This window comes from Macaca mulatta, chromosome 3, assembly GCF_049350105.2.
Source record: "Macaca mulatta isolate MMU2019108-1 chromosome 3, T2T-MMU8v2.0, whole genome shotgun sequence".
Lineage (NCBI taxonomy): Eukaryota > Metazoa > Chordata > Mammalia > Primates > Cercopithecidae > Macaca > Macaca mulatta.
This window is the reverse complement of record NC_133408.1, coordinates 107,070,629-107,142,717: the sequence shown is the minus strand read 5'-3', so window position 1 is coordinate 107,142,717 and position 72,089 is coordinate 107,070,629. Positions and strand designations below refer to the sequence as shown.

The 72,089-nt window shown below is 39.8% G+C and overlaps 1 pseudogene; it reads right to left on the bottom strand.

Moving 5' to 3' along the window:
• Positions 1–61,825: 61,825 nt before the first annotated feature.
• On the bottom strand, positions 61,826–63,061 carry LOC706643 (argininosuccinate synthase pseudogene; annotated as a pseudogene).
• Between the last annotated feature and the right edge of the window lie 9,028 nt (positions 63,062–72,089).

The window sequence follows — 72,089 nt, the reverse complement described above, 5'->3', positions numbered from 1 at the left end:
CTCAAGTTGCAAAAATCATAATGTCATTTTGCACTCCCTAAATACATACAACTATAATTTGTCAATATAAAATCTTAAAACTTTATTTAAAAATTGTAAGTCGAGGTAAAAACACAGAAATTTGGTAGGAAGAAGGAAGAGAAAAAGAAGATACTGGCAAGAGAAAAGTTGCAGATTCATGGAAAAGTTTATTTTTAAAATCTATGGAAGGTGGGCACGGTGGCTCCCAGCTTCAGGTGGCTTAAGTGGGAAGATTCCTTGAGTTCAGGAGTTTGAGAGTACAGACGTCGATGACCATGCTTGCGAATAGCCGCTGTACTCCAGCCTGGACAACATAGCAAAGCTCCATATGTGTATGTATATATGGGAGACTATAATTTTGATAACAGAGGAGGATCTAAGGCTCTTGGGAAGAGATTCATGGAAGGTTCTAGAAAGTAAGGTGAGATAAATTGTGGGCTCCACATTGTGAGGTCCAAATTATGAATATGGCCCAACCCTTGAATCACCCAAGGGGCCCCATAATTAATGTCAAAGAAAGAGGCCTCATGTTTATTTCCTTTTCCCCAGCACATCTTCAACCCAGTTTAGGTGAAAAAAAAAATACTAAAAAAGAAATTAGTGTTGAAGGTCTGAATTTTGGGGGGCAGTCTTTTATTGTAGATTCAGTCCTTCAAGACCTTCCAACTGGTCTCTGGGGTTGAGATGGACCTGCCCTTTTCGTACAGAAAATCTGGAACATCCTGACCTCCTTGTTCTAGCAACTTAAGTGTGAAGCTGGGGCACTCACATTATCAAGCCATGATACACTTCCCACCCTGGAGAGGATGAGCAAATGCTGTTTGAGTATTTCACACATGCTCAGTGGTTACAGCAATTGCCTTTTATTGTAGGTGTGGTCATTTCCAGAAGGCTACAAAACACTGAGAGCCAGGATCTCAACTTATGTCAGAAAATAAATCAGGCTGCTGTGGGACAGGAGTTGTCACCAGCTATAGAAGAATCTAAAAATACACGGGCCAGATTGTCAACCCATGCAACTCTAGGGGAATTCCCTGTACCAAAGCTGTATAACTCATTTACCTGAACAAGAAATCCCAGTAGACACTGTGCCCAGATGCTCTGATGCATATAGGAAGTTTTCTAGATTTGACATGTATTATCCCTGAAAACAATGAAAGAATGGGAGAATGAATTGAGTTTCCTAAAATTAATTAAAGTTGTAACTCTGAACATACTGTCTAAATTCAGTGTTAAGCAATAATATCATATTAAGAACACAGACACTTTGCATCGTGAAATTCTGACTCCTCCACTTATTCATGGCAGGTTATTTAACTCTCTTGTGCCCTAGTTCTTTCATCTGGAAGGTGGGAAACCTCATTGGTTTGCTGGGAGGATTCGGTGAGTTGATACGTTGAAAGGCTTACAACAGTGTTGCCATATAGCAAGCTCTATGTACCCTTGTTAGCTACTTATGATCTGATAGGTGGATCTATACCTACAGTGAATTTGGAATTGGGTCATAAACAAAAATTAATTTTTCCTGGAGATTGGTCTTAATGTTACCTCAGAATCCATTTTACTGACTTTTCCTTCTTTTATTCATATTATTCACCCCCTTCTCCAGTCCTCTCCATCAAGTATGAGAATAATTGAAGCTACATAGAGTGTTTTAAAACTTATGGATTTTTGTGCATGTGTGAAATCAAAGAGAAGAATGAAATAGTGTTTCCAAATTTCTGACAGATACTAATCTTTGGAATATAAGAACAAGAAATCAGAACTCCCAGTAATTCTTGAGAATTCTCTAACACATGTTATTCTAAAATAGTACAACATTGATCATATTCTTTATTCATTATCACAGATATCTTTAAAGGGTTATTTACTAAATAAGAAATGTTAAGTTGGTAAGTAATATTGTTTGTAATTATCGAAGTACAAAAACTTTGATAGTTTGTGTACTTTGGTACAAAGAACTGTAGTGGATAGAGAATATTCGAACACTGGCATAAACTGTGATCATTATTAGGTAGGATGTACAAAACATAACATTCAGATCTCCTGGCAAGGTTAACAGCACTACACAGAACCACATATCAAAACTATCAATGTAAGATCTTAGTTCACTTTCAAACTTGTTATTTCTTGGATTTCTTATTTCATAAGATTTGAATAAAGTATACTTTTCCTATAAATTTATTAATACTTAGCAGCAGACAGGGCCACCATCACAGGCATGTAACAGCTAGAAGCAAGACTGATGGTTAGATCATGTTGATTCTTTTCATAGATATCATGTCCCAGTTTCTAGAAGTATCCACCTTAACCTTCTACTTTCTCTGTCAGTATTTTCTGTTCTAGTTTTTGACTCAAAGTCAGATTCCTTCAACCCAGTTACATATGTTGATTGTTATGCTATAATTCTTAAAGGAAGAGTTATGATACTTTTATTCGTTTTCCCAATTTCTCAATTGATTTTTCTCAAGATTCAACATTTAGAAAAACATATTTCCCAAAAAAATCCAGAAAGGAATTCCCACATGGAAATTCAAGAATGGACTTGACTGGAAGGACAAAACAACAAACAGCTCATAGAGGAATGGTGTCCACAGAGGACGACTTACCAGAAAGCTAATGAAAGCTGAAGCTGTAGGCCCCTGACTTGCTCCAACTCATTCTGAGGATCTGGGAAGGGACCCTACAATATGTGTACATGGTCAAAATGTTCTGTACCAAAAATATGTATAATTACTATATATCAATACAAAATTTTAAAAAATTACACTACTTCAAAAGTAAAAATTAAAGATGGCTCTCTAATTATACAACTTTCAACTCCACAATATCTGACTCCATTCCTGGATGCCATGGGGAGGCAACTATAACACCAACAACAAAAAGATTAGCTTTGTTAGATGGAGCCTGGTGAAATAGGATAATATAATTCATGCTCCATAAACTCAGCTGCATACAAAAATGAGGAAGTGTAGAGTGTAAGGCAATAGGGACAGGTGGGGCCTGTGGTGACTGTCACAGGACATGCCCTTCTGAGGGAACCTGCCACCTACTCCACTCAAGCCAATTGATACCATATGACAATGAGATCCCAGCTAAGTCAGATCATCCAATTATTCAAGAGAATCTAGAAATCTTAATTTGGATATGAATCTCCCAATTTCTGAATCTTAGCAACTAATTAAACATGTTTTAGATATTGTACTGGCCAAACAAAATGTGTCAGTGAAACATGGTATTCTATAAATTGGCTGCTGGCTCACAATCGTTAAATACCTGATCTCTTTGAGATCTCATGACCCCAAAAGTAAGCCCATTTACTCCTAATAGCTAGTCTGAGTCCCATCCTTCTCCACTCCAGAGCCCATCCTGAGGCTTTGCCCTTCCATAGGGGCATCTTCCATTTCCTGTCTATAACCCATCAAAGCCTGATTCCATCAGTGGTCCGTGATTTCCCCAAAATGATAGAACAGATGCTACCTAACTAAAAACCTGGGTTCAAACAGGAGTGCTTTTTAGAAGGATTTACATCTTAAAGAGAACACTCGTAGGCTGGGCACAGTGGCTCATGTCTGTAATCCCAGCACTTTGGGAGGCCAAGTCAGGCGGATCACTTGAAGCCAGGAATTCGAGAGAGACCAGCCTAGCCAACATGGTGAAACCCCATCTCTACTAAAAATATAAAGAGTAGCCAGGCATGGTAGTGTGCGCCTGTAGTTCCAGCTACTTGGGTGGCTGAGGCAGGAGAATCGCTTGAACCCAGGAGGCGGAGGTAGCAGTGAGCCGAGGTCACACCACTGTACTCCAGCCTGGGCAACAGACTGAGACTTCTTCTCAAATAATAATAATAATAACAACAATTTTTTTAAAAAAGAGAAAGCTTGTGAACCCAAAGCCACTTTCAAGTTGCCTAAGGGAATAAAATAAAATGTATTGCACAACTTTCTGGGAGACATTTAGGAGAAGTCAAGAATCTTCTTGGATCTCCTAAATTCCATCAGCATCTAATAGACACTAAGGAGCAGGGATAGCTCCACCTCATTCATTCATTATTTTATTCATCAAGAAAATGCGGTTTAGTTTATGCCATGTGCTAGGCATAGAGATGGGTCACAGGGGCAAAGGACAGACAGGCCTGGTAAGATCCTTGTCTTCAAGGTTAGCACAAACCTGTTAAAGAAGACAGATAAGTAAATGAGCTGTTATATTGCACTGCCTCAGAGTCCAAGACTGAGACTCTTCAGAGGGGGCTGTAGACCCATGTCCTGTCCTTTGTAGTTCCCTCTTCTTCCTTTCTGCCACCCTATAGGTCTTCCCTCACTCCAGGCCCTGCCTCCACCTATTCTTAACTCTCAGGTGTGATAGAGCTTCCTAACCCATGACTGGCCTCTCTGTACCACCTGCTTTCTACCAGGACAGTGAATTTAGCAACTGGGTACCACTGGCCCACTCTTGTCTCCAAATGCCTTTGGTTTTCTCACCTGCGAACTGTGACCCGTGCTGCTCCTCTAACCAGTAATGTATTTGGCTTGTTCCTTTGCCATTGCTCTTGTGCTGTTCTGTTTTACTGTTAAGTTAGTTGATTCAATTTCTCTTTTGTTATCAATCCGCAAGGTGCAGAGTCATGTCTTTTTAATCCGTGCATTCCCCAGAGTGTGTTTGTGGGTTTGTGGTTTTGGTGCTCAATAATTGTTGATGTAAGTGTAATATCCCACCTTTCAATCTGTTTGTAGAAATTCTGACTATCCTTTGAGGACTAAGTAAAGTGCTGTCTTTGTCAGGCAGCCTTCTCTGATCACCTCAGCCTCAAAGAATGGTCTCTTCTTGCTTGGAATATCTGGTTTTGGGTTTTAACTGCTGTCACTGCCCTCCTCACACAGGGCTTTGTACTGTAAGCACTGTGTATGTGTGTGTCAGCTCTACTAGACTAATTTTTCTGAGGGTGGGTGGAGTTTCTTCAGATCTTGCCATGTTCCATAGTAAACAGCATGTGGCATTGCCCATAGTTGGATTTCAATGTGTATGTACTGAATTAGTGTGACTGAACAAATGAATGAACTGAGTAAATGAATAGGGCAAGCTTTGAGGAGGTGGTCAGTCCAGAACTGATTTTGCCCAACTACCCTCTTCCTTTATGCTTAGATGTCAGAGTTTGATACATAGTTTATATGGGTGTTTTTATGTCTCATAAGTGCCTATAAAAATAATGATTGTCATTCATTTAATTTCCCAAGTAACCAAGAACCACAAGTCCTTTTGTGTTAAATCCTTATTGAAGAATGTCTTTATGATAACAGGTAGAAGAAGTTCATTATGATGTCCAGATCATTATACAGTCTATACAATATTAACTCTTCAACAGCTATGAAGGTGCTTAAGACTCTTTACTTTTACTGAGTTGAAAACAGATAGCTGTACTTTTTACATTATGTCGGTAACATTTTTTCCTCTGTTCTCTTACATGTTGCTATTACTACTTCCAGTAGCCTTCTCCCATCCTCTCTCATCAATTTAGCTTACTTAATCAACAATTGTTTATTGACCATCTATTATGTGTCTTTAAATCTGCTATGGACCTGAAAAGCAGACATCTCAGTTTGTTCCAGTAGCATTGAAAAAATAAATTTGAATGTGGAATCATGTATTAGTAAAACAACCACACTTCAGTGCATGGATTTTGGAAACTCTATTTTGGATTCAGGGTGAGGAAGTATATATGTCACTCTCAGCTGTATTCTAGAGAACAGAGTCAGCTGAATAATTAACTAGGGGATGAGTACCATATGACTGGACTGATGGTCTCTAAAACGGATTTGATATAGCCAAAGAGATGAAAGGATTGACTCCAATCCTCAGTGAAACCAAGTTGCAATTCGGCATCCTGACTTCTCTCCTCTTGATTTTGCCAATAAGCATGTTATCTCCTCATAATAAATCACTGGAGAGGTTGTTAAAATAATGGAGGAAAACAAGGGAGAATGGTATTGAGGAAAGAATAAGAAAACCATAAAACCGTACTTTGCGAAGACTAATAGCATGATATAGTCGAGAAATTAACAGGGTTGTTTTTTGTTGTTCTTCCTTTCCGGCAAGAAACAAACAAACAAAAAGAGTGGCCAGTTACACGTTTCTCATGAATATTCTCATAGCCACAGAATAGACAATGTAATACTTTCAACAGTAATGGATTACAGATCCATCTAAAATATAACAATAGCTCACAAATCAGTGTTTAGGGCAATAAATAGCTGCATCATTAATTTCTACCTCAGATTCATGAGTGATTACACTTTGTATCTCTACAAGTCCATAGACTAACTATTGGAAATGAAAATAATGTGCCATTGATTTGAGCAGCCCTTTAGAATACAGGAATAATGATCTGAGGGATTTTTAATTATCTAAACTCCACCAAGAGCCCTTGAGAGCTTTTCAAAAAAAAAGAACATGACCCAATATATAACAGGTGCCTGAGAAAATGTGATGTGCTTTGGACGAATTTAGATTCTATAGCAAAGAGGCTATCATAACACAGAGAATTGAGTCTGCTGTGCCTCAGAGGAGACTGGGCAGAGAAACTTTCAAGAAAGGCAGATGAACTCCCCGTACAGGAATTTTTATACTGGAGTAAATAGTATGCAGCCATCTTGGTGGTTACAATTTTATTATCTGCATATGCCTGAGGACTGTTGCAAGTCATAAACACATGCCAAATGACACCAGAGACAAGTGTGGGTATTGGCTGCCTTTTCACCTTGAATCCATTTGTGTGTTAAATAGCTGATGCGATGGGCTTTTTTTTTCCCCTTGCACCTATAAGCCAAAGTCATTGTCCTGTCAGTGTATAATGCTTTTATATTTTGGAGTGCTAGCCATGGGATTTTTCCACTGCATAATGGATTGGCAGCTGCATCCATAGTCGGACTTAATGTGTACAGGAGGGGAGAAAGAAAGGAAATTGGGTCCAAGATAAAGGAAAATGAAGAGGACATTTTCTATTTGGAATGCTGGGCCTGAATCCCTCTCAGTAAAGAGCTTCTTAGGCTATCCTGGGCAAGCTATTTGGTTTCTCCTCCAATGATTTCAGAGTCCCAAGGCTCATCGAAATGGCAAATGATTTTCAATGAACCTGTTACCCCTCAAATTTCTGAAGAGTTGAGCCCTGGAGGAAATTGATACGATGCACACCTACCCTTAGGCTCCACTTGCAGTGTTTCCTAAGCCCACTTTTGTCTGGTTTCTAATCCATCAGGTATTAATCTGATATTTCTGAAGTGCTTAGTGGTGTTTGAAAGGGGCTGTGGAAAAGCAGGCTGATGGATTGGCTGTGCATTTGACACGAATTCAAATCTGAAAAACAAGCCTACTTATCTGAAGGTGCCAAATAACCATCATATGTTTCCCTAAAATGAGAGCGATATATAAAAATCTTGTAAGATGGGGACACTAATTTCCATGTTTGCTACACCATTTTAGCACTCCCATAAACCTGTAGCAGCTTTAACAGAAATATGGCTAGATGAGGCATATTTTATTCTTCAGTATGCAAGCCTAATGAATAGAAACTTTAACACGGTCTTAAATAGTCCCTGCATCCAAACTTGGTTAAATATTTTTAAAACACATACAGTTTATGCTCTACCTTTAATATTTGGGAGGGATAATCTAGTATTTGGTTATGTTTTACAGGATCAGGACTAGTGTGAGAAGACAAACTGAAAATCCTAGAATGAAGGTTTCTGCCCAAATTATGGCCCAACCTTATGGATTTAAAAGAAAGTCACCCAAATCAGCATTGCTCTTTATTTTGCCAAACATGATAATTTTACCAAAGCAGCCTCTTATTCTCCCTCTCCCATCCATGAACCTCCGATGATGGTCCCCACCCTGAGTCTTTGGTAAATCCATCCTATGAGTACTCCATGAGGACTAAGTTAAAGGTGAGAATTTTAAGTTCTTATTCATCTCAGAAATGAAACTGGTGAATTGAGCTAAAAAATGTCCTATATTAAGCTAAATTCTATGTAAGCAAAGCTTAAGCATATATGCTTATGTATATAGAAGAAAAGTATATTTTATCCTACTGAATTTTTAAAATAAGCTGTTTCTAATATGAAACTAATATACCACATACCAAAAAAAAAGAACTTTCAAATAAACGAAAGGATGAAATGGAAAGATAATCACATTTAACCTTTGGTGTCCATCTTTTGAGGTTTATACTTGCATAACACAGCCGATCCTCAGTATCCTCTGGGGCTGAGGGCGCCCACAGATTTTGTGGGCTCTCTATTCTGTTCCATTTTTCAAATATTTTTGATCTGTAGTTAGTTATATCTGTGGACACAGAACCTGCAAATATGGAGACTGTATATAATCATAGATAGCTGATTTTACATATCAGGCTTGAGAATAATGAAATATACTTAAATATAATTAAAATACATATTTTTAGGTAATGGTGGTTGCACAACAATGTGAGTGTACTCAGTGCCACTGAACTGTACATTTAAAAATGGCTAAAATAATAAGTTACATGTCTGCTTTATCACAATTTTTAAAATACAAATTTTTAAAATAAAATGAGATGCTAAAGAACATGTTTCTTCGTTATTCCATTCTCATTTTAACCTGATATATTACAAGTACTGTATCTCTCCATATCAGCCAATACAATTCAAGAACATCATCTTTAATGGCTATAAAATATTCTGCTTTGTGGATATGTACTTTAGATTATTTAAATCAGGGATTCTCACTCTGGCTGCATATTAGAGTCACTTGGACAGTTTATAAAATACAGATGATCAGGTCTTAACTCATAAAAGTCTTATTCAATTGGTCAAGGGAGGGACATTTGGGCATCAGCATTTTTTTAAAACTTCCCAAGTGATTCTAATAGTCAATCAATGATGGCAAACACTGACTTTTTATCTTTTCTTATTAAGAAAAGATACCTGTCTAAGAAAAGATAATTAAAGAAAAGATTATTTTAATTGTCTTTTCTTAGGGAAGCCAGTTCCTGTTTTTTTACAATTATATGTAACTCTGAAAAGATTAAGTTTAAAAGGATTTCATAGCATATACCCATAGTTACTTATCTTCGACTGAGTATGATGACCATATACTCTATCTTACAAACTAGGACACTTCTGAAAGTGAAAGGAGATATGATTCTTCATTATTCCAAGACAAGATCTATGCAAACCAGGCTTATCTGTGGCAAATTGGGTCACAGATGATTGCACTAGTCAAAACATATAAACTTTTAATACGTTTGGTAGTTTTTACCTAAAGGCCATCCAAAATCAGCATACTAATTACACCCATAGTTTTTGAAAGAACCTGTACTCTGAAATCCACAAAATTTAAAAGTACATTTCTTTTAAAAAATATTTATTGAAAAACTACTATATGCCAGCTTGTGCTAGATATGAGGAATAATTGTGAGGAGCAAGCAACACGTAGTTTCCATTTCATAAATTTACCAGGAATTACAGACATTATAAAAGTGCATGATGCCATAGATATTATCATTTTATTCAACCTTGATAAATTTATTAGGCAAAAATTGTACTTTCTTGTTTTCCTTTGTATTCATTTGGTCACACATAAAATTGAACATATTGTTTATTATCTGTATTTCTTCCTTCATGCATTATCCATTCATTTCTCTTCCCATTTTGCTATCATATGTTTATAGCTTTTTCCAGGTTTTTATTTGATTTTGAAATTTGTTTATGATAGGTTGTGATAGAAGATTAAAACTATTTCTGACTTTGATACTATAATTCATCTTTAATTCATAATTAATAATTTGGTATAAAAAGAGGTAAGGATCTTATATTAATGATTTCAAGTAATTAAACAATTGCTCATTAGCATTTATTGAAAAAATACAAATTATTTTTTGTTTTCCCCAACTAATTTGAAATGCCTTCTTTAGCATGCAATAGAATCTCATATATATACAGATCTGTTTCAGGGATTTCTGTGCATTCCTCTGTGCTTTCTCTCTGTTCTTATAATATTATCTCACTAATTTAATTATTTTGTGTCATACTATGATTTGATCATCTGTGCAAGTCTTCCTACCAGATTCTTCTTTTTTAAATACGTTATTGGTTACTTTTGCCTTTTCAATTTTTTTTTTTCAGGTAAATTTTAGAGGCTGGTTGTTGAGTTCCCACAAAATTCCTATTGGAATTTAATTGCTATTTTATAAGATAGATAGATAGATAGATAGATAGATAGATAGATAGATAGATAGATAAGTTTAAGGAGAATTAACAACTTTACAAGATTGATGTTTATCCAGGAACTGGATATGTCTCTCCACTTATTCAAATATTTTTCTATATACTTTATTTTTCAGATTTTTCAGGTCTTTTCCCACAGGTCCCGCATATGACTTGTTAGGTTTATTTCTAAATATTTCTTTGTTTGCTTTGTTTTGCATTTATGGGTATGTATGTGTATGTGTCTGTGTAAAGGAAAATTTTTAAGCCCATTTATGTTGTCTAAATGATAGTTTCATCTTACTGATTTTTTCCAGCTCTATCTGATAGCATACTACCATGCTATATAAGACAACAACATATACCAACAACTTGCATAAATATATCCCTCTAATTTGAGTTACTTTGCTCTATTTTAATTAAAAATATTAGATAGTAATGGTCTGGCTTACTTCAGGCTCAATCCATAATAATTTGCACCGTCCATTCTTTAATTCATCATATATCATTGAGACCCATCTATGACTTCACACTGAGATAGGTATGGAGGTATGATGGTAACGAGTGGGATGAGAGTTATGAACGAGGTACGCACAGGGGTTCTAATTTAGCTGCAGTCCCAGTTAGGCAAAGTTCCCCTGAGAAAAATGATACGTAAGCTGAGGCTTGAAGGGTGCACAGGATTTAACCAGGCAAAGAGGAGGAGAAAGAATATTTAGAACACAGACCACAGTAGTGAAGGACTCTGAGCCTGGGCAGAGTAGGCAGAAGAGTGACTCTGAGTGTGGCTTGTGTGTTGGCAGGGACCAATGCCACAGGGCATTTGGGACATGCTAAGGCTTGCAGGGACCAACGCCACAGGGCATTTGGGACATGTTAAGGCTTTTGTATCTTTTCTCGGGAGCAGTGAAAAGCAATGAAGGGTTGTGTGAGTCCATTTTCATGCTGATAAAGACATACCTGAGACTGGGCAATTTACAAAAGAAAGAGGTTTAATGGACTTACAGTTCCACATGCCTGGGGAAGCCTCACAATCATGGGGAAAGGCAAGGAGGAGCAAGTCATGTTTTACATGGATGGCAGTGGGCAAAGAGAGAACTTGTGCAGGAAAACTCAGTTTCATTCACTGTTATGAGAACAGCGCAGGAACGATCCACCTGCATAATTCAATCACCTCCTACCAGGTTCCTCCCATGACACGTGGAAATTGTGGGAGTTACATTCAAGACAAGATTGGGGTGGGGACACAGCCAAGCCATATCAAGGGTCTAAATAAGGAAGTGACATAAACATGTCTCTATTTTTGAAAGATAATCTGGATACCAGTGTGGTGAATGAACTCTAGAAAAGCAAGAGAATTTGTGGGGTGAATAATAATCAGATTTTTAGAGCAGTCTACCTAAACTAACCAGGTCTATCTGAAAGATGACATTATTAGACCAAGGAGGCTATAAGTGAAAACCAAGTTATGGAATAAGGAGGCATCTAGAAAACAAGAACAACAGGATTTGCACATCAATTTGATGTGGAATATGAGGGTAAGAGAGAAGTCAAGAATGACTTGCAGGGTTCTAGGCTTGAGCCTCAAGTTGCTCAGAAGTGCCATCCATGAACTAAGAAATACTAGAGGGCAGATTTGTGGAATAAGGGGAAATTCTAAGTTCCCATTTTGGAAGTTTGGAGGTTAGGGTGACTATGAGACATGTAAGTAAACACATAAAGTAAACCATTGATATATGGAGATGGGACTCATGAGAGAGGATTGAGTGGAAAATATAAATTTAGGAATCACTAACACATAGATGGTGGTTGGGACTGTACAGCTGAATAAAATTGTCTAAGAGTAAAAATAAGCATTAAAAGGCCCAGATCCTAAGAAAGTCTGAAACGGTCAGGATCGAGTTGGGTTAAACAAGAAAGAAATAGATGAAATAATGATTTTAAAATATTTAATGGTATTTGAGAACATGAAAAGGGAAGGAGGTGAAGGCTTATATAATTTAATTTGGTGCTCTGTACCCACTAAAAAATCTTAACCATTTTATTACATTTCTGATGTGTTTTACTGAAGAGAGCAATTTCTTTGCAATTTCTCAACATCCTGCTTTAATTTCCCTTGGTGGGAGACAATTTCCCATCTTAAAATGGTGATAGACCCCCTTGCTGAATTAGATTTATAAATTCCCCTGTAGAGCTGAGTTGATGCTCAGAGGCCCTTGAAACCAAATAGCCCTTCTTCCTTTGAAACAGGCTTTGATCTCTCAGACTCGTGTCCTCCCAGGGGAAGGTGGGGACGGATATGCTTCTACAGAGTCACCACCGGTGGCAGAATTTAGGAACACACCTGTATCAGTCACCTGGTGTCAGACAGGCGTTTCATTTTAAAGAGACAAGGCACATCACTGAAGTTTAGGGATTAATGTCATTAGCTGGAAATTCTTGTTTAGTGCAATTTATTAGATGGATACAAGATAATGATGCTTTAGGATAGTTTACAAAAGGATTGGTGGGAAGTAAATGAGGTTAAACTCAAATTAACAGAGGAAAATAAAATCAAGTGATGGGATTGTGAATAACTAGGAGACACTTCAGTTTGGAGCCAGCAAGTTTCATAAACATGCCATTAGGTAATTTACTTGATACGCAGATTTGCCAAGAGAAGATAGTGTTTTGTGGTAAAATCCCACCCATCACAGAGTGGGTCTGAATTCTGGCCTGTTTACTGGACATACGATCTTGGACAAATTGCTTTAAAAATCTGAATTTGGTCAAGTTTTAACTTCTTCAGCTGGTAAGGAGAGCTAGATCACCTCACTGGCAGGGAGTCTGTGATGATCAGTTAAATCTCAAGTGCCTGCTAAATCCCCTCCATTTCCTTCCCCACATGAAGGCTTAGCTGACCCTGCAATTTTGGGTTTAAATCTAGCTGATGCTCTATGATCTTTCTTTCTCATAGAGCACACCTTCACAATTTCCAAAATCACAATCCTAGACACATGACAGTTTCTATGAGTGAAAAAAATATGTGGCATTGCAGATATAATTTTAAACCCCAGAGAAAAGCTAGATAGTTCAGCTTGAATAAAAGGTTAATGGCAATCTCTGAGAGTCCCCCAGCTGACAGGAGATGCACAGGCAGTTCCAGTAGTTTGCTCTCTTACAAAGATGCCACCACTCCACCTTCATTAAAATAGATCATTTTCATTTCATTTCTGGTAGCGGTAATATTCGTCTGAGCATTCAAAATTCTTGTTCAGCCTGCCACTGTTTATTAGTTAAGACAGAGAATCAAGCTGCTGTAACAGAGACTCAAAATGCATGGACATAAACAATACAGAAGTTGATTTCTGCCTTATAAAACTGTTTTAAAAATTAGTATTCCAGAACTGGTATGGAAGTTCCAGAGTTTTGGACACAGACTTTCTCTGTGTCACTCTCACATCCTTGGAGTGTTGCCCTTATCTGCACAGTACCAGATGGTATTAAGCAGTCATAATGTGTATGTTGAACTTGACCTCACTTGCAATACACTGCAACTGCCAAATACCAGGGGATCTTTGTCCCTAGGCTCATTCTTGTGACTTCCTCCAACATATGCATTTTTATCTTGTTTTCCACACAGTTTGAATTCTTTTGTTTTTAATCTTTTTTATTATTTTAAAAACTTTTGTGGGTACATAGCAGGTGTATATATTTCTGTGGTGCGTGAGATGTTTTGATACAAGCATGCAATGTGAAATAAGCACATCATGGAGAATAGGGTATCTATCTCCTCTAGCAAACAGTTTTGAGTTCTTTCACGTCTTTGGGTCTTTGCTTCAAATAAACACGATTTCTTTTCCAGCCAGGTGAATTCCTACTTATCATTAAACCTTTTGTTCAAAATCATCTCCTCTGTGAAGTCATCACGAACTCCCTCCTAGTACATTACTCATCCTTCTATGCTCCTGTAGCACTCTCTGTATTAAAAAACTTTTAGTGTTTAATGTACCATGTGCTAATTATTCATTTACCTATAATATCCACATGTGCTGTGTTTTGGTTGCACACATCCATGTGCACATGTGTGTGGGGGTACACATGCATGCAACATGTGTGTAGGTCCTACATGTGCATGTGTGGGGGGTGCACACACACACACACATTCCTATCAAAGAGGGGGCTTCTGGACCTCATTCTGATCACCTGTTCACTCTTACATGCCCCCTAGTGCTTTCCACATAGTGGCACTCAGCAATGGTGGGGGAATTTATCCTACAGACAAATGAAAACCATTCCATAGAAAAAAAAACTCATTTTATACCGCTGGCCCTCAATTTTCCCTTCTTATTTATAGTTCTTCTATAAAACCTGGCGAGTAACTTAAGTGTTTTCTAAAATCTTATGATTTGTGCAACATCGGGCCAAGATTATTATTTCAATGGAAGAGAGATTGCAAGTCCTGGGAACAAAGTCTGCTCAAGAAGCAGGAGTAAAGGTCATGGCTTCCAAAGACAGCACCTTTGTTAGGAGTTCACCTTTTCTGCAGATAGAACCAGATCCTCTGTTCCATTTTGTAAATGCTGTCTCCAAACACTAGCACATCTGTTTCATTACAGAGAAGCAAAGTAAAGAAAACGAAATTATTAGTTTACAATCTAATTGAAGACAAGAATATTATCACAAACGCATACATACAATAAGAAAATAAAAGAAAAACCTCTCACCAAATAACGTGATGCAACTTTTAAATTTCCTCAACGTGTGATGTCCCCAAAGGGGTGTCCTGGAATACTTCTGTTGTCAGGAAATGATTTGTAAGAATTTAAAAAAAATTTACATGACACATTTTTCTAGAAACTCAAGACTAACTGAACAAGGGCTTGCCCATCAACGAAGTAGTTTTCACATTGGAAAAAGTGCTTAAAATAACCCAGGAAACTTTCTTGACTGAATTCACTACCTTTAGGATGTAACATTTACCAAAGTTTTCTCAATGAAGAAGCTGTGTTATTACCTAAGCACAATTTATAACAATCTGTCATCTGGGGAGGAAAAATGGCGACTAGGTAAGAACCGGAGAGGGTTGGAGGTAAGCCTTAGGGGAAATCTCGTGCGCGCCTTTCTTTATTTTCCATTTCTCCTTTCGTTGTTGGCGAGTATCAATGAAGTGCGAGCAGCCTCAACCGCAGGAGTACCAACTGGGAATCACCCTGACCGAGCCTGCTCCCTTTGAGCACCGCGAGATCAAGGAATTCATTTGTTGTTTACTCATTTGAGATTCACCCCCTACACACCACCTTCACAAGTTGTAAAAAAAAAAAAAAAAGAGAGAGAGAGAAAGAGAGCGAGCGAGCGAGCGAGCAGCAGCAGCAGCAGCAGCGCCCACTCACAGCAGGGAACTCCGAGGTTTTACCTGTCTTTAATTTATGCAGCATTTTCCAATTGTGCCATTCCGGCAGGTGTGACCGCTCTTTAGCGGAGCCTCAGTGCTATTTTACCTGCTTGAGTCTGTCAAAAACCCATTTGTATGCGGCCGGTTAATGTGCTAGAAATAAAAGCCCCAACCTGTCAAGTAAACTCTCTGCACCTGTACGAAGCAGTTAAATTGTTCCATCTGCCATTAGCCCGGGACATCAAAGGCCCTCCCCGGGAGGGGTGCCCGAGGTCCAAAGCAAAGGATGGAGCTCCTTGTCTTGGAGTTTAAGAAGACGGGGACGATGAGGAGAGAGTAGAGAGAGGGGTTAACAACCCGGAGAAAAGAGTCCCGGAGCCCCGGCCTGGCTCGGCTACCTGAAGGCGCTTTTGTTTGACTCAGGCGCGCCAGGAGCACATTCTTTCACATTAGGAACCGCAGGGGAAGACATTCATTCACTCCTTTTTTTTGGTGACGTAGCTGGGGCATTCATGTGTTTTTAACCTTGAATAATTTTTGCCTCTAAGCTCCAAACAAGTTTTATCCTGTCCACAGGTCAGTTTTGTTACAGAGGCCAATTAGCAGTGCTACCTTCGCCTGCGGCAAAAAGCCAAGTAATGGCCGGGCAAGCCCTACGGAGGGGTGATGAATAACTCCGGAGAGCTGTAATTTGAAAGGGGGGCCTTTGAAGCATTTACCTTACATGGGACGCCATTGTCCCTGCAGGGTGTTTGATCTTAAAATAATTTACTTAATGATCTCACCATGGGAGCAATTGGCAGAGCAAGATTAGGCTGTAAGGCCTAATGGACATGGGAAAAGTTAAAATTGCTCAGAGAAAGGTATGTACAGCGCAGAGATTCGTCGGTGTTGTGTGTTCATTACTAACAGGGGGTGAAAAGCCCGGCTGACTGCCATCGCTCTGCAAAGCTCATCAGAGAAAACCAGCAGATGCGGGCCTCTCCTGGGATGTGGGCTGAGCGCGTTCCCTCTGTCTTGCATATCTGCATTTGTGGGAATTAGTGATCTTATTTTGTTTTTTTCAATCCATGTTTCCCCCCGCCCCCCTCCATTTTTTGCAAGTGTGGAGCCGCTGTCCCGGGAGCACACACAGGAGCAGAGGGGCATCCCCAGGGCAGGTTTCTGAGCAGGAGTTAGAGGTGAATGAAAATGTGAAAGTAAGCTATGTTTTGTCCCCTTTGAGTTGGCAAACATGACGTCAAGTAGACACAGCAATTATTTGACATTGTTATCCTGGGACTAAATATGGTTTTGTCCTTTAGAAAACAAAAATTTAAATGTAAGCCCCAATTTAACATATTTATAACTCATATCTACTTGTGTTTTCTTACCTACACATCAATTATGCTTATATGATAATTGCAAGAACTATCTCAGCTTTGCATCTAGAAGCATAACATTATTTCAGGTTTAAATATCTTTGTAATTTTGCTCTTTCAGCTATTCAGCATTTGCTTACTGCCACAGCCTCTTGTTGCAAAAATTACTTTTCCCAATTTATAGAATTGGAATAGACAGCTTAAGTGAGTATCCAACAGGAAAAAATGCAACCTAAGAGTCTGTATTGCTGTTTATGTATTTGCTGCTACAACTAAGAAAGTGTGAAGTGATAGAACATGAATAATGAATAAGTGAGCAAATTTCTTCTCTAATGCAAATTCCACCTAAGTGAATCTCAGCAGCCTACCCATGTTGCCCAATATCTTGATATGTGTTCGTCCCTGAAGGAAAAAATACAACCCAGGAAATGTATCTAAATATGTCATCAGGAAAGTCTGAATACATGTTACTTGTGTAAATAGAAATACTTTGAGCTCAGAGTATAGAAGTCTGATTTCCCAGATCTATAACTTTTGCCTGTGTCTGGTAGGACAGTGCAATGAAATATTTTTCATTCACTGCAAACCAAGTAGTTGTGAGCATCAGTACCAATATGCATCTGTGAATGGAGTAGCACAAGTGTTCCCTGCAAGTTTGAGGCTTTTTTGAAATTTAGCCTGTGGAATCTATTGCTGGTTTATCTATTGAGATTTACCTGAAAATCTCTACCTACCAAAATACAGTAGAACTCTCTTAAACTTGACTTTTTATCTCTTATCTATAGTGGGAAATTAGCAATTTATTATGCTTTAAAAATTTGTGCTCTGACACATGTAATTAACTGAGGCTATATATGCTTTGTTTATATATTCTACCTGTTAATGTACTTGCTATGTGTCTTTACCTTTTTCAACTGGCTAAAATGAGATGCCCTTTGTAAAATGACATAGCAAGCACACATGGTTAATGTGATTAAGGTGACATCATATATGCGGAACACATAGGACTGACACAGAACAGATGCTCAAAGTTCTCTCCCACTCTGTGCTCTGGACACAACTTTCAATCTCCATAGCCCTCCATGATTAGCTTTTTTTTCTCCATTTACACTTGTGTTCCAGTAGTTGTTACAAGGGAAGCTGTTTTCAGTGGGTAAAATGGAAGAAGATTGTTACAAACATCTAAACTTTCTGGGAGAAGTTAGGTAAGTCCAGGCCATCCCAAGGCTGTGAGCACTAATGTAAGGGCCCCAGCTTCCTGGTTACTGGGTGGCTGGTGAGAATTCCTTTCCTCCATCTTCCCTTTTTTTCTCTTTTCATTTTTCCCAATGCTACCGTTTTTAAAAATAATCTTCATGTGATTTCAGTTGTTTGTTGTCATAAGTGATATGATTTGATATCAACATAAGATAATTTAGAAGCCAAGAAGGGAATTATCCTCATCAAGACAAATTAATGCTGATGAGAAAAGAATAAAAAAGGATAACTGGCAGGAAAAGAAATTATGAGTTTTAATGTGAAAGTCAGCATTGCATAGTAACAGGAATTATGCCTTAGGGAAGCCTCTTTTGCTCTCTGCCTCTTCTTTCTGCTTTGCTCAGTTCTCCCTCTTTCTGATACCTCTCCCTGTCTTCCCCATGTCTTTCCGGCTCACTCTCTCCCCTCCTTTATCTGTGTATGTCTCCATTTCCCTCTCCTCCTTCCTGTCACCTGGACATATTTCCATTTGCTTCCCTCCCTCCCCTGTCTCTCGCTCCTCTTCTGAGTGTGTCTCCATCTCAGTCTCTGTCTCTCCCATGGTGTGTGTTTTTCCATGTCTGATGGCTCTTTGTCTCTCTCTCTCTCTCTCTCTGAAAATCCAGGATGTAAATTACAAGATCAAAGCAGAGTATGTGAATAATTGCCTTTTTGGGGGGATCATCAATCTGTAATAATTTGCTTTTCCAAGTAAAAGCCGTGAATTGGCAGGTTCACCCGCAGTATCTCCCAATCTGCTAGGGACCTTAGATGTCAAGGAGCACTTGACCATCACACCCAGCAAATGCTGAGCCATCTCCTGCACTTGCACATAGCAAGGAGGCCATTGCTCTGCAGAGTTTTAGCATTCATGCTGAAGGATGAGTCAGAAGGAGAGGGGTGAAAAAGAACAAGGTCGAGGTCAAGCCACTCGCTCTCCTTCTCCCGCCCAGCTCTCCTCCCGCCTTGCACTGATTGCTATACTATGTGTCAGAGGTATTCCCACTGGCCTAGAACCATCATCTCATCCAGAAGACACATAAATTCCACCCAGGTAGTTCTAAAATCACCCAGCTGATCATTCAATTTATATACAGTATCAAGTGTTCATTTCATAGCTGCTATTTCAGTCCTACTGACCTACGGGTCCTTGACATGTGCTTTGCCGGGGCCCTCCAGAGATGTAAGAGTAACTTTTTAGCACTTGCAGAAAAAGCAATTGAAGTTCATTTCTCGCAGATTACCAGGCCCCATCAGAAATGAAGGTGTCGTAAAGCAGGCATCGGACAATTTTCAAATGTCCATCGCTGTCAGTGGAAAGAGCCTGCCATGGTGACCAGTGTATCAGACCAGGTGCATTAGATTTGTTCCTGTTTCTCAGTACACTGTGCTCCCTTGCATGAGGGTCCGTAGAAGCACATGGATGTCACCAGAAGATTAAGACATCTAGCTGTATCTCTACTATATTTTCATTTAATTTTTTCATTTTTCATCTTAGATTTCTCCCTTGATTTTTACATAATCCAGACATGGCTGTGCTGACTTCAGAGAGGAATTGTTAGTGACTTAGCAACAGCTGCACACACAGTTTCCAGAGGGAGTGAAGGTGAGCAGCACCTGTGCTGTCTGTGCTAAGAGCTTCACTTTCGTTGTCTACATTGAAGTCTTGGAGAGGAGACCTGCTAGGTAAAATGGAACAACTGCATTTCTTAGGGCCCTGCTTTCAGATCACCTCAGAACGTGGTCCCTTCCGAGCTGTGTCCATTTCTCTTTTCCTATCCCTCAAAGGATATCCCCTAGAAGCTGTTTTCTAATTCCCCACCGCTGCTCTGTGCTTTATCCCTCCCATTTAATTCTCCTCCTCACACCTACTCTATCTGAGTCAAGTTCATATGAGATGAGTTTCTGCTTCAGAACTGGAAAGATGCCCAAGTCCAGTTCTAAGATGGGTAGTGTGATAATTGTTGAAGTGTTATGACCAATCTTTAGAAATGCTTTACCCAAGATGGTAGGAACTTCTGGGGCAGTCATTTTGCCCAGAAGTCTAGGACAAGGAGCTCCACAGACTCAAAGATTGCTATAGATCTGAGGAAACAAAAATGAGCTTTCTCGTGATGTGTTTTTATTTCCAGCTCTCTTTTTTTATTTTATTTTTTATTTTATTTATTTTAATTTTTATTATTATACTTTAAGTTCTAGGGTACATGTGCATAACGTGCAGGTTTGTTACACATGTATACTTGTGCCATGTTGGCATGCTGCACCATCAACTCATCAGCACCCATCAACTCGTCATTTACATCAGGTATAACTCCCAATGCAATCCCTCCCCCATTCCCCCTCCCCATGATAGGCCCCGGTGTATGATGTTCCCCTTCCCGAGTCCAAGTGATCTCATTGTTCATTTCCCACCTATGAGTGAGAACATGCGGTGTTTGGTTTTCTGTTCTTGCGGTAGTTTGCTGAGAATGATGGTTTCCAGCTGCATCCGTGTCCCTACAAAGGACACAAACTCATCCTTTTTTATGGCTGCATAGTATTCCATGGTGTATATGTGCCACATTTTCTTAATCCAGTCTGTCACTGATGGACATTTGGGTTGATTCCAAGTCTTTGCTATTGTGAATAGTGCCGCAATAAACATACGTGTGCATGTGTCTTTATAGCAGCATGATTTATAATCCTTTGGGTATATACCCAGTAATGGGATGTCCAGCGCTTTTTAAATGTTAGAAATCAAAATCCCAATTCTTAAAGATCACTGGAAAATTTGGGTTTTTAAAATATATTTTCTTTTATTATTTTTGGGATAAGATCTTGCTCTGTCACCCAGGCTGGAGTCCAGTAGCACGATTATAGCTCACTACAGCCTCAAACTGCTGGGCTCAAGTGATTTTCCCACCTCCAGCCTCCCAAATAGCTGAGACTATAGGCACATGCCACTACACTGGCTAATTTTTTTTTATTTTTTGTAGAGTCAGAGTCTTGCTATGTTGTCCAAGATGGTCTCAAATGCCTGACCTCAAGGGATCCTCTTGCCTCAGCCTCCCCAAGTCCTGGGATTTCAGGTATAAACCATCACGCCAGGCCTAATTTTTTTTTTTCCTTAAAATGACAACTTTAAAATTTCCATATTCCAAAATTCTTACCTGGACCCTTCCAATCACATTCATATTACCTTTGAGTAGTCTTAACATTTTTCTTTCAGCTGTCATTTCTCTCACACTTCTCAAGGACAAACATCAGTAGCAATTTAACTTTAAAATGGTGATGGGAGTGGCCTCTTATTTGTCCAAAGTAGATGTTTTTTAGTAGATATTTTTTGTAGATGTAGTGTGGAAAGTGGACTACTTATAAGACTTTTAGAAAAGTATATACCAATGAGATTCCTGCTGTTAGCACAATAATTCCTAACAAATCAGATTTTGGTGTTACGGGAAGAAGGGAACTAATATTAAAATTTGATTGCCTCCAGAGCAACGAATGTGTGGAAGATCGGGGATTTGAAAGCCTGTTCCTTCTGATGGGCACCAGGTGGTAGTTGTAATGCTTTTTCTCTCCCCAGTGTAAAACATTCATTAGCAGTGGTAATGATAATAATTCTTACTGTAGTGCACTGCTCAGAGCACCCACCTCTCTCAAGACCCACACTCAGTCCTCTGGCTGCTGATGCTTCTCAGCCAAAATCCTCTCTAGGAATTTTTGTCCCCTGCTTGAGGGATGACTTCTCTCAACGTTAGCCCCCTCCTTGGAAGCAGTCTACCTCCAGAATTTGGTTGATTTCGGAGTATAAAAACTGCTGTACACTCAACTTGGAGATGGTTCTTTTTATAACGACAGGGAAGTGTGGATTCTGTTTCTTTCTCTCTCATTCGTCCACCCAGGGGCATGAGGGAGAGACAAGTATCTAGAGAGATGAGGGCAGGATGAGGAGGGGAAATGGTGCGGTGGAAGGCAGGATTCCAGTTCTGATTTGAATTTTGGATGGAGGTGACATTGATTATTTGGGAAGCTGATGGGGAAGGGGTTAGCTTGGCCCTTCCCATGAAGGGTAGGGGCTTAGGGTTAGCTTCCTCAACATCATGCCCCCTTTCTGTCCCCAGACACATGTGCCCTCCTTCACCTCCCAACAAGAGGTTCGAGCCCCTAGGCCGGGCGTGGTGGCTCACGCCTGTAATCCCAGCACTTTGGGAGGCCGAGGCGGGCGGATCACAAGGTCAGGAGATCGAGACCACGGTGAAACCCCGTCTCTACTAAAAATACAAAAAATGAGCCGGGCGCGGTGGCAGGCGCCTGTAGTCCCAGCTACTGGGGAGGCTGGGGAAGGAGAATGCCGTGAACCCAGGAGGTGGAGCTTGCAGTGAGCCAGGATCGTGCCACTGCACTCCAGCTTGGGCGACAGAGCAAGACTCCGCCTCAAAAAAAAAAAAAAAAAAAAAGGTTCGAGCCCCTTGCCCCTGTGTGGGGCCCCTGAAGGCAAGGGCACTCAGCTCCAGAGCTCCCTGTGGGGCTGGCTGAGGTCTGTCTTGTTACTTACGTTGCAGTTCAACTCCTCCCTCTCAGCAATCCTGTCTTTGTTATGTCTGTAGAGGTATTGATCCCCAGAGACTTCCCAGTAAACTTCCTGCGTGTAAACTTCCATCTCAAAGTCTTTCCCACCACCTGCCTGGAGACGCTTATATTCATAAAATATGTCAGTTTAAAAATGTCACTATGTGTCACTGCTTATAGCGTATACAACAAACTGAGGTTCAGAAAAGTGTAGTGGCCTTTTCAGGGTCACACATCAAGGAAGTGCTGGACGTAAGACAATCTAAGCTCTCTGCCTCCTGGTCCAAGGCTCTTATAAGTGCAACAAATGGAAAGTATAAAGGTGTCTCTATAGAACTATTCCTAAAAATGTTTCCTGGAGACGATTCCTCTTTACAGTTTCACTGTCACCGTTTATTTCTATTTCCTCAGTTGTTTACCTTTTCCCCTCCTCAAAACTTTCTTTCTCCAGTACCAGCCCCTCCCATTTTGCAAAGCCTTCATTATGACAGTGAGGGAAGAAACAAATACACAGGCTCAGAGACATCAGTACTTCGGCACTGGAGACCTCCTTGCCCTCAGTTTTGTTTCTCTGTAGAACAGCCCACAAGGAAGTGGTGACAGAGATGCTTCCCTGACTGCCTATCTTAGACACCTACTTGTTATGCTCACACATCTGTTTTTAAAGCAGAATTTCATCAGAGCTGATGTTCCAATCTTCTTCTTTGCAGAAGGCAAGTTTTTCCTCAATCAAATAACCCTATAAGCATGGAGGCCATTGGAACACTCAACAGTTTCAATCAACTGTTGGAAACATCTAGGGCCCATCTACCTAATTCACAGTGCCCTCTAGTATCCTCTGGGACCCTGAGTTCCCGGGTTTAGGCAGCTGAAAATGTTCTTCACTCTCCTCGTCGAAAATCCTGTGGGGATCTATTAATTGCCTTGATGTTCTGGAGCTTCCAAGGCTCTGGGGGATTTCCACCTCACCCTGTAAATCCTCTCTGACTGACTGGCAAGCAGCTCATACCAATTAGCTTTCTTTTATAGCCCCAGGACAGGTGTTTGGGGGAACCCAAGGTTCTTAGGTACTGTGTTTTGGTTTTGATCCTTGATTTTGCTTTTTTCTGGTGCCTTTAAAAAAACAAAACAATATTTTGGGACACAGTTAAGTCTGTTCTGACTCATTCATTGTGGGATGATTTTGCCCAATGTACCACCTCCTGCAAAAGTTGTGTCCCCAGAATGTGCACTCAGATTGAAAAAGTGGGAAGAGCAGGTCAACTTAGTGGCCCTATGGCCCCTGTATCTCTCACTTTCATCACTAAAAACTGGCACTCACGTGCTCGTCCTTTGTTTACTCCTGGGCCCCTGTATAGCATTATGATCTTATAAAAAGTTCTACTCTGAGTGGATGGTATATATGTGTGTTTTAGTTAAATCTCATGTATCCTGAGAATGACTTTTTGTTTTCATTCAACATACGTTTATTTATCCAGGTAAAACATACGTTAGGAACAAAGTTAACTAACTGGCACAGACTGTTGTTGTAGGATAAATGGAAACTACAGTATCCTGTACACTAACGAAAGAGGCAGACCAGACTTTGGAGAACTTATGATAACTGCAATATCTGGTAGTAGAGGGACGTATATCTACCAGAGAAGACTCTATTACCTCTCCTTCTGTCTAGAAATAGACTTAGAGAAGTTAACAAGGTCAAGTTGACTTTATTTTTGACACGGGGTCTCACTCTGTTGCCTAGGGTGGAATGCAGTGGTACAGTCACGGCTCACTGCAGCTTCAACCTCCCCAGGTTCAGGTGATCCTCCCACCTCAGACTCCCAAATAGCTGGAACTACAGGCACATGCGACCATGCCTGGCTGATTTTTATTGTTGTTATTATTATTTGTAGAGATGGGCTTTCACGATGTTGCCTAGGCTGGTCTCAAACTCCTGATTGCTCCTCCTTAAGCAATCTGCCTGCCTCAGCCTTCCAGAGTGCTGGTATTATAGGTGTGAGCCACAGTGGCCAGCTAAACTTGATTTTAAATTAACTTTAATTTAAAGTTAATTAAATTTAAAAAGGGGCTTAGGGGCTGGGCACGGTGGCTCATGCCTGAAATCCTAGCACTTTGGGAGGCCAAGGTGGGCAGATCATGAGGTCAAGAGTTCAAGACCAGCCTGGCCAACATGGTAAACTCCCATCTCTACTAAGAATACAAAAATTAGCCGAGCATGGTGGCAGGTGCCTGTAATCCCAGCTGCTTGGGAGGCTGAGGCAAGAGAATTGCTTAAATCCAGGAGGCAGAGGTTGCAGTGAGCTGAGATTGTACCACTGCACTCCAGCCTGGGCAACAGAGCAAGACTCCATCTCCAAAACAAAAAAGAAAAAGAAATTTTTTTATGCATCACAACAACCCCAAAGAACCTAGGTATCTTCCTCTCAGATTATCTCCCACCCTGAGAGGTAGGGGTTAAAAGTGTAAACTGAGGAGCCAAGTTTTCTGGGTTCTGATCTCCCCTCTGCCAATCACTGGCTGTGTAACCCTGGGCAAGTTACTTAACCGCTCTGCTCCTCAGTCTCTTCATCTGCAAAATGGAGGTCCTAGTAATAGGCTTATTGTTAAAATTAAACAAGGGAGTTAATACTGAAGTCCTTACAACAGAACTTGTAAGACCTATTCAATGTGCTTATGTATTGGCTATTATTTTCTTAATATTTTTATTATCTCTCTTCAGGCAATTACAGGAGATTTTTAAACAACTGTCCTTTGTGTTGCCTGACTACGTTTGTGGCAGCAAGTGAAAAGAGATCTTTTTTTTTTTTTTTTTTAACATTTAAATATCATCTGTGTCACAAGCAAACCTTTCTGTATATTAAGGACAGAAATCGGAAGGTAAGTGTTTTTAAACTTGGAATGAGGTTTTTGTTTTTGTTTTAACAATTTCCAATGTACTTAAGAGTTTTAACACGGCTAATATTAGTTGGAACTGAGTGTCTGAGAAGGAGGTTAGTGTTCTGCATAAACCCTGCTTTTAAAAAGCTCACACGAAGGGTCAAAGACCAGGAAATGCTCTCACTATAATTCTCATTTTCAGCTGAATTGGACATGGCAACAAGAATGCAGGCCTGAATCACATTATGTTCCAGGAACCTTTAACTTTGCATCATAATGACCTGCGGCCTAACAGAAGCAAATTGCAAGTGGTTTCAAAAGGATAAACTCTAATTTATATTAAGCTAGTATTATAACTTAAGCAGCTCGTTTTGAAAGCAAAACTAAAAACCTCATCATTCATGCGATGGCTCCTAAATGCATCCTTTTACATTTTACCTGTAAAATGCTCTGTGTTTGCTGACAGGTTAAATGTATACTATACACAGAGAGCCAACATTTCTCTTTGTAACACCGCAGCAATCTTACTTTTAGCAGCATTCTTATTATTTTAGCTGTCTCCATTGTCTTCTAAACACCGTAATTAGAAGCTGAAAAGCTTACAGCAACCAAACCCAATAAGGTCTCATTATGAACAAAATATTCTACCGTGGCTCAACAAGTGACCCAATGTATTCCAACAAGATGAAGCCTTCAGCCTTCCTGCCCAATTATGGCTTCAGGTATGTACGTTTCCCTTTCAGTATTATTTAGCAACCCATTCAAGTTTGAGTTTCTCGGTCATAATTCTTTTCTCACTGGTCTCTTTCATTCTGTGCTGCTTTCATTTTCCTAGAGAGAAGAGTGGAAAAGAAAACCCGTCTGCTGGAAAGGGTTCAGAGTCCCTCTGATGGGTGGAGTGGTGTTTTGTAAATGAGTTGAATGAGAGAATCAGTGAGAAGAAAGCTAGAATAATTACACAGATTGACTAAAGAAAAAAGGGGAGGGGATGATTTTAGGACCAAAGAAATTCTTTTCCCCATCAGATCACTGACTTCTCCATTTGGATGCGTAGTGTCTTTTTCCCTTGGACTCATCTTCTTGAAGTCTGTGCAAATGCAAAGTCCTAAGAGAGGCAGGATATTAGGGTGGTGTAAAAGTAATTGCGGTTTTTGCAATTACTTTTAATGCCAAAACCGCAATTACTTTTGCACCAACTTAATACATTAAGGATTATCAGTCATTTACACCTGAGTATAAATGAACACTTTAAGAAAGCAGATGGCTAGAGAAGGAAACTAAAAATAAATAATAATAATAATAATTAATAATAATAATTAGAAAATCTCTCCTGTTTTCATGTTTTACCTGGGATTGTTGTGAATGTTAGCACCTTGCTTCACCACATTGTCATGTCTTTTTATGTTGACTTTAAACTTGGAAGTACCAGGTAAGGGAGAAATGAAGTGTGTTTTGATATCCTATAGCTATTTCAGAAAAGACTTTCCCCAAACCAAGCAAACACAAAGCTGCTTGGTTATGAGGTATTCTCATTTAAATCAGGCATGTGAAATGTGGAAATAAATCTTGGATTTTTTTCTTTATTTTATATTCTTCTAGTGAAACACCGAACTCTGAAAAATGAGCATGTCACGATTGCTTTTAATAAATCTACTTACTTGTCATATGTTTTCAAGATTTCCTTACTGTTTGCTAATTATCAAGCTGTATTTCTCTTATTTCTCCAAGCTTTAGGACACAATGAAGTGTATCAATCAGCATAAATTTCAGGGAAGCTGCTTATCTCTTAAATACCATCTCAACTGTTGTTAGACGCTGAGTCTCCCAAGCCGTGACAGTCCCACTTTGCAACATTCCCTTTCCTTTCCTCACTTTTCGACTGAGTCTAGATTCAGATTATCTTTTTCTTTTTCTCATCTTTGCCACCCAGTCTCCCAAAACACACACACACACACACCAAGTGCAGGCTGAACTTGCTTATGAAACTTGGGGATTGGTACTCATCAAATCAAAGAGAAAGTGACTTTCAGAGCTGCTTTACCCCGTGTGGCCGAGTGGTTCAAAATTCCAACTGAGAAGTGTCCCCCGTGTCAATTAAGTCAGGAAGTGGGAAAAATAACCCATTGATTTTAAAACCTCTGAACAGAGCCTGGAATCGACTTCCATAGCAGACTCCTCCAGAGCTCTGTAAGTGCTTTAAACTAAAGAGTCTCTGACCTGGGGATCCTATTCTCTAAAGAAAGGAGCGCTTATCCTGAAATAATCTAATTATTTAATCCTACATTCTCTCGCCAAAGACAGGCATGATATCCCTCCAACCTGGCACAGCGTCAGGGAAAGAATGTGTCTGCCATTCTGTCTTTCCATGCCCACTTCTACCGCACAGAGTTCCTGAGGCAGAGATCAGCATAAGGACCTCAGGGGCTGCAGGACACCAGCCAGTCTAGCTGACCCCGAGGGCACTGTCTTCCACTGGCTCACCGGGACAGATGGAAGGAGAGCCTTCATCCTTTGTCCGTAGACAGTAATGCTTAAGCTGGTGCTATGTCCAAGGCTGTGCCCAGGACCTAACAGAGCAGTGAAGGTGTGACTTGAAGAACACAGTTTTGTCTGACCATAGGAAGGGACTGACTAGTGGCTGAATAGACAGCATGTGGCCCCTCAAAATAATGTATGTTAAAACCTAATCCCCAGTAGGATAGTATTTAGGAGAAGGGCCTTCGGGAGAGGGTTAGCTCTTGAAAGATATTAGTACCCTTATAAAAGAAAAAACAGAGCTCCCTTGCCCCTTCTACCATGCAGAGCTACAGCAAGAAGACAGCTGTGAATCAGGAAGCAGGCCCTCACCTCATACCAAATCCTCCAGGGTCTTGATCTTGGACTTCCCGCCTTCAGAACTAGAGAATAATTCTTGTTGTTTATAAGACACTTAGTTTACAGTGTTTTCTTATAGCAGCACAATTTGATGAAGACAGTGGCCAAAAGGACGTGAGACTTGGCAATCCCCTGGCTGGGGTGACCCAGGGAGCTGGACTGAGCTTGAGACCTGGGAACAACTGCAGAAACTACAGTTGTGTCAAAGGTCAAAGTCTAAGAGGATCTCTGATAGTTTATGATTGCCAACTCCCTCTCCCTTCCTCTTTCCGTCTCTCTTACAAACCACATCTAGTCGTTCACTAAAGCCCAGTCGATTTTCCTCCAAGATTTCTCAAATCTATCCTGTTTCCACCCAGCCATCACACTGCTATTGTTTTAAGATCATCATTTATTGCTTCTTCTAACTTGGCCTTCTGTCACAAGTCCTAACACAAATCAGATCATGATACCCCTCTGCATTTGTGTCTCCATGATAAAATCCACCTTTTCAACATTATTTGAATTTCAGTACAGCCTACCTTTTTAGTCTCAGGCTCATCAATCTCACATCTGCAGGCCTTACTCAACGAGTTTCTAGAGCATGTTCTCTTAGGCTGCCTTGTCTTTGCACCTGCTGATCCTTTCTCTGGAAGACATTTCCCTCTCTGCCTCTAGCCCCCCAGTCACTTCTCTTTCCTGGATTGTGAGGGAGTGAGTGAGTGAATGATCAAGTGAGAGACAGTAAAGAGCTGTGTCAAGAAAAACTAGTTGATTTTACCCCTGGAGCAAGATTGCATAAATAATAGATTTGCCTAGAAATAGAGAAACACTGATAATATTTACCTGTGAATATGTACCCCAGATTTACCTCATTGCTGTTTAACTAAAAAGGTGAAAGGATAAGAATGAAGAAAACAAGGAGAGTAAAGCAGTAGCTAAAAACAGGCTCAGACTCTAAGAAAATATTCTCCTTAAGTTTTGTGCATTCTCTGCAGTGTTAAAGAAAAAAAAGTATTAATCAGTGAATTCAAATGAAAGGCCCGGATTTTTATTCCTAGAGCCACATGAACCAATAGGCAATTACAGGACTCAGGGTGTATACAGATTTTAAATATCTTTTCAAACTATTGAGCATACACTGGTCCCCTCCTTTCTCTTCTTCCTAGGGCTTCGAGCCAAGAGATCTGGACTTTTTTTCAGTCCTAACATCGTGTGATTCTGAAATCTACTCTAATTCAAAAGCCATCATGTGATTCTGAAATCTACTCTAATTCAAAAGCTCAAAGTCCCTTTAAAAAATTTTAATACTGGGTTCAGCTGCCAAGTCCACTTGCCTCCAGGTGTTGCTATTTTGAGATTTGGGTGGTTCTAAAACATCTCAGGCTTTTGTTCCTTCCCTTCCACTGAAGCTGCTCCTATGGAGGTTTCAAAGCCCACATTCTGCCAGACTCAGTGGCTTATTGTAAGTCCTTGTCTTATCTGGCCCACCACTAGCTTTTGACACACGACAATTCCCTCCTTCTTGAAATCCTTTTTTAGCCTCCTTCTTGGTCCCCTCTTTTTGGTTCCTCCTCATCTTCCCAACTCTCAACATTGGAGTGCCCTGGGCTCTTATAATTTATTCTCTTGATACTCCCTAAGTGCATCCTCTACTTTCTGGTATAAAGCATCTTTTTTATTCCAATGACTTCCAAATTTATGTCCTAATTCCTAGTAAACACGCATGAGTCAGTTCATCTGGACTCACAAGAGCAGATTGTAATCATTTCATCTCAACTCGATTCAGTGACAGTGACTTCACAATTCAGCTATGGGAAAGTAATTACACCAAAGAAATTAGCAAGTGCTATATACTGGGCCTCTTTCCCTCGTACTCCCAGAGAGCCAGTTGTTAAACACTTACCAGCACCACTTTTCCTGATCTCTCCCACTGAACTCCAGATTTGTATATCCAAGTGCCTACTTGACAGCGTCCGTTGGAGACATAACTTGACATGTCCAAAACTGAACCCCTGACCCCACCCTAGTCACACTCCCCAGCGTTTTCCTCTCAGAAAATGGCAATTCCATCTTTCTGGCTGCTCAGGTCAAAAATATACAAGGTATCTTTGACTACTCTCTTCCACTCATAGCACACATTCAACCCATTAGCAAGTTCTATTAGTTTTGCCTTCAATATATATTCAAGACCCTCACAGTATTTGCAAAAAGGACTTCTCAGGACGCATGGATTTACATGCATGTTACATGGCCTCTGCAGAAATCTAGAGGCGGGGGAGGGAAAGAGAAGCTGTGTCTCCCCAGAGACATCACTAATCTAGTCAGAATTGCTTGCTCCTCTCTTCCCCTATGTTGCCTCCCTCCCAGGAGACTGACTTAACCCTGAGGGCAGACAAGCAGTCTTCTCTGCTTCACTTTATATCAGCTTCTACTCATATACCCTCATATGTGCTTATTTCAAAAAGAAATTGAGAGCATGGGTCATCTTTGTCCATCCCTTTCCCTTCCACATACTTCAGGAGCCACATGGGAGGGTGTATTTGAATTCTGTATTTTTATCACTACTCGAAGCTCATGCATCATAAGGGAACAAGTCAATATGGACTTCTTGTGAAGCTAATGAGCCTTCACTTGCCCAGGCTCACATGAGCACTGTGGATAGCTGGGAGCCCTACAGTGTTGTACATGGAAAGGAAAAGCCACCTTGCCCTCTCAGGTCAAGACCTCGCTTATTAAAGTTGAATTTGCTGTTTATATAATCTGTGAAAAAGTTTCCACATGCTCTATCTAAATATATTTTTTGAAATATTTAGGAGAGATGTTTTAAAGGCACTCAAGCCATCTTCCTGATATCTGATGAAATGAGATTAATCCTGAGTTTATCTGGACCTTCCAAGTAGTTTCCACCATATTATTACATGTCTTACATATATACCTGCTACTTTGATAACTCCCAAAGTACATTTAAAGCAATAATAAAGCAACCATTATCTCAGAATATATTGATGGCATCAAATAGAATTCCAGAAACATCAATAACATCTGTTAGATCATCTCTTTAAAAAGTTGCCACTTCCCCTGCCACCCCCCACTAATATTTTGGAAGGTTTGTTCTGTCTCCATCTACCCAGGAAAGGACAGAGCAGAGTCCTTCAAACAGAGTACAGAGAAACCACACTAATAGCCTAAGAGAAGAATGTCCAAAAAAAGACATTCCAGCTTTCCATTTGTTGCAATTCTAGTTGGCTAGCCTTTGAATGGTTGAAGTACAGATGGGTTAACTCCCTTAAATGTCACCCACTATCCTGTCAATTACCAAGGACAAAACAAACAGATGGTTAAAGAATGGAGTGGGGTGGAGGGCAGATGGGGAGGGAAGCAGGACACGCTAGAAATAATTCTTGGTTAGCAAGTTGTGTGTGCACAACTCCGCTGGAAAAGTTTACAGAAGTTATACTTTCAGAAAGACTGTAAGGTTGGACTACATCTTTAAAATAATTGTTCAAATAAATGGACTAGCACAGAGGAGAGGCCTATATTGACTCTCCGTTTACCCAGAAGGGGGAGAAAAGTACAAAACAGCTTTTCTTTTACTACAAAGGCAATCTTCTAATAGCAGCAGTAACTCGCTCCAAAATACAGGACTCAGAGGTTGATAATCATCTTTCGGGTCAGGTTATTGCATGCAATTTTTCACATTCATTCAACTTTCCTCATATAGCTCTTAGTAAAGTAACTGCCCTAACAATAAAAGCTTTTATGGGGCCCATTACACTGGAGAACTAACCACTCCCGTTTTCTTCTTCTTCATCTTCTTCTTTTTATTGGCTCCTTGGAATATTTATAGCTGCCTTTGTTCTCACTGCAAACTCGTACATCTGACTGTGTGTGGCCATTTTTGTTTTTGTTGTTATTGGACATGAAATGGATAAGTGTGTGTATATATGTTTGGGTGCTTCATGTTTGCACGTGATTCTATTTTCATCATCTTGTCACTGCAGCTTCATATTTTAGCCCTGGAACATTCCCTCCTGGACTCTCTCCGTTGTGGACTCCATGACATAAAACTTTCTGTGCTACCATGCTACTTCCTGATAAACAGGTTCTCTGGTGGAGGGAGTCCTTGACAGTGACTGTACATCAGGAACAAAAGCGTGACTCCCCAGGCACAGAATGAACAGATTAGATTCCCTGGAAAAGAGTTTCACAGGAGCAGAATTACATAAGCAGAGTGAGTACAGTTGCGCCTGGATCAACAAGAAATCTTGTTTTACATCTCAGCCTACAAACACAGACATACAATGCATGAGAAGTCTGTTTTTACTGCAGCATTAAAGAACTGCAGCTAAGCATTACAGCATTGGCATCAAAATGCCCAGACTCACAACAAGTAACTTGGCCTTGCCATCACAATCCCTCTTGGTAGGAAGTCCATCCTCTTCTCTGAAAGATGAAAGAATGGTTGACATTTCTGGCTCTGAAGCTAAGCTTCCTGAGCAAGTTGTTTAACTTGCTGAGCCTCAGTTTCTGCACTTGTCAAATTAGAATAATAGGCCAGGCATGATGGCTCAGGCCTGTAATCCCAGCACTTTGGGAGGCCAAGGGAGGTGGATCACCTGAAGTCAGGAGTTCAAGACCAGCCTGCCCAACATGGTGAAACCCCATCTCTACTAAAAGTACAAAAAATTAGCCAGGCGTGGTGCCATGGGCTTATAGTCCAAGCTACTCGGGAGGCTGAGGGAGGAAAATCACTTGAACCCGGGAGGCGGAGGTTGCAGTGAGCCGAGATCGCGCCACTGCACTCCAGCCTGGGTGACGAGTGAAACTGCATCTCAAAAAAAAAAAAAAGAATATGAATATACAGGGTTGTGGCAGGGATTGAAATAATACATGTAAAGCGCTTAAAACAATGCCTGGCCCATAGCTCAAATAATAAGAGCTCAAAATGTTGGCTGTTATTCTACTAGAATGTAAGCTCCATAAGAGTAAAGATTTGGTTTTGTTCACGGCTGTATTTCCAACACCTGGAATTTAGCAGGTGCCAATAAATACTTGCTGAAGGAATTCCTCACCAGGTTAACCAAAGAACTTGTTTCTTAAAGGAACCAGAAAGAAGAATGTTTCCATATCAAGCACAAGGAAGCCACGCGTCTCCATGGGTGTCTGGTTGCTATGAAGCACCCCATCTATGGAGGATTTAGTTGAAAGAACGTTGGAGGTGTTTCACCTCCCAATATTGGTCCTAGATCAACTCACAAGCCCGTTTGAGAAACAACACAGGTGATTCCCAAACTTACAAAAGTCCACTTCTCCTTTCTGCCAGCCTCCACCTCAACACATCTTCTACTTGTTAAATTCTAATTCACTCTCAGGGGTCATTTCTCGTGGCTGCTTGCCTGCTATGAGGCTCACGGAGGCTTTTGGCATAGAAGCCTATAATTAATTAAGATTCCCTTGTTTCCAATGCACTGTAGCCAATCTGAACATAAAACCGTTGTGGGTTTTTTTGTTGTTGTTGTTTTCTGAAAGAAATTTGTGTATCACAGACGTTGGCTTTGAATGCTGGAGTTTGTAAAGACCTTTTTATACCCAGTTGCTCCTTGTTGTATAAATGTAGCAACATATTAATATGGGTCTGTTTCAGAATCAGGTTCAGCTGAAGCCCTGAAGGGACACAGCAGTAGGTAGCAGGGTGTGTGTTGTTTTATTAACCTGTAGTTTCATTCCCTTAGTGGTCTGTCCTTAGCTTCATGGTTACTTTAGACAACTTGATGAGCTAACCAAAAACTTGCCTTCTTGGGTTCTTCTGGGTAGTGTGCCCACCGTATGGAGCCCATGGGGGAACGATAAGTGGCTTTGCTGATGATCAAGTGGGACAGAGTGCTTCAGTGTTGACTTAGCCTACCTCAAAACTTGCTTTAATGTTGACTTAGCCTACCTCAGGGCTTGCTCTGTTACCTGGTGCCCTCAGGAACTCCCTCAGATATATGTTGAGCAGGATCAGACACAATGGGTTATTTGGGCTCAGCATTATAGAAAAGGCCACTCACCACAAAGGCCAGCTCTGAAGAAAGTAGGCATTATTGCAGAGATCAAGGCCTTACTGGAATGTTTAACCACCCTGGGGAATCTAGAAGGTCATGGACTGCTTCAGCCCAGGCCAGGGTATGTACAGGAAAACTTCCTGCTTCTGTAAGTGCTGCAAAGGAAGAAGTTGGGTCACTTCAAGTGTGTTCCTGGTGGTCACTGGGGGAAGGGCATGCTTTTCGAGCACAAGCAAAGGGAGTATCAGTTACCTCTGGCTGATGCTGTCCTCACGTTCTCAGGGACTGTGCTGTCAGGTAGTAACTACGGAATGTGTGTGCTTCTGAGTCCCAACTAAGCTTTTGGGAGATTGAAAAAAAATGCAGGTTTTTAAAAAAATACTCATATGACATATAGTTGAGAATGAATTTAAAAAACTAAAGTACATTCTCCAAATAACAGAGAAGCACATGTTTTAAAAGCAAGATACAAAGATTAAGTATGTGGGATCTTTGTGTCAGGAAATCTAAAGTATAAAGGATTGGAACTGGGCAGAAGATGGAGGATAGCAAGCTAGAAGATTTGTGTGACTGGAGCGTCCAAGAACACCCTCATGAAGTCAGGAGAAAAGAAAAGTGGAGTTTCCCCAAATGCCATTAGGGACAGTGTCATAAGTGCCAATAGAAAACACTCCCTGGGACAGCCCCATCCCTTTTCAGGGTCCATCAAATGACCTGGCACAATGGACATTTGTTCAAGCTGTAATGATAGAGCTAGAGAAGCAAAGGCAATAAAAATGCAACTTACCTCTCTCTTCTATTACAAGAGAGAGAAATAAGATCAAGCTTCCTGCAAGCCTTATAGTGGTTTCTTTCTCCACCATGTAAGCCTGAAAGGCAAACTTACACTCACTCCACTGAAATAGCTCCATTTTAACTGAGTCAAAATGAAGAAAGTTTAATAAAACTTTGGTGAAATAGTGAAATGTAAATTCCAAATATTAGGATCTATATAGTTATGTAGTAATCTAATGCAGACTAACAAGGGTTGGGGTAGGCATCTGCCATCTCAGATTTGTCCTTAATTAAAAAAAAAAAAAAAAAAGGATACCCCTCGCCTAATATGAAGAATAATATGATAGAGTGAACTAACCTTTCCAGGAACAACTCACCAGCCCATAGATACCGTGACATTTTTTAAGTGCAGATAGCGTGTATGAAGCACTACTGATTCTCCTATGGGCAGTAGATCACATGACTTATCATTGCAGTGTCTACAATACAGATGTCAAATTATCCAATTTTACAGCATTCTTTTCTTTCCGTTTATTGAAAGATGTTTGAGAGGCACCATATGCATGACAAGCATGCCACATGTGTGGGGACAGATTTCAGAGTGATGAAATCCATTCTAACGACAACTTTCTCTCGTCAAACTTGATCCCATCTATGCAAAGGCCATCTTTCCCTTCTTTCTGACAAGTTTATTGTATTTGTTATGATCACATCAAATGACTTCTCTCACTTAGGTATTATCTGCCTTTCATCTCACTACAAGTACAATGAGTAACAGAATATTATAAAAAGCTTATTTGCCTTTAGTCTTTCAAAATGAAGTATGTTATTCAGAAAATAATACTACTTTTGTATAGCATTAATTTGTTCTCACTAAGCTACAATTTCAAGAATAGGTATCCAATAAAAATTTCTAGAAGGTCAAATCTTTAAACAAAGAGATAATATTTATGTCATTGGTTTCTATAACATAGGAAAGTAAATATTACCTTCAAGTCCAATGGCTTAGTGTCCTAGAGAAACATAAACATTGGTTATGTGGGTCTATTTGAGGTATAGTGCTGACACTCTGACAGCAGTGTCTTCATCCATCTATGCATTGACCTATCCAACTATTCAATAAATACTTACTGAGTGCCTTCCACTTACTTGCAAGTATTGTACTTGCACTATATAGGATACAGTTTCTATAATTAGCTGGAAAAGTTTTGCTTGTGACAAATTACATCGATTTATGATTGTGTCAGAACAAACGAATAAATTATAATTGTGTTTCATCCATTCAACATATATGTGAAACACCTGTATGTGGTAAAAATTACACAAAGTACTAAGGACACTAAGACTTGATTTAAGTAAATATTCCTTATCTGAGTAAGATAGGCATAAAAGCTTTTTCTGGACTAGATAAAAGAGTTGTGAGGAAAAATGAGGGATGACACTTAGCCTTCTGCTGAGTTTTCTTATGAGCAGCTGAGAAGCTAAAACAAACGAACAAACAAACAAACAAAAAAAACCCTTATTTCCCAGAATCCCTTGTGGCTAGATTTCTGAATGCCAGTCAGTTGCATTCACAGGAAGTAAAGTGGAAGCCATCTTCCTGCTGCTTCACCAGTTTTCTGCTGGCAAGAGGTCATCATGAACATACTGGTTTCCTGTAGCAGCTTCTCAGTGGGAACTGAGAGACAGATGTAGTATTGGTGGCAAGCAACAGCTTCCTGACCCCAGGGATCAAAGTTCCAGTGAAATTCAGTGGATTTCACACCTTCCTGATTGTGGCAGAGCAGGCCCGTGATCCCAATGGGCCAATAGAGAGGTATCATTCCTAGAGGCCCAGTTAAAAGCCTGTGTCTCTAACCTTTCCAGTGATTTCATAAATGGCTAGTTCCCTGTATCCCATTCCTTCTCATATTTTTATCTTTTATTTTTGAAATGGAGTCTCACTATGTGGCCCAGGCTGGTCTCTAACTCTGAGCTCAAGTGAGCTCCTGCCTCCGCCTCCCCAGTAGTAGCTGGGATTAAAGGCATGAGCCACTGCATCCGGTCCATTTTATTTTATTTTATTTTTATTATTTTGTTGAGATGGAGTCTTGCTCTGTCACCCAGGCTGGAGTGCAGTGGTGTGATCTTGGCTCACTGCAAGCTCTGCCTCCTGGGTTCACGCCATTCTCCTGCCTCATCTGAGTAGCTGAGACTACAGGCGCCTGCCACCACACCTAGCTAATTTTTAAATTATGTTTTTGTTTTTGTTTTTGTTTAATTTTTAGTAGAGACGGGGGTCTCACCGTGTTAGCCAGGATAGTCTCGATCTCCTGACCTTGTGGTGCTCCCACCTATCCTTCCCAAAGTGCTGGGATTACAGGCATGAGCCACCGCGCCTGGCCCCATTCTATTTTAAATAGACAGTTTTTGCTCTCTACAACAAAACATTAGCTGACAAATGAAGGCACAAGAAATATAGACATAAACCCTCTGCGATGAAGGTTATGAAGAGACTAGCGAGGCTCATGTGTTAAGCACTTATGAATGTGAGTAGCACGAGAGACTGAAATTAGTGGTGCCTACTTTGCTGGACTGAATAGTTTTCCATGCCCTTCAAGCAATGGAGGAGACTTTGAAAGTTTTTACTGGGGTGACAGAGTGATGAGACCCTAAAAAACAAACTATTTATTTTTGTATCCTTGGTATCTAACAGAGTCCTTGGGATATATTAGTCCTCATTAAGGATTAGATGCAAAATTATGAGAGTATTGCTCTAGGAGCATGAATCTGGTTTTGATGGCAGAGTAAGGAGCAAGAGGAGGCAGAAAGCTCTGGGTGTTATCTAGGCATAAAGTGAAAGAAGGCAGGAGGAGTATGTGAAATATTTGAAGCAAGATTCAACACTCATTAATGACCAGGTCAGTCAGGGTTCAAGAGAAGCAGGACCAATGGGAAATGTATATTAAAAGACTGATTGCAAGGAACTGGCTTACACAATTGTGGGGGTTGCCTAGGCAAGTCTGAAATCCACAGTGCGGGTGGTCAGTAAGAACAGGCGGGACCTCTTGGGCACGGGTGGATGCTGCTATCCACAGGTGGAACTTTTTCTTCTTCAGGGAAGGCTCCGCTCTTAAGGCCTTCCAGCTGACTGAGTCCGGCCCACCCAAGTTACCTAGGATCATCATCTCAATTTAAAGTCAACTGATTTTTACTTTTAATCACATCTACAAAAATAATAACACCTTCACCGCAACACTTAGATGAGAGTTTGATTTGAAAACTAGGGGGTGTAGCCTAGCCAAGTTTACACATCACAAAGACCATCTCAGTGACCAAATGAAAAGAATGAAGTGGCTCATGCCTGTAATCCCAGCACTCTGGGAGGCAGGTGGATCGCCTGAGGTCAGGAGTTCGAGACCAGGCTGGCCAACATGGTGAAACCCTGTCTCTAATTTAAAAAAAAAAAAAAATTAGCTGGGCATGGTGGCGGGTGCCAGTAATCCTAGCTACTCAGCAGGCTGAGGCAGGAGAATCGCTCGAACCCGGAAGGCAGAGTTGCAATGAGCCAAGATCATGCCATTGCACTCCAGCCTGGACAACAAGAGCGAAAATCCATCTCAGAAAGCAAACAAACAAACAAAAATGAATAGAAAAGGATAAGCAAGGTGTCAGGCATTGCAGGCCCATCCGCCTTTGAAATATTTACAGCTCTCTCAAGTATTTGAGTTGTTCAACTCTGTGAGATTCTCAGAGGTGATTTCCAGCTGAGATTGCTACTCAGCAGACTAACTTCTCCCTTAAGGTTAAGGCAACCCTACAATATATTATCCAAACTGGGACAATATTGAGAATAAAAGCATGTTCTTTAATTACGCCAGGACAGTTCGAGACACATCAGAACATGAGATCCCCTGATTCAGCCCGAGATGCTGTTGGACCATCTTTTAACTCATTTATCAATTGTTTTTTTTTAAATACATATGGATACACAATGTACCTCCTGACCACTTTTAATGTCTTAAGGTCGGGGGGCTGTGGTGAGGGGAATGTGGTTAAATCCAGAGCTATATTTGTTTGTTAAAATTTACATAGAGCAATTTTATTGATACTGAAGGATTTTTTTTTTAAAACAAGTGATGTTCTTCTTTAACTGAGCCAATTTGTTACATATGGAAGGATGTTTTGCAAAGAAGGATTTAACGTTTTCATAAACGTAAAGAGAATAAAAATGGTGAACAATAACCCTCATACCATCCATTAAAGAGACAGCAGGGTATCATAGTTAGGAGTTTGACGTTGGAGTGAGACTGCCTGGGTTCATATGCCAACTCCTTTGTTATTAATTATGTGAATTTGGATAAGTTGCTTAGTCTCTCTAGGCCTCAGTTTTCCAACCTGTAAGATGAGAATAAAAATCAAGCCCAACTATAATAGGAGCGTTTTGAGGATTCAATGAAACAATGCATGATGAAAATGCTTGGCACCATTCCTGGCACATGATACATTTTCAGTAACCATGAGGCATTATGTTGTAATATAGCTATGCAATCTTTGAGCCAAAATTTCAAATAAGATTTTTTCAGGCAACACAATAAAATGCTATCCATGTGTATTTACTTTATGACCATTACTATTTGGTAGTGTTTTACTTCTGTTTAATGGCATGTCCCTTCAAATTATATTATCCTGATGGCAACGCCATACTGTACATGGAAGTATCTTTCCATATAGCAGACTAACCTCTCCCAGAGCAATGTTAAGCATTATCCACATATTCAAAACCTTTTTCATAAATGTGGCTTTTATCCATGAAGTATAATTATTGAATATAGCTACACCATTTGCAAGCATGATTGTAAAGCAATAAAAATAACGGTGTTGGAATAATTATGTTTTTGAGATTTCTGCTGAGAGCAAAACCAGCAAAGTGATAGCCTTGCTCAACCTTACTAGAAATGATGGGGAATAAAATAGCTTTCCCACTATGCTAGGTAGTTTATGAGACCATCTCTAGATGATTCATTAGTTCTAAAGTGACATAAAAATCAATTAATTTTAATGGTGGATAACAGATTATGGTATTTAATAGTTCATCTAATTTCATGAGGCAAAGTGAATTAGACAATGCAATGTAAATCTAATAAGAATTGTGAGGGCTCATTTGACTATTTGTCAAATGCAAGAATGAATGGGCACATCAGGAATTAGATATAAACTAAAGCATTCTATATAAATTGTGTTTAGTTTTTATACAGAATTAAGCTATAAGCCTTAAGGAACATGAAACATATGGACTCTATTCCCGTTTAGCTTGCTCTTAAAACTTATTCATTAAGTGCTTACTATCTAAACTGTGGTATGTCTATTAAGGAAGACAATACAAAATGATACAAGCATTGTCCTCTCACTGTTCTTTTCTTTCTAAAAATAAGTAGAATGATTTGGAAATATTTGTGTTAAAAAGTTCTTCATGAAGGATTATTTATGAACAATTGAATACATAGAGAACAAGGTTCTCACATTCCATTCATCTGTGTGATAAGAATAACCTATTTTCCCTAATAAGTAATTTTTATCATTCTTAAGCCCATTTTAACTCAGACAAGAGGCCACTTCATAGGATTTCGCACCCTTGAGACTTTGGGCAAATAGTCTGCTCCCTCCCCCAGATAACACAATTTACAGCCCAATTTCTATTCCCCAGTAGAACAAAATGTACAGCGGCAATTTCACTAGAAAGTTTGTTTTTAAAATGCTGTTAAACGGTTTCTTTGCAATAGTTTCAGCACTGCAGTAAAGGAATCACCGGGTCACAGATGCCTGGTTTCTATTGATTCTCCTAGTTAATAAAGAGTTAAACAGTAAAGTGTGGTCTTTTATTTTTATTTTATTTTATTTTTTAAAAAGGCATTTTGAAGGTGCTGGAGAGGGAAGGCCTGGTCCTAAGTGGTCATGTGGCTCCCGCCATTCATCTTGGTAGTGACTATCTGTCAAAAGTGGCAAGAGTCCCTGTTAACAGCCCTGACCTGAGCGGTAATGAAGGGAGAGTGCACGGCAAAGTGTCCATTATCAGCAGGTCGGGAGCAGTAAATTGGAGCAGTTTGCTTCAATCTTGCTGCAAGTTGAAATGTAAGATAGGTGGGGATCAGCAAGAGGCAATTTTATCCTATGATCATTTTTGTCAGATCGCATCAGAGTGGCAACTTAGTTCGATGCATGATTTCAATTAACCAAGTCTGGCCGTAATGCTTCCACTGCTGGGGGAAGCTCTTTTCTGAGCCTGGGTTCTTCATTATTTATTATTTAAACCCACCGAAGCACATGCAGGTGAGAAAACCTTCGATGTAAGGAAAAGGGAGAACACATGTAAATAGCAACAGATGCAAACAGACCTCACATCTGCACAGCAAGGATCACAGCGTCCGGGGTGGGCCGGCAGGGGGTGGGGGGGGCGGTTAAAGGCCACCTGGCTTATCTGCAAATTTCTACACTCATAAATCTGTTTTTAATGACCTTCAACTTTGAATTTTTAATGGATTGACTTTCTTGCTGTCTACTCTTTGACAAAAATATTAGCCTTTAGGGTGGCAGTTTTAGGGAGGATCAGGTCACAAAATTCTGTCCTTGTGCTTAGTCAGGTGAAGTTACTCACAAGCACAAGAAAAATCAGGGTGAAGCTGACGCCTGAAGCTTTCACTTTTTTTTTTTAATTTCTTTTTTGTAAGGCAGAGTCTCACTCTCTCACCCAGGCTGGAGTGCAGTGGCACAATCTTGGATCACTGCAACCTCTGTCCCCAGGTTCAAGCGATTCTCATGAGTCAGCCTCCTGTGTAGCTGGGACTGCAGGTGCGCACCACCACACCCGGCTAATTTTTGTATTTTTAGTAGAGATTTGGTTTCACCATGTTGTCCAGGCTGGTCTCAAACTCCTGGGCTGAAGTGGTCCACCTGCCTTGGCCTCCCAAAGTGCTGAGATTACATGCATGAGCCACTGTGCCTGGTCTGAAGCTTTAACTCTTTAATGCTTGAGAAATGTTCACTTGCTGAATACTTGGTTCAATGTGAATTATGAAAACACCATGAATACTTGGTTCAATGATTCTATAAAAGTGAATGCTTGGTTGAATGGTTCTATAAAATGTATGCATGTGTACATATGCAAGGCCATCTCTGCTTCCGAGGAACTTACAATTCAGGAGGAGAAAGAAGACAAACATGATAACTACAATAAAAGTAGGGAATGCCATCAGAAAGAAACAAAGTTCTGTGGACATTTAGAAAAAGACCACTTTTGGTTGGAGACATCAGGGCAAATATGAATGAGATAAACATATAAGTTGGGTCTTGATAGATGGTTAGGATATTTCCAGGTGAAATTAGAAAGTGACCGTATTCATTTTCTTTGCAGCCTAACAAATTAATGCAAAGTTAGCTATTTACAACACCACCAATGTATTATCTCACAGCGTCTGTGGATCGGAAATTAGGTTTCCATATCCTCTGCTCAGGATCTCACTAGGCTGAAATGAAGGAGTCAGCTGGGGCCGCAGTCTCATCTGAGGCTTGAGCTCCTCATCTAAACTCACAGGCTGGCTGCAGAATTCAGTTCTTACAGTTGTAAGACTCCATCCACACTCATTGATGCCAACTGGGAATTGTTCTCAGCTCCTAGAGGGCACTTGCTGTTCCCTGCCATGTAGTTCACTCCACAACATGGCAGCTTGCTCCTTCAAGTCCAGCAGGAGTAATATCTGACTTTAGGAGGGGCCCCGTCCCTTTTCAGCATTTACCTGATTAGGTCAGTCTCACTCAGATGGTCTCCCTTTTGCTTAACTCAGTTGACTGTTAGTAATGGAACCATAGGAGTGACATCTCATCATCTTCACAGGTTCTGCTCACACTCAGGAGTCTATACCAGAAGGTGGGAACTCTGGGGCCCATCTGAGAATTCTGCCTACCATGATGGCATTGCACTGTAGAAAGAACAGCTTTGAGAATAAGGGGTTGGAAGAAGTACAGGTAAAGTTTGGGAACTGGAAATGTGTCAGAGTTTTCTCAACCAAATGAAAAAAAATGGAGGTGGTTGGAAAATATTGGCTTAGAAATGGATTTTAGATCAAGTCCACGGAGCATCTAGAATTTCAGGGAGAAAAGTCATCAGAGGTTTTTAAATGGTGATAAAAATCACTATCATAATTTTTAGGGAAATGATTCTGGTGTATAGGATAGACTGAAAGAGAAGAAATGTGTTTAGTCGTCTCTCCATTCAAAGATGGATTCTTTGAGGACAGCGTCTTTGCTGCTGCCCACTTATGTAGCCCCAAGTGGAACATAGTAAGCACTCATTACATGTTTATTGAGTAAGTGAATAAAGGTGGGCAGAGCAGATAGGAAAATATTGTCATAGTCTGGGTGAGCAATATCAGGGAGGAACTGGAGAGGCAGCTATGCAGATGGAAAGAGCAAACGTATTGAAAAGGTATTACAGAACTGTAAGCAATAGGCTTTACAGATGTGGAATAGGAAGAAAAGAGAAATCAAAGGTAATGTCAAGATTTATAATGTGGGTTCCTGGGAAACTGAAAAACAATAAAAACAATTATTATTTAGCCATGCGCAGACAAAACCACCAATTATAGTGCTAAACTTTATTTTTGAGGCAGATTTTTTGGTGTTTTGTGGACAGACACAAATTATATTCACTAATAGTATGTATTTTGCAACTGGCCTGTAGTCATTTTATTTTAAACTTAAGCAAAATAATGTCTATGATCTTAATGGCAGATTAACCACATGCATATTCAGCTCCTCTTTTCCCCTAAACCCTGCCAATATAAGAGAAAATACATTTTTAAAGATATTGACTCATATATATAAAAGAATAGGAACAAAGACAACAGCAGACAAGAGTTTTCAATGTACCTTAGAATGAGTGAAGTCAATGAATGTGTAGCAACCCATTCAGCAGTGATTACCTATGATAAGGTAGCCAATTCCCTGCGGGCCCTGAAAGGGTTAGGCTAAGAAACCCGAGGATCCAGAGAAGATGGGAGTTGGGGGCTAGGTGGGAACCGATGGGTTTAACTGAAAGTCTGTGACATCAATTGGTGCCCAGGGCACCTCTCCCACCCTACCCAAATCCTCCCAGCTGCTGCCTCTCAAGCCTCACGCCTGTCAGGAGAAAGGAGCTGCATGCTTTTAGAAGATAATTTCATCTCTCTGCATTATCTTTTAATTTTTTTGTTTTTTGTTTTTTTTGTTGTTGTTGTTTTTGAGACGGAGTCTTGCTCTGTCGCCCGGGCTGGAGTGCAGTGGCCAGATCTCAGCTCACTGCAAGCTCCACCTCCCAGGTTTACGCCATTCTCCTGCCTCAGCCTCCCATGTAGCTGGGACTACAGGCGCCCGCCACCTCACCCGGCTAGTTTTTTGTATTTTTTAGTAGAGACGGGGTTTCATCGTGTTAGCCAGGATGGTCTCGATCTCCTGACCTCGTGATCCGCCCGTCTCGGCCTCCCAAAGTGCTGGGATTACAGGCTTGAGCCACCGCGCCCGGCCCTGCATTATCTTTTTAAAATCCTGGTCACCTCATTCATTCTCTCTCTCTCTCTCTTTCAACACACACAAACACATACACAGAGTCCTCAATTAACATCACTTTATTCAACATTGTTTTGTTATAACATTGATAGATTCCTAGCCTGGGCCACAGTGTGTGTGGAGTTTGCACCTGCTCCCCATGTGTGCGTGAGATTTTTCTGGTTCCTCTGGTTTTCTCCCACATCCCAAAGATGTGCGTGTTGGGTGAACTGGCATGTCTACATGGTTCCCATGTGAGTGCATGTGGGCGTGTGTGTGAGTGCACCCTGCCATGGGATGGCATCCTGTCCAGGGTTGGTTCCTGCCTTGCGCCCTGAGCTGGAATAACTGAATAAATGTTTATCTTGTGTTTACTAATCTTTCTTACATGTATATCTCACATTTATTTTATTGTTTAATATTAGAAGCATTTTGGTCTTTATTGAGAAGTTTGGTGATTTTTTTGTGACAACAAATACGCCATAGGAACTTAACTCCTGTTTCTATAAATTAGCCTATAGTAAAATTTGTTTCATTATACATCATTTCACTTAAAGTTGTGGTTTCTAAGAATCTATTGACATTAAATGAGGACTATTGTACACACATATATATAAATATATATGCACACACAATTACATATTCACATGCTTGTATAGGTGTGTGTGTGTCTGTCTGTGAAGAATCATCAGAGAGTTAAAAGAAGTATTTGTTCCCACAAAGCAAGAAGAGAATACTATGAAAAAGTAAAAAAGAAAAAGAAAATTTATAATTTAAATCTTGATAATTTAAAATATAAAAATTTTAATTTCAACTGGGAGATAACATGAAAACAGAACCTGCCTGAAATTAGACCAAATAGAAAAAGAAATGGAAGTTTTATAGGAAACTAGAGAAACAATCCAGGAAATCCATATTTAAGTAAGTTTCGGTTCAGAAAAATAAAACAGAATTGGAGGAGAGGAAGTTATCAAAAAAAATACAAGAAAAGTTCTCAGAACTGGCAGACAGGTATCTCCAGATTAAAAGGGAACCCTGAGTGTCCAAGAAAAAAAAAATTAAGATCTTTATCTTTACAAAATTTCAGAACATCAGAAACAAGGAAAAGGTTCTAAGAGTTTTCTGGAGAGAAAAACAGGTCAAGTTTGAAAGATTTAAGTTCAGAATAATAGCAGACTTCTAAAGAACAACAAAATCCTGGAAAACAATGGAACACCAACTTCAAGCTTCCGAATAAAATAATTTTTAACCTAGCATTTTTACTTAACCATGGTATCAACGAAGTGCAAAAATAAAGTCTCTACAGAAAGGGAAGAAACCAGAGTACATACTTCTCAATCTTTCTTTCATAAGAAGCTTCTTGAGGTTGTGCTTTTATGAAATAAGAAGTTAACCAAATGAGAGAGACATTGTATCAGAAAAGGTAGGATAGGATAATGGGGAAAGATGAAGTGAAGTTTCATTGTGAACCCAGACAGCAGGTGCTCCAGATTGAGCAGAGGCCCAAGGGCTCCTACAGGGTCTCAGGCAGAAGGTAGAAGGGAAATTGAATTGCTGGGTTTTAATAATGCAAAACATCAATAAACATGCAACAACAGTTCTGGAACATTTGAAGAAAATACAACAGATATCTGAAAAACAAGGCAAAAAAAAAAAAAATCCAACCCAAGGCTATGATTGTTTTTGTGAAAAAAGAATAACCATGCAAGAAATATTCCATAGAGTGGAATGTTAGATAATTCTTACCTAGCTCAACAGTCTGAGATATTCCATGGTCTTGAAAAATAGAAACAAAAAATTGCTTGTTTACTATGTGCCAGGCACTGTTTTAATCATTTTACATGTATTAATTTAGAATCTATGGTTACCCTATAATATAGATATGTAGTTTTTATTATTAAATTTTACCGATTGGAGAACTGATGCACTATGAGTGAAGCATAGTAAATGAGGGAGTCAAGGGTTAGATCCCAGCAGTTTGGCTCCAGAGCCTACCTTTTTTATATTCTGTACATCTTCTGTATTTCCATAATCACGGTATGGAAGGGATGATGGATTAAAAGTTGGTAAGTAAATCTGTATTTATTTCTGATCTTAGCATTCAATTATTGTGTGACATGGGGCAAATCACGTCACCCCCTCTGACCACAATTTCTGTATTCTCAACCTGAAAAGATCTTGAGCCATTTCTTCTGCTTCTCAGGGATTAAAATCTGTGGGACATGCTTATTGCTCTCTTCATTAAGCTGTAGTCTGGGATTTGCAAGTTTCCCTAGCTGAAGACACTTTGCCACTAACATATCATTCTGGAAAAATATTTTGATGTCAGAAAAGACTGTGATTTTGAACCAACTTAGGATGGAACACGGTATTGGGAGTGCTCAATACTTTGTGAAAAGCAGTTAGCAGTTCACTTTTCTTCTCTGGTGGAGAATGCATACACAATGAAAAAGCAAGGCCAGCATAATTGTGTCTTATTTGATTCTGTCGTTCAAAATCAGAGAGTTTGATTTAGAACATGCTGTTCCTGGGAGTATGTACGATTGTCCCTATTCTGAGCACAAACCCTGCATGATACTTCTTTAAAAAAACTAATAGGGCCGGGCGCGGTGGCTCACGCCTGTAATCTCAGCACTTTGGGAGGCCGAGGCGGGCGGATCACGAGGTCAGGAAATCGAGACCATCCTGGCTAACACGGTGAAATCCCGTCTCTAGTAAAAATACAAAAAATTAGCCGGGCGCGGTGGTTGGCGCCTGTAGTCCCAGCTACTCCAAAGGCTGAGACAGGAGAATGGCGTGAAGCCGGGAGGCGGAGCTTGCAGTGAGCCGGAGCTTGCAGTGAGCCGAAGCTTGCAGTGAGCCGAGATCGCGCCACTGCACTGCAGCCTGGGCGACAGTGCGAGAGAGTCCGTCTCAAACAACAACAACAACAACAAAACAAAACAAACAAAAGAAAACTAATATTTGTGCTACATTTGAGCTTTCTCAGGCTTCTGCTTAAATATTAGGAGTAATTTAAACATCTGATTTAAAATATGTATTGTTATGTGCAGAGATAAATAGCTAAATGTTATATGGACATGTATATATTAAAAATAGATATTGTGTAAATATTTGGAAAACGTTAATAAATGACAACCAAGATTATTTTTTAGATAGAAGATTGATAGCTCGCACCAGGAAAGATTAATATAATTAAGCCATTTGGTCATAAAACCTTAGAGTGGAAAACACCTTAAAGTGCTATCCCACCCAGCTTTTTTTTTTTTTTTTTTTTTTTTTTTTTTTTTTTTACCAGTGAGTACCCTCACAAAAGCCTTGTGGATGATCATTTTGTCCTTGCTTGAATAATTCCAGAGATTGAGAATTCGCTGGATTTTTAGACAGCCTATTTTATTTTCGGACAGCTTTAATTATTGATAAGTCTTCCGTCTTATATCAAAATATCCCTTCTCATGACGTATGTCCACTACTCTTTGCCTGGCCTCTGGAGCAATGCCCAAGAAATCTAATCTTCCTCCACCTGACAGCACTTTGGACAGAGGAAAGTTCCATTTTATGTGACAAAAGCATTCCTGAGACCCCACATATTCAAAACTCATGGAAAATGAGACTAATTATGATAAAATGGTAGTCGGTCTTGTTTACTGGCTAATGTGGTGCTTCCATGTATCAATAAGGTGAGTACAATTCACTGGCCTACTAGATTTTAACCTATATAATTCTTGATTAATTTTTAATTGTGGAGATTTGCCTTTAGAGAATGAGGAGAATCATTTCAAACTCACTTAGAAAGGAAAGCCCTGTATATGAAGAGAAATGTTATATCATCACAGCTTCTCTTCCCAAAAAACAAACCCACTCAGCATATAAGAACAGTAACAGGCATCATATTAGTCTACCAAAAAGTCCATGGCACCTCCATTTCTAGAGATATGCAAGAACAAGAAAAATAGCTCTTTGGAGAGATTATTTGATTTGCATATCCAGAAGCTAAGAAATAGACCAGGTGACCCACTGAGATTCCTTAGTGTTGAAGGCATTCTGACTCCTGCTCTCTGAGCCCAGGTTTCTTAGATGTGACCACACTTAACTGTTTCCAGTGGTAGATATAAGACACACCTAACAACATACAGATTTAAAATATCTATGGTGGGCCGAACATGGTAGCTCATGCCTGTAATCCCAGCAGTTTGGGAGGCTGAGGCGGGCAGATCACCTGAGGTCAGGAGTTCAAGACCAGCCTGGTCAACATGGCGAAACCCGTCTCTGCTAAGAAAACAAAAATTAGTCGGGCATGGTGGCACACACCTGTAATCCCAGCTACTCAGGAGGCTGAGGCAGGAGAATTGCTTGAACCTGGAAGGCAGAGGTTGCAGTGAGCCGAGATCATGCCACTGCACTTCAGCCTGGGAGATAGATCTAGACTCTGTCTCAAAAACAAAACAAAACAAAAAAAGTATGGTGTAGTGGGAGTACCATAGCATATTTTGATATATGTATCTGTGTTCATATATAATATCAAATATCCCAAAACTGTCCTAACCTTTCAGCTTTGCATTGGAGCCAATCATTACTTCTGTTGAAAATACATATTTTAATCTACATATTGTTGTAACATATATCATCAAAAATGTTCTCTCACTCATTATCATGAGAACAGCATGGAAGAAACCGCTCCCATGATCCAATTACTTCCACCTAGTCCTGCCCTGTACACATGAGGATTATTACAATTCAAGGTGAGATTTCGGTGGGGACAGAGAGCGAAATCATATCAGTCAACAATTGTTAAACCTGGGTGATGGATACTTTTGTGTTGGTTATGTTATACTATGTTTATATATATATTTGAAATACCTTAACAATAAGTTATTTAAAAGAAAAAAATAAATGTTTTTAACGTAGGAAATATTTCAAATATATTATTAAGACTCCACTCAAGAAGCAAGTTATAAAACATTATGTGTGCATATAATACCATTTTTAAATTTTTAATATTTGCAGTTGCACATAACTAAAGTTTATAACCATAGTTTTCAATGTTAAACATAGATAATCACAGTTATTGTGAATAGTCCAAAGATTGTTTTAACTCTTTTTTTCTTATCAGCATTTCTGATTTTTTTGTACAATGAACTTGTAGTAGAAATAATCTTTTTCTTTCTTTTTTTTTTTTTGAGAGGATTTTTGCTCTTGTTGCCCAGGCTGGAGTACAATGGCGCCATCTCAACTCACTGCAACCTCCTCCCCCAACCCCGAGTTCAAGTGATTCTCCCGCCTCAGCCTCCCGAGCAGCTGGGACTACAGGCATGTGCCACCACGCTTGGTTAATTTTGCATTTTTAGTAGAGATGGGGTTTCTCCATGTTGGTCAGGCTGGTCTTGAACTCCCGACCTCAGGTGATCCACCTGCCTCAGCCTCCCAAAGTGCTGAGATTACAGGCGTGAGCCACTGTGCCCAGCCTGAAATAATCATTTTTTAATTGACAGGTTTTGGCATCAATATTTATTTTATATCAGTAGTAATGTTTATTGATTTTTTAACCCAAAATGAAATTTACATTCCAAAGTTTCCTTAGAAACTTTCAGAAAACCCCCACCTTATCCTTAAAATGGTTACAAAATGAATGGTCGTCTAATAAGGAGAAAACTTTAAGTTTGTGAACTCCTTGTTGCTTCTGCCACTTTGACATATGCTACTCTAGTTTGGCAGAGCCCAAATTAAGTAGTGCCTTATAAATCAAGATTTCTAAGAGTAGTCTTAGGTAGAATAGAAGTTTTCAAACTCAAGAGACCTTTGCCACTGACCCTTTCAGTGATCATGAGGACACTCTGCGTGGGATGAGCCACCATTTTCTCACCTGGAATAAAACCACGAGATTGGCTCCTTATCTTCTTCAGGTTGATGTTTAGAAGATGTGTCAAATGTGTGTGTGTCGTGAAGTTCAAAATTCTTCAAAAATCAATGGTAAATATTTAATAAATCTTATATATAATCATCTAAAATGAAAATATAGTTTTGAGGGTGGTTTGGGATGATGAAAATGTATGAGAAGGAAGATTATAAAATGTATGACACTCTTTTCAAGATGGACTTGGGTTATCTTATTTCTTCATTAATTCATTTTTGTATGCATTCATTTATCCACATATCCATTCTTTCACCAATGAATTCCTCATCTATTTAGCAGATATTTATCGAGATATTACTATGTACCAGGCTTCAGCATGGGGATCAAGAGGGGGCATTAAGGCCAGGGAAATTGGCAGAGCCTGAATTAAGTAGTGCCTTTTAAACCATGTTAGAGATTTTATTCTTATCCTAAAAGCAATGGGCAGTCATTTAAGAGTTTTAAACAAGGATATTTTATTATCAGAATTAAATTGCTATATAGAGGATTGGAATCAGATAAGAGTGGATGCAGGAAAAACTAGAGGCATTGTAGTAGTCCAATTGAGAAATGATGATTGTTTGGACTAAAATAGTGACTATTGAGATGGAGAGAAGTAGATAGACTTGAATGCTATTTAGAACTCAGACATTTATTAAGCGAGTTGGATAAGTAAGAAGGAATATAGAGGGATGGATCGTTAAGTCCTCAGCAGAGCAACTGGGAAGCTGTATGCTTTTTACTAGGATGAGGAGGGATAAGAGGAGTTTGAAGAGAAAACCCTGAGCTGTGTTTTAGACTCGATGTGCTTGAGATGCTTGTGAGACATCCAGAAAAGAATGTCAGGTACAAAGTTTGCCCTACGGCTCAGAAAAAGACTGGACTAGAGGTAAAACTTAGGACATCACGGACATACAGGTCCCATGTGAAAACACAAAATTAGATAAGCTCACCTAATGTGTGGGAGTGAAGGATAAGAAGCTACGTGATGTAAATCCAGGACAGAGGCCTGAGTAGCTCTAATATTTCCAGTTCAGGGAGTGGAGGAAGAGTTCCAAAGAGAAACCCATCAGGAATCATCAGAGATTTAGTTGAAAGCTAGGAAAGGGTTGGGTTTGGTGGCTCACACCTATAATCCTAGTGCCTTGGGAGGCTGAGGCAGGAGGATCATTTAAGCCCATGAGTTTGAGTCTGCAGTGAGCTATGATTGTGCCACTGACCTCCAGCCTGGGCAACAGAGCGAGACCCCAACTCTCAGTGGCTCACACCTGTAATCCCAGCACTTTGAGAGAACAAGGTGGGTGGATCATGAGGTAGGAGTTCGAGACCAGCCTGACCAACATGGTGAAACCTCCTCTCTACTAAAAATACAAAAATTAGCCATCATGGTGGCACTTCCCTGTAATCCCAGCTACTTGGGAGGCTGAGGCAGGAGAATCGCTTGAACCTAGGAGGTGGATGTTGCAGTGAGCCGGGATCACGCCATTGCACTGCAGCCTGGGCGACAGAATGAGACTCTGTCTCAAAAAAAGAAAAAAGAAAAAAAAAGAGCTTTTTTTTTTCTTTTAAAGAAAGAAAACTAGGGGAATATGGGACTACGAAGGCAGAGAAAGAGAGAATCACTCACTATTTAAAAAGCTGACAAGATGTCACAAGAGAGGAGGATGGAAAATGGTCTGTGAGCTGGGCGCGGTGGCTCACATCTGTAATCCCAGCACTTTGGGAGGCTGAGGCAGATGGATCACTTGAGGTCAGGAGTTCAAGACCAGCCTGGCCAACATGGCGAAACCCCGTCTCTCCTAAAAATACAAAAATTAGCCGGGCATGGTGATTCACGCCTGTAGTCCCAGCTACTAGGGAGAGTGAGGCACCAGAGTCGCTTGAACCCGGGAGGCAGAAGTTTCAGTGAGCCAAGATGGTGCCACTGCACAGCACTCCAGCCTGGGTGAAAGAGCAAGACCCTGTTCCCCAACCCCCCACACCCCCAAACCCCCACCTCCCAAAAAAAGGAGAAAAAGAAAATTACAAGGTGAGACCTGGAGAAAGCTTTTAAGGTCTGGGTGGGCTTTTATAATTTGGATGAGATGCGAGCATGTGCTGAGGGCAGGAGTCCTTTAGAGAGAGAAAGGTTGAAAATTCCTTGCAGGGGGAGGGCAAGTGAGACCAGGAGAGTAACCAACGATGTGACGTCTGTGAGACAAGGGAAGGACGGTGCACTGGAGCACATCTCAACTCACTGACCTTTGAAAGGAGGAGGAAGAAAGGAGGGCTTAGGGTTACACATGGTGGTGAAAGGTAAGGAAGTTCCGTTTTGGCAACTTCTCTTTTTAAAAAGGAAACTTAACAGTGACAGGCTTTTTTCTTTATTTATTTTCTACTTTTTTTTTTGAAACAGTTTCACTCTGTCACCCAGGCTGGAGTGCAATGGTGCGATCTTGGCGCATTGAATCCTCCGCCTCCCTGGTTCAAGTGATTCTCCGGCCTCAGCCTCCCAAGTAGCTGGGATTACAGGCCCCCAACCTCACCACACCCGGCTAATTTTTTTTGTATTTTTAGTAGAGATGGAGTTTCACCATATTGGCAAGGCTGCTCTCGAACTCCTGACCTCAGGTGTTCTGCCCTCCTCTGCCTCCTGAAGTGCTGGGATTACAGGCATGAGCCACCGCACCCAGCCTGACAGGCTTTTATATATAGGCAGAGGACACATTGCCTCCTCCAACACGTACAGAATCACACATACTCAAGGTCATAAAAAAGAAGAAGGGGAGAATAATTAGTTTATTTCATGAGGAACCAAAATAACAATAGCAATAGGAATAACTATGACTGCTTTGGTACTAAATTCCATTCCTTAAAGTCCATGCTAGAAACTCAATTAAAATAAAGGGTTTGCCTAAAATTAGTTGCAAACAAGCCTTTAAAAATTAGACAAAGAAATGAAGTTGATTACTTATTTCCTGTCCTGAGATATGGCTAGAAGAGGATGAGCTGTATAGCTAATGTGGAAAGTAAAACTTTTCAATTGTGTTTCCTTTGCATTCTTTGAAATGATGTGTAAATCAGAACCAACTGAATTAAACAGGTGACGCTTAGCATTTGAATACAATGATTAATGGTACCTACACAGCAATTTATGAGAAATTGCTATTGAGCTCAGATATTATCATGACCAGTTTTACCAAGCATTATAGTTTAATACATGTGTTAAGATATACCTTTTTTAAAAAATAAAAAACAAATTTACATTACTTATTTTTCTCTACATTATCAACGTTAGTAGACAGACTCTTCTGGCCAAACTGGTAGGAGACATTATCTCAGTTGCGCCTATATGATACAGTGTCTTACAGTGTCACAGCGTTTTATAGCATCACAATGGAAGGGAAAAAGGATTAAAAGTGTTTAAAATTAAGAAATTCACACACTATTTATACAGACTCATGATTATTATCTTTGGTTTGCCCAATTCAAAATTCAAAGACGGTATATATGTGTATTTGTTTTGAATTACAAAAAAATAAAATCATAGAAACCTCAATGGAAGTACAGAATTTAAAATAACTAAATATAGCTTTGGCATTGCTGTGTTTCTATACTGATTTTTAAAAATCTGGTACTAGTTTTTCTTTTTGCTTTATGCCCTTTAAAGAACTCAGATTCATAATATACAAAGAAGTATATTTGATATATAGAGCAGAGCCATAAACCATATTTTATGCATAACAGTGATTAAATGCACAGTTGATATATTTCACTAAGATGGAAACCATGTCGAAAGGCTTACATTTTGATAACTTTCCTTTTGGGGGGTATTTCTAAATTATTTAAGTTGAAGAATAAAATGACTTGTTTGTGAATTTACATGCTCTTTTTAATCATCTTTAGGTAATGCTGATATGGCAAAGACGCTAAATTACAGGAGCAGTGGGAAGCTACTGAGTAAAAAGTGCAGAATCGTTTCATATATGAGCCCATGAGGAATATTCTGTTCAAGGAATGGAGACATAAGAAAATTACCTAACTCATGAACCACACATTAAGAACGTAGTCAGCTGTTGTAAATGCGTGTCCAACAACAAACCATTATGTATCTTTGGTTTAATTATATGTGTTTATTACACACCTGTACCGGAGAGTAAAGGCTGCTATTTGCATTACTTGTGGTTTTCTCTATCAAAACAGCATTAGCATTATGAAGCTTATCAAGGTTATGTATAATTTACCTGGCTTGAGTAAGTCCCTTTATTTTGTGCACAATCGCAACGTGATTAGGGAGAAAAATTAGGAAATGTTTCAAACATTTTAGAAATAATTTCTAAATTTAGAAATATAGTGAATTTCACATTTCTAGACAAATATCATCAAATTGCTAAGCCTCTGTAAATCAGCCTATGTTTAGAAAGAGAGTAAAAAGTTAGATGAAATTCAACACTTAATTTTTTTCCCCAGAGTTTCATCTTAAAGAGCATTAGTTATAATGATGCTGATGGTGTTATTAACAGAGTACTTATGAATATGGAAAAATGTCAGACTTCCAAATAATTTGTGATATACTATTTTTACAAGTCACACTAAATAAACAATCTAGATAAAATTGTTTTGTATGTTTGAGAGCATTTACTGATTACATGGAAGCATTAAAACATTATGGGGAAGAGTACATTTTAAAAGCAAAAATATCTGTGTATCAAACACAACCTCAGAAGATCGTTAAGTGGCTCAATAGAAAACTTTTATGAAGCAATTCATTTATATACATCATCAAAACTTGTTACTTTTACAGATTAGAGTTCCCTAATGATTTTGATATATACTTATTTTTAAAGCATCCAACAGTCATTAGTTACCATCCTTTAATTTCATGCTTTTCTATGCTTAACAAGTTCTCTCTTTACTCCCATCTTCCTTCCTTTAAAGGGGGAAAAGTGAGGTTATATAATAAGGAAGACAACACATGTCCTGATGAACATACTGCTATTATTATAATGAAAATAATTTCAGAAGAACAAACAACAAATGGTACCCAATGTCCAGAGAAAATTAAAATTCTATTTGGGATTCCCATAGGATCTAATACCAATCCCACAGATGAAGTTTGATAGTTTATCATGAAGACAAAAGCTTAGGAAAATAAGGGGCTTGAATCCATGAAAAATATAATAATAACAAAAGGAAAAGGACTAAATAATATTATTAATTTATAGTAGACATCAGCAAGGAGCAACTGGTGGCATGGAAAAAGGTAGTAATTTCAGTAGATGTCTCATAATATGAAACAAGAATTATATTTTTTACAACCACACAAAAACTACAAGTAAAACTCTAGAAATACAAACAAGTTTTTAGAACTATTAAGTGTCTAGTAATTTTTTTCTTAGAACAAAGCATAGGACCAAATATAAAGATAAAACGAAATTTTTTCAGCTCATGCTTAAAATATCATATTTTAAAGCTTCTATAACACATTCATTCACAAAATCAAAGACATTAAAATAAACTGGTCACCTTTTTATATCACATTATAAGTTCCCAAACTAATTTTGCCTCATTTTATTACTATTTAGATAGAGATTATTATTCTATAGTAACATATTTTTAAAATGTTTTCCAACTCATTTTATTTAAAAAGAATTATTTTTGATCAACAATTGCAGCAATTTTTTTTCTAAAGAATTGCCTTTACAATGAAACCATCCAAGATGACTAAAACAATGAGGTAATTTTTTAGAATGTAGATTATCTCCACAATGTCTATTATATATTTTTGCAAGTCAGCAAATTATTTCATTTTCCTCTCCCTAGTATGGAAATTTAATCTAGGTATTTATTTCATTTTCGGTAACCTATTTGAAGAAAGACTAACTACCCTTCAGTATACAGGATTACATTATGCATTCAAAACTGATACTATAAATTATACAATCTAACAAAAAATTATTAATGGTTTATGGGGTGGGGGGAGGACAACCAGGAAACCTCAACTGCCAGCAATAGAATGTAATAGTTCTCCATTTCTCCTTAGTGAAAGGAAAGGAGCCCAGAGCATTTGTGTTTCAACATTGCATCCACTCTTTCACACAGCGCTGTTTAAGACAAGGCGCAGTAAGGCCCCCAGATAGACTTCAGGTCTACACCACAGACCACCCTTAAACATCAGTCAACATATACTCTTAAGCTACAGCTGGGTACTTTTATTCATTTTAATATGCAATTCATGACAGTAGAACACGGAGAAACTTGTTATTCTACTGTATTATAATGGTGGTCGAATCTGCCAGCTATTTTCTTTTGCTACTGTTACTAGTGCTTCCCTCCAATTGGAGTATTTTTTTCTTTCTTTCCTTTTTTTTTTTTAAATTATTTTCCTTTCCTTTTCTTTTCTTTTTAAAGAGATGGGGACTCAGTAGGTTGCCCAGGCCGGAGTGCAGTGGTTATTCACAGATGCCACCCCTCTACTTATCAGCATGGGAGCTTTGACCTGCTTCATTTCCAGACTGGACCAGTTCACCCCTCTTTAGGCAACCTGGTGGCCCCCTGCTCTGGGGAGGTCACCATAATGGTGAACTTAGTGCCGACCCCTGACGGGCATAGTGCCCTACAGCCTCTAATTCCTAGGCCCAAGTGATCCTCCCACCTCAGCCTCCCTAGTAGCCAGGACTGCAGGTGTGACACTGCTCCCAGTAAATGGAGTATTTTATGATTGTTAAAATCACCGGATGTAGATTCTAAGCCTTTTTTGACCATTTTTAAATCAATTAGAGAAGGGATCTTGTAAGCTGTAGTGAATCCTTCTGAAAGTCTGTGTTGCAGAGAATGAATGCCTCCACAAGATGCAGTACACTGGGGAGGACCCTGGCTAAGGCCACTCACAGCCATCCCAGGTCGACAGGGAAGTTCCAGGTGGACACCAGGAACTTGTTGGGTCATCCACTCATACATGTGATTTTTCCTCCCACTTTTCTACACCAGGAGTCTAGATTCAAACTGCTGATTAGGTGTTTTGTAGAAATAGTACAACAAAGAGAATTAAGTCTACTACAGCAGGCTTACGGTTTAGGCTGGGTATCAGGATTTCAGATGGAGGCACGAGAAGCAAAGCTATTCAGGAGCAGATCCACTCAGAGAACATAGACTCTCCCTCCCTTTACTTACATCATATCCCTTCGTAATGACAGTTATCATAATGCAGCAGTTCATCTCAAAAAATGTAAATCTGGGGGCAAATGTAATTAAATGCACAGAATTTTATTTTATAGAAAAATTTAATTTTATAAAAAATTATATATGGAAAATTAAGTACAGATTAATACAAACTTTTCTGTAATTTATTGGATTTGTGTTCACGATTATACTACATCTCAAAGTCTCAGAAAACCAAACTTTCTCTTAAAGCATCCTACCTAAAGGAAAACTGAAGCTTATCATATCCTACTCTGTAAATAAGCTCCATTCCAATTCTATTAAAATTACAGAATAACTCATATTTGTTTTGCTCTGTTGTTTTGTGCACAGCAGTATTTCCTATGCTAAAAATGAAAAGCTCATCCACTACAGGATACTCTTATCTGTGTTTTCATCCTTAAATTAATACATTAATACATCCTTAATACATGAAGACAACATTCTTAGGACTCATGAATCTGTTATCTGTCCCTTCTATTGCCTAGATTTAATTTGATGTTGGTCTAGGGTCTTTCCACAGTGTGCTAAAGGAAAGGATTTGTCTTGTTTTGTTTGTTTCATTCTGGATATTATTCAATATTTCCGGTGTGGATTGGGGAATTGAAGCTAGGATCCATGTAATATAAATGAAAATAAAACTGCTTTGCAATTTTGTTTTTCTATGATGATGCTAGTTATGAATGATATAAATTATTATATATGGGATCATAAGATATGCAGTGTAGCAGGTTGAATTGTGTTTCCACAAAAGATACTTTCAAGTCAGAATTCACAGTACCTGTGAATGCGGCCTTATTTATAAATAGGGTCTTTACAGATGTAAACAAGTGAAGACGAGGTCAGAGTGGATTAGGGCAGGCCCTAAACCTGATGACTGGTGTCTTTATAAGAAAAGGGGAAGGAGATTGTGCGCAGAGACATAGAGGACACCACACACAGGAAAGATGGCCATGTGACAATGGAGGCAATGATGGGAGTGAGGTGATGCAGCTACAAACCAGGGAACTATAAACCAAGAGACTATAAACCAAGGATTGCTACCAACCACCAGAAACTCAGAGAAAGGCATGGGACCAGTTCTCGCCTCTCAGTGTCCAGAAGGAATCCATCCTGAAGACATCTTGCTTTTGGACTTCTGGCCTCCTGAACCGTGAAAGAATGAATTTTCTGTTGAAACCCACCCAGTTTGTGGTCATTTATTATGACAGCCCTAAGAAACTAATACATGCAGTATACATAGATTTGTAAAAATAACCACACCTCAAATTGCTTTCTGCATAAGGGCCAGTGTTAGCCAGGACTTCCCCATTCTCCAGAGACATAGGTGAGAAACTTCAACTTGGGAGAATTCCTTTTGATTACCAAAAGTCTAAGGACATTGACTTACCTTTCCTCATGATATGCTTTTTATTTATCCTCATTGTCATCTAAAATTACAGCTTGAAAGAAAATGATTATGTTGAAAACTGGAAGCAAGAATTGCTCACTGTGGAACTTGGGTTTTGCAGAAAAACACTCATCTCATGATGGAGGCTGTGACTTTTCCATCTCCAGTTGCCTCCAGACTAATTTCCATTGTAAATGGGAATTTTTCTATTAAAAATGAGCATGTCAATCATTCAATAACATAAGTGAATTAGAAATCTTAAAGGCACAGGCCGGGCGCGGTGGCTCAAGCCTGTAATCCCAGCACTTTGGGAGGCCGAGACGGGCGGATCACGAGGTCAGGAGATCGAGACCATCCTGGCTGACACGGTGAAACCCTGTCTCTACTAAAAAATACAAAAAAAAACTAGCCGGGCGAGGTGGCGGGCGCCTGTAGTCCCAGCTACTCGGGAGGCTGAGGCAGGAGAATGGCGTGAACCCGGGAGGCGGAGCTTGCAGTGAGCTGAGATCCGGCCACTGCACTCTAGCCTGGGTGGCAGAACTAGACTCCGTCTCAAAAAAAAAAAAAAAAAAAAAAAAAGAAATCTTAAAGGCACACACATGGAGGAAGAAAAAAAAATACCTGACAGTATATATACCAAAATGTTAATAGAATTAAGAGTTCCCAATTTTCTTTTTGGTCGTACAAATTCCCTAATTTTATTACACTGAGTATAAATTGCTTGTGTAATACTTTAAAAAAAGAAAAACTAGTAGGGAGTTGCCTAGTACATGGCATGAAATTTGCATTTTTCCTAGGCCAGATGTTTCCCTTACCTTATCACGGTACCAGGAAAAATAAGGCAACAGACATCCACGGGCTCCTTGCCTTGGAATTTTTTTCCCTAGGCATGTGCACACACACAAACACACACACACATCCAACAAATAGAGGAATGTTAGCTTTATCAGCAATGAGATGTAAAGGAGACATAAATCATGGATGTATCTGACATTTAACCAATTTAGATTCCTTTCACACAACTTTCAATTTCAAGCGTGTCCTTTGATTCTCCATTTAGAGAAAACAACCCCGTCTGCTGATCAGAGGATGTCTAACCAGGACTGCCCCACCCCACAGCTCCTGAAAACACATTTGGTCACAATGGAGTGTGATGTGAAAATGCAGTGAACAGCGCAAGGACCCACATGTGGCAGTGCTGCATTTAACCCTACTTTCTAGAAACACTCAGGGTGGTAAGGAGTCTAGAGCATTAAAAAAATAGAAAAAAAAATCTTGTATTATGGCATTACCAGTTTTAAAAGTCATTAGTATTTCTAGGCTTCCCATTAATGTTGGGGCAAATAATACAGTTGAAAGGACCTACAAGGTCCTGTATGCCCAGACCTCCTTTGCCAGCCACATCCCCACCATGCTCACTCACTCTCCACACACCAGGCCTCACTCAGGCCCCCGAATGTGCTGCGATCCTTCCTGCCATCAGGCATTTGCATATATTGTCTCCTTTTCCTGCATTCTCCTCCTCTCCATCTCCTTAACTAAATAATTCCAACTTATACTTTAGATTTCAGCTGAGTCTTTGTTTCCGCAAAGTAACCATCCTTTACACTTCAGGCTATATCAACCACTCACTTCTTATGCTCTCACAGTACTCCTCTCCTCCCTAGCACCAAGCCAGGAGGGAATTTTACATTTATTAGTATGTTTGGGTTTTTTCGTTAATGCCTATTGCTATATCCAGGATATAAGTTTTATGAGGGCAGAGATAAAGCTGATTTATTTGGATTGCTTTTCCCCACCACTGAATCCCCTTTACTTGGAGAGTGCCTGGCACATAGTAGGCTCTAAATAAATATTTATTGGATAAACATATGGATGAACGAATTAGAAATACAAACTTTAAAAATTCTTCAAATTTGTCGGTTCTGGAGAAACGTCTTGAAGTCCAGTAGACATGCAACTGTGCACTCACTTAGACCAAGCTGGAAGAACTTGGAAAGCAATAGAGTTCAGTGACCACACCCAAACCAATGCTTAACCATAGTAACACCAGCTGTTTTTTTAGGTACTACTGGCTGTTATTGCTCATACTCCTAAGGAATTTTTCCACCATTTTTTTCTTTATATGTGCATGGTAACTTACATTTGTATTATTCAATAGAGTTACAAGCGGGGTATATTCATGGTTAGAAGGTGAGTGCCCGATCCCTAAGTTTATATGCAATTTTTTTCTTTTAATTGTCATTTTATAGCTCCCCATCGCAGCTGCCCCCCAACCCTTTCCTTTGATGACTAGGTTTGCCAGCTTCATCCATGTTGCTGCAAAGGGGAACAAAGCTGGGGCCTGGCAGCCCCACTACACTGCCTGCAGGGGAGAACAAGTCACAATTACAAATCATCACAACAATTAGCACCTGTACTTGGGGGATCTGCAAATTGAGGAGGCCCCAGCTCCTCACTGTACAGGGGTCTATTTGGCAGTGACCTTGCTCTGGCGATGATGATATTCCTTCAGCCTGAGGGAACTGATGTTGATGAAACCGGTGGCATCAATTGGTTCATAATCACCATGCACGTTCATGCTCACCAGGTCCTCGTTGTAGAGAGACAGTGGAGACTCCCAGCCGAGCATGTACACCTGGCCCTTGAAGAGGGACACCTGTACTTTCCCTTCCACTCGCTCTTGAGACTTGGCGATGGAGTGGCGGACAAATTCACACTCAGGGTTGCGCCAGAAACCAATATACACCAGCTCAGCATATTTCAAGCCCAGGCCTTGTTTGATTTGGCGCACTTTCCAGGCCATGATGAGGGCCTCGGTGTCTAAATGAGCGTGGTAAAGGATGGTGCCTGCTGGGGTATCGTAGATACCTCGGGACTTCATTCCAAGGAAGCGGTTCTCCACGATGTCAATACGGCCCACGCCATGTTTTCACGTGACTTCATTCAGGTACATGAAGAGCGCCAAGGGGGTCTGGTGGGTGGTGCCATCCTTGACGTTGGTAACTTTGAAGAGGACCCCTTTTTTGAACTCGATCTCGAGAATGTCAGGGGTGTTGGGGGCTTTAGCTTGTCCGAGGTCTTCGTGTAGAGACCTGGAGGCGCTTGGTTCTTGGGGGTCCTCTAGGATTCCAGCTTCGTAGCTGATGTGCATGAGGTTCTCGTCCATGCTCCACGGGTTCTTGGGAGTGACTGGGATGGGAATCCCGTGGTGCTTTGTGTATTCCATCAGGTCACTGCAGCCCTTGAACTGGTTGTAGAATTCGGGCATCCTCCAGGGAGCAATGACCTTTATGTGGGACGCCAGCGAGTAACAGGTGAGCTCACACCAGACCTGATCGTTCCCCTTTCCTGGGGCGCCGTGAGACACATACGCCCCCTCCCGCTGGGCGATTTCCACTTGTTTGCGGGCAATGCAGGGCCTGGTGAGAGAGATGCCCAGGAGGTAGCCGTCCTCATACAGTGCGCTGGACTGGATGGCCGGCCAGATGAACTCCTCCACAAACTCCCTGCTGACATCCTCAATGAACACCTTTTTGGTCCCAAGCTTCGGTGCTGCCTTCCTGGCTTCCTCAAAGTCTTCCTTCTGGCCATTGTTGGCCAGGTAGGCAACGACGTCATAGCCTTGTTCCTTCAGCCGCGCGAGGATGCACGAGGTGTCCAGGCCGCCACTGTAGGCCAGAACCACTGAGCCTTTGCTGGACATAGCGTCTGGGATTGGAGGCGCCAGTTCCCGGCATCTGGAATCTGTCTTCACGGTGCAGTGAACCACTGGGGCTCAGGCAGCGGTGGCAGGCGACAGAGCAGGGCTATATGCAATATTTTTTGCCTGCCAACTATTCTCTGATACCATGGCCAAGCCTCCCAAGATGGTGGCTTTCCAGGCTCACCTAGTAAATAGGGTTTCTAGGCTCAATTAGCCATGCCACTTAGTAAAACTTTACAGAAAATATTTCCTTCTGACAGATACAATGAGGCAAAGAAGCTGAAAACAGTTCGAGAATTTTATTCTCTCTTCATCCCTTATCAGTTGCAAAGCCAGTGTTCCTGAAACCTTTCCCTATCCTCTGCCAGGAAGTGGGATTTTTCAGCTGTATGGGAGAGTCACAGGCATCAAAGCTCATGTAGGACACTGGACCATGTTGCTGAGTCCCAAAGGATTTTGCTCAAGACCTATAGTGAAGTCCCTGCTGTCACCACTAGATAATCTAGGAAACAATTTTCTCATCTCTCTTTTTGTTCACCTCAAGGTAGAAATAAAGGCCATGGTGACAGCCGTATACAATGTTCTTATGCCTCACGTGAAACATGGTTGAGTAAGTGTCTGTCTATTCTTTTATATAAATATAAAAGGCAAAATTGTGTGATTTCAGGAAGAAGGGGGGCTTTTATTAGGGTGTTTAATGATGTTACACATTCTCTCATATTGCAACCAGATAAATCCTTTCATAGAGGAACCCTTGGGATACTCTCCTTGAGATACTCACAATCTGTTTATTGTATACACTTCCTCCAGGAAGGAAAATTATTATATCATAGTGTCAGGGAGTGAGGTTGCATGTGGGATGTTTCTTCAAAGTTCTCCCATAACATAGAGCCAACCAACTTTACCTTCAGTTGCATTTCTCTTTTTCAATTTAATGCTCATTGTAATTGCAGCCACTCAGTGGCCTTCCACTTTCATTCTCTGAAGATTGCTCACTGCTAATACCACTGCAGGCCAGCTCTATGCAGAATTGTGATAAGGAAGACTTTTTTTTTGCTTCACTTACTTTATTTTATTTTAGATTCAGGGAGTACATGTGCAGGTTTGTTATATGGAAATACTGTGTAATGATGAGGTTTAGGCTTGTCGTGAACCCATCACCCAAATAGTGAACACTGTATTCAGTAGATAGTTTTCACCCACTATCCCCTTCCCACCTTTCTCTCTTTTGGAGTCGTTACTGTCTATTATCTCCATCTTCATGTTCATGTGTACCCATTATTTTGCTCCCACTTTTAAGTGAGAACATGTGGTATTTGATTTTCTGTTTCTGAGCCATTTTATTTAGGATAATTACTTCCAGCTCCATCCATGTTTCTGCAAAGGACAAGATTTCATTATTTTTATGGCTGCATAGTATTCCATATGTATATGTGCCACATTTTCTTTATCCAATCAACTGTTGATGGACACTTAGGTTTTGATTCTATATCTTTGTGAATAGTACTGCAATAAACATATGAGTGTAGGTGTCTTTTAAGCATCCCCTTCTCTCTGTGTCTTCATCAACATCTGTTATTTTCTGACTTTTTAATAGTAACCATTTGAGATGGTATGTGACTGTGGTTTTGATTTGCATCTCTCTGATGATCAGTTGTGTGGAACATGTTTTTCAAATCTGTCTTTTGGCCACTTCTATGCCTGAGGAAGATATTCGTGTGCACTGTTCCCTCCCCAGCCACTCTTCACCTTGGAGACTGGACTTCCTCCCTTCCAAACTTGTGACTTCCAAGAAAATGACTCTAAATGTAGATTCTGTGGTGGCATTTTAGGTATCAAGTAGTGTTTATGGGATCTAGGGAATAAGAGGCCCTTCTAATGCCTCTGAAATCTCCCTGTAAAGTCTGACCTTGCCTGCCAATAAAGCTTGGCCCTTTTCACACCTCTTCCTGGTGTCAAGCTTGACAAGAAAATTATGAAAATAGAGAACCTCCCACATACATTTTAGAAGTGAATTGGGAAATCCTTAAATCACTGGTCCTCTAAGATACAGGGATTTCTCTCTCCCTGTTTTACGGTGATAGTCTGTGTTTGGAAGTCTGATCAGGTTGCAATCTGCAAAATCGCAGCCCTTCACATAGCTCCCTCTTCAATATGCATCCAAAGAGACATGAGTATATTATTTCTTCCAAAGTCAGCTACAATTGAAGCTCACTAAATTGACTCCACATCTTGCTATCTCAGGCAGTGACAGAGGAATAGCAAGTTTTGTTGTTGTTTTTTTTTTTTTCTAAAATGCTCATTTTTAACCAACATCTCCTTTGAAGATTTCTCTATCACTGATGCCGAGGACATGGTCTTTTCTTTACAGAGGATGGTAGAACACCTGCAAATCAATGTTTGAGTCCAAGGGCTGCCGTCATTGCCTCAAACACTTATGTAGTAACTGTGTCCTTTTGCCAGCCATGTCATACAGGATTGAAGGCAGAATTTATTACAAATGAAAGGACACTAATATCAGAAGGATGTTTTTCATGTGTGCATGTGCAAGTGTGTGGACATGCACACAAATACATATGTGTGTGTGCCTAGGGATTAGGTACAAGCACACCCATGCCTGTGTGAAAAGATGCCCAGAAGATTAACTTCACCCCTTGATGGTTCATGTTTATTATGGCCAAGAAAATCATGATAGTATCTCACATCATATAAAAATATATTTCAATGGTCTGCTTCTACCAATCCCCCTACTAATCATTCTACAGTGTGGGTTTCCTTTTATTTGTTCACTCTGCTAATCTTCATGGGGAGCCCATCTCAGTGTTTGCCTTTTCTCTAGCAGAATTATCCTGCACTACGTTGTGTTGAGAATTATGCAATGATATGGATAGAAATGAATGGATAGAAAATTAAAGGAAAAGCAAGCAAAAGGAAATGTGGAAATTGGGTAATCAGGCCTGTAATCAAGTTGGTTTTATTCAGTTCACATGGACATAGCATCTCCTCAGCAGGCCCTGTTTCCCAAAGATTATTTGTGTCACATCCTAAAAGAGTGGTTATTTATTGAGTGAGCACTATGTGGCAGGCACTGTGGTAGGACCTATGCAGTCATCAGTCCAATTAATCCTCACACCACTCCTCTGAGACATACCTGTTATTATCCCCTTTTTACTGCTGCAAAAACTGAGCTTCAGAGAGGTTAAGTAACTTTGTCCAAGGTCTAAATCATTAATAGATGATGGGTGGATACAGGATATGAACCTGATAGCATGAACATGAGTCTGTGCACTTAATTAGTACTTCTCTGAGCCTTTTATTTTTAGCCTTGAAATCCCAAACCATTTAGTGGGGTTTACTAACTTATCACAAAGAGGTAATATAGAGTCAACAATGTGAGATCTATATATAAAGGAAGCTCTGAAGACACATGAATTTTCTACAATTATATAGGCAAAACTTGGTGCTCTGACATGTGAACCCTTGTTCTCACCCCTTATGTAAACTGCAACCATGGAATCACAAAATCGGGCTTCCAGAGCTTGGTGTTAATCCCTTGTCCCTCCAAGCACCCAAGATCTAATCATTCTATACATATGAATATTGTCCTGCTGCAAATGATCTTCAGAGGTGGGGGATGTCTAGGAACTAAGGTAGTATCTTTTAAATTAAATAAAAACTCCTGACCAGACACAGTGGCTCACGCCTGTAATCCCAGCACTCTGGGAGGCCAAGGCTGGTGGATCAACTGAGGCAAGAGTTTGAGACCAGCCTGACCAACATGGTGAAACCCCGTCGCTACCAAAAATACAAAGATTAGCAGGATGTGGTAGTGTGCACGTGTCATCACAGCCACTCAGGAGGCTAAGGCAGGAGACTCGCTTGAACCTGGGAGGGGGAGGTTGCAGTGAGCTGAGATCGTGCCACTGCACTCTGGCCTGGGTAACAAAGAGAGACTCCTTCTCAGGAAACAAAACAAAACAAAACAAAAACAACTCCTTAATCATGCCCACGTTTTATCAGATTACAATTTCACCACACTGTCCCCCAGAATTTATTCTGTAAACATTCCATTTTATCCCCTGTTCTTGTAAGAACAGGGAACATCAAAGAATCGCTCACTTAGCTGATGTTGCCACCACATGGTTCATTAAATTCCTCTGACACTTGTTGAACTTAAACAACCCAGAGTAGGAGAAAATAGCCATTCAGGATGATACCTGATTGATCAGGGTGTGAAAAACTATTCAATCAGGCCTGCATGACTGACTGACAGCAGATCTGCTGTGTGAGTCTGAATCCACAAGTGGAGCCGGTTTACAGAATGATTATAGATCATATAGACATAAGCTTTTTATCTAGTTGCAACCCAAAGAAACAATTAAAAAATCTGTTTGTAAGTGATACCCAGGCAGGGTTGGAGCTGAAAACACGATGTTTGGAGACCTATGTTTGTTAGAGAATTCCTTCACTTTTTCATATTTTGAGAGATTCTGCTTCGACTGTTGGAAACCATTTTCACCTATTCACCTATTTCAATATGGATGTTAAAAAGGGCAATGAGAAAAGCCTCCTTTAGGAATTCAGATTTAGAATATTTCGTCAAAGTTCATCTTGTGTTTCCCAGGCTGGCTTCTTGCTAAATCCTTATTTTATCTCACCCTCCTTCTTTGTTAAAATTCTGTTCTTTGAACCCATCTCTCTAGGTTGAAACCATCTTGACAAAGTAATATCAGCCGGTGTCTTCGGCTAGATGGACCTTTCAAGCCCTCCTAAGGTGAGAAAATGTTATTTTTCCCTTTTATGTGTTGTGGTTCATTGGATAGTATTTGTCATCTTGTCACATAATAGGAATGACGTTCACAATGTTGAAATACGCCTTTAAGGAGTGATGACAACAGATACGGGAGCAGTCCCCGGGCTGTAGCCTTCATCGCCCCTTCAAACACTCGCAGGCTTGCTTATATGTTCCCAGCCAAGAACATTCCCTTTAAAGTGCGCCATTTCATTCTGATTTGTCACAAGGGTCAGGTTCACACCAGAAAAATCTTTCCTTTGGAAAGGTAAAGGGAGAATTGGAATGCATTTGGATGCCTTTTACCGTATTTTGCACTGACACTTGAAAAGGCATGAAAAATTTGCTGAGTATAGTATTCTTTAACACAAACACAAACACACAAACACCATTTTGGTTGGCGAGGGCGGTGGGACAAATGGTTTTCTTGTTTATTATGAGGACAGCTATAGTGAGATTGTTGTGATAATATACAGCCAAGGATTTCCTGAAGGTACAAACTGAGGGCACTGTTGAGGGAAATAGCTTAGGCTCTTCTCTGAGGGAACCACCTCTCTACCGTTAGCTCTGTGGCGACTCAGGGAAGGTGCCAGTAGGAGAATCTTGTATTCATTCCATCTTCCCAAGCAGAATCCCATTGCCACTTCCCCCTGGGGCTGCATAGTGTCTTTTAGGATTTGTACCTTCAAGCTTCACAATGACACTCACTTTATCCTTTCTCCATAATTATCTATCTATCTATCTATCTATCTATCTATCTATCTATCTATCTATCTATCTATCTATCTATCTATCTGGCTAGCTAGCTATCTAGCTATCTATCTATCTATCTATCTATCTATCTATCTATCTATCTATCTACCTACCTACCTACTTACCCACCTACCTATCACCTATCTATCAATTTTTTGGCTGTGGGGGAAAGAACACAGGATGATTTTCCTGCTGACTTGTTCCAAGTGGGATTATCCTGACCTCAAATCCCTGGGAGAGACAGTTCTCTCTGTTGAAAAACAGACATTTCCAGGTAGTTTTGGAAAAAGCTTCTTTACAAATGATTTTGGAATCTTTCTGGTGAAAATGTACCCAAGAACACAAAACCGGAAGGTTTATAAACACTTAGAGGCTAATGATCCAACTAGAGGTATTTTATTTTTTTAATTTTTCTAATTTTTTAGTTACTGTCATTACAGTAACCCTATCCCATAGGAGGACCCGAAGTTAAAAGAAAGGGAAAATAAATCAGAGCACTTACAAAAGTTGAAGTGAGGCCATTTTGGCTGTCGTCTAATATGCTTTGGAAAGAATCCTCAACAGACAAAAAATAAGAATTTTCACATATACAAAAGATAGGATCTGGATCTCATTGTCATGATCAAAGTGTATCTGTAATGAACACCTGGCTCTCCCATCTGATCATTTCTCCAGAGGGCTCTCAATTAATTTAAAGCCAAAAAAACTTCTATAATATTCCCCAAGTTTTAACTTACATGTATTTAATAATCAACTCATTTATTTGTTTCATATTTAGTTAGCAACAGTTTTTTTGGTGTACAAACCATGAAGCAGCATTACTCAAAACAATGCATTCTGCATACTCTACTGAGATGGTATTTTGACTACTGTGGAGTATTTGCGTACACCTGCCTTCATGATTTTCCTGCCAAAACTGTTGTTTTAGGTCTAGAAGTAGAACTTTGAACTTTGAACTTTTCCATTTGTCTGTGCATTAAAGCAGATGTAAGCCTGGGCAACATGGCAAAACCCGTTCTCTTCAAAAACTGCAAAAATTCTCTGGACATGGTGGTGCACTCCTGTAGTCTCAGCTACTCAGGAGGCTGAGTTCAGAGAATGGCTTGAGCCCATGATGCAGAAGTTGCAATGAGCTGAGATCATGCCACTGCACCCTAGCCTGGGCAACAGAGTGAGACCCTGCTTCAAAAAAATAAAATTAAATTAAAAAGTAGATGTAAATTGTTTTCTAAGAAGCTTCATTCTGCTCATGAGTAATGCCTTGCCTCCTAGGTAATTCTCTGCATAAAGGTAGAATCAATGTATGTGCCTTTTTCTCAGTCATGTAGGCTTGCCTAGGCTTCAGTAATTTCACAACAGAGCGTCAACCTTGCCTCTGGCTTGACTTTCTACTAATGTGTAGTTCCAAATTTAATTGGGAATAGAGAACAATCACACTCCAGATAATTGCCAAAGAGAACAATTTCAAAATAACAGCTGCCTAATATTCAGCAAAAGTTGAGGAAAGTAAAGTTTTTAGGGGAATCACTCAAAGAAGTAAATGAAATCCATGTAACCCTCCATACATTCTAAGTATTTCCAGACTTGAACTGCCTTTGAGGTAAGGCCATTAACCCATCATTAGCCACATGACTTTGTACCTCTCCCAGATATTCTTAAGGACACTAATCATTATGGTGCAGAGAATTCTTCCATTTATCATGGGCTTCAGGGGCAATTTCTTTCTCAGCTTAGCACATCTTAGCACACATCTTGGATGCTCACTAATATGTGTCCACTAACATGAAAGCGTGAGTCTTCAGGGTAGGCATTTTTGATTTTTCTCTTTGTTTTTCCTCTTTCTGTCTCTAGTTGAATATTTATTTATTTATTCATTTATTTATTTATTTAGCTGCATTTCAAGTAATCTGGAAAACCACTTTGGTGGAAAAGAAGGCTAATAAATAAATCTGCCACTTAAGGCAAAGTTGGGACATTTCCCCAAAGCCTCAGAGGAAAAGCATGACTTACCCTATAATAAACTGGTAAAAATAAGAGAGTATTTATGCTTGGCTCCCCAAAATGATTAAAAAAGAAAGCTTCTTTGAAAAAAGGAGCAGGCAATTATAGAAAAAATTTAGCTGTGATAAATACAGATGCAAATATAGCTAATGTAAGAAAATAATTCAAAAGAAAATGTGATGAAAAATGTACGTTTGTTAGTATAAACTATTGAAATAATTTGTAAATTCCTATGTGTACTGTGGAGGATGCATGTCAGATACTCTCCCAGAAGCAGAGTTAAAAATGCAGAGGTAAAAGAGATGAGGGAAAATTATGAAAGACAGATTTGAGAGCAGACATAAATAATAATTTTCCAAAAGCAGAAACCAGAGTAATAATGAGTGAAGCAATAGTCAAGGATATAATAGAAGAAGGAGTTTCTGGAAGAAAAATCATGACTTGAAACGACTCATCTGGATTCAGGCAAAATTAATTAAAAGGACCTACATTTAAATAAACAGTCATATTTTTCAAAACTTAAATTCAAGAACAAAGGGGGAAAATGTAATTACAAATCAGAAAGAAACAATAATCAGAGTGCTCTAATTTCACTTTTTCAACACTAATTTTAAAAAACCAAAAGTGAAAGCTATACAAATCACAATTGCAAAAATGTGAAACCAACCCAAATGCTCATCAATCAACAAGTGGATAAAGAAAATGTGGTATAGATATACAACAGAATACTACTCAACCATAAAAAGGAATGAATTAACGGTATTTGCAGCAACATAGATGAGATTGGAGACTATTATCCTAAGTGAAGTTACTCAGGAGTGGAAAACCAAACATCATACGTTCTCACTCATAAGGGAGAGCTAAGCTATGAGGATGCAAAGGCATACAAATGACACAATGGACTTTGCAGACTCAGGGGGAAAGGGTGGGAATGAGGTGAGGAAAAAAAGATGACAAATTGGGTGCAGCATATACTGCTCAGGTGATGGGTGCACCAAAATCTCACAAATCACCACTAAAGAACTTACTCATGTAACCAAACACCACCTGTTCTCCAATAACCTATGGAAATACTTTTTTAAGTGTGAAAGCTATAGAATGTTTTTAAAAGCTTGAGAAACAAAAATTCCACATAAAATCTGGATGGTATGCCTGTCCCAAGACTTTCAGTCAGGCAAGGATTTAAAGCATATATCACTGTGTGTCCTTTCTAAGAAGAGTGGATCTTGGTCATTGTTGTTTGTTTTTTTGAGACCCAGCTCGCTCTGTCTCCCAGGATGGAGTACAGTGGCGCAATCTCTTTTCACTGCAACCTCCGCCTCCCAGTGTTTGTGACTGCTTCAAGAATTAAAGAATTTTTTTATTAATTCAATAAATATTTATTGAGTTAAAAACAAGTTAAGAAATATAGGTCTCAGGATCAAATAAATTTAATATACCCATACTACTATATAGTTTATTCAAGATTTTTCCACTCGCAAT